Source organism: Vicugna pacos, unplaced genomic scaffold (assembly GCF_048564905.1).
Source record: "Vicugna pacos unplaced genomic scaffold, VicPac4 scaffold_20, whole genome shotgun sequence".
Lineage (NCBI taxonomy): Eukaryota > Metazoa > Chordata > Mammalia > Artiodactyla > Camelidae > Vicugna > Vicugna pacos.
In genome coordinates, this window is record NW_027328741.1 from 26,002,938 (window position 1) to 26,075,026 (window position 72,089).

Genomic DNA, 72,089 nt, shown 5'->3' on the forward strand with positions numbered 1-72,089 from the left:
AGATATCCTTAGTGTGGGGGGGCTCCTCAAAATGGCAGCATCGTCTGGGTTCTAATAGAATCCCTTAGCTTGTAATAAGAGTGTTTCCCTGGTCCGGGATGTGAGGGAAAGCTGGGGGTTGGGCTTGGAGTCCAAGTAGCAGTGAGTGCCCCCTGATCGATTGAGGAAGTACTTAGAGGACTTCTCCCTAAAGGGAACACTTTTGCCCCCATTCATCTGGGTGGAGTGGGGCTGCACAACTACCCCACACACAAGAATGTGTTCCAGAATCCTGAGTGCAGAGAAGTTCCTCCAACTGACAGCATCGCCTGGGTTCTAAATGAATCCCTTTGCTTGTCTTCCCTGATGGTATGCCTAGGCGGGAGTGCGGGGGAATGTGTGGTTTGGGATCCAAACCAAGTATTTGCGAGTACCTCTCTATGGTTAGTGGAGGTTGTTATACTACATCCCTAACCTGGGAACACCTGTGCCCCCATATAGATCCGTGGAGTCTGTTTCCAGACCTCCAGCACACACACGAACACTTGCACAGTTATCCTGAGAGTGGGCAGCCTCCTCCAACTGACAGCAGGGCCTGGGTTCTAATAAAATCGCTTAACTTGTCTTCCCTGTTTGGTTGCCTGATACGGAATGCGGGGGAAAGTGGGGGTTGGGCTTTAAATCCAAGTATTAGCGAGTGCTTCTTCATGGGAAGTGGAGGTTATTAACCAAAAACCCACAACCTGGGAACACCTGTGCTCCTTGAAAAATGCGTGGACTCTCTTTCCCCACCTCCAGCACACACATGAAGAAGTGTTCTGGTATCCTGAGTGTTGGGAGGCACCTCCAACTGACAGCAGCATCTGGGATCTAATAGGATCCCTTAGGTTGACTTCCCTGTGTGTTTTCCAAGGACCGGCTGGGAGCGAAGGTGGGGGTTGGGCTCTAAAGCCAAGTAATAGCGAGTGCCTCTCTAAGGGTGGTGAAGGTGTTTAAACTACTTCATCTACCTAGGAATAACTGTGTCCCCATAAAGATGAGTGGACTCTGTTTCCCCCCTGCAGCACACACACGGAGACGTGGTCAGGTATCCTGATAGTGGGGAGGCTCCTCCAAATGACAGCAGCGTCTTGGTTCTAATAGAATCCCTTAGCTTGTAATAGGATTGTTTCCCTGGTCTGGGATGTGAGGGAAACCTGGGGGTTGGGCTTGGAATCCAAGTAGCAGTGAGTGCCCCCTGATCGATTGAGGAAGTACTTAGAGGACTTCTCCCTAAAGGGAACACTTTTGCCCCCATTCATCTGGGTGGAGTGGGGCTGCACAACTACCCCACACACAAGAATGTGTTCCAGAATCCTGAGTGCAGAGAAGTTCCTCCAACTGACAGCATCACCTGCGTTCTAAATGAATCCCTTTGCTTGTCTTCCCTGATGGTATGCCTAGGCGGGAGTGCGGGGGAAAGTGTGGTTTGGGATCCAAACCAAGTATTTGCGAGTACCTCTCTATGGTTAGTGGAGGTTTTTAAACTACATCCCTAACCTGGGGACACCTGTGCCCCCATATAGATCCGTGGAGTCTGTTTCCAGACCTCCAGCACACACACGAACACTTGCACAGTTATCCTGATAGTGGGCAGCCTCCTCCAACTGACAGCAGGTCCTGGGTTCTAATAAAATCGCTTAACTTGTCTTCCCTGTTTGGTTGCCTGATACGGAGTGCGGGGGAAAGTGGGGGTTGGGCTTTAAATCCAAGTATTAGCGAGTGCTTCTTCATGGGAAGTGGAGGTTATTAACCAAAAACCCACAACCTGGGAACACCTGTGCTCCTTGAAAAATGCGTGGACTCTCTTTCCCCACCTCCAGCACACACATGAAGAAGTGTTCTGGTATCCTGAGTGTGGGGAGGCACCTCCAACTGACAGCAGCATCTGGGATCTAATAGGATCCCTTAGGTTGACTTCCCTGTGTGTTTTCCAAGGACCGGCTGGGAGCGAAGGTGGGGGTTGGGCTCTAAAGCCAAGTAATAGCCTGTGCCTCTCTAAGGGCAGTGAAGGTGTTTAAACTACTTCATCTACCTAGGAATAACTGTGTCCCCATAAAGATGAGTGGACTCTGTTTCCCCCCTGCAGCACACACACGGGGACGTGGTCAGGTATCCTGATAGTTGGGAGGCTCCTCCAAATGACAGCAGCGTCTGGGTTCTAATAGAATCCCTTAGCTTGTAATAGGAGTGTTTCCCTGGTCCGGGATGTGAGGGAAAGCTGGGGGTTGGGCTTGAAGTCCAAGTAGCAGTGAGTGCCCCCTGATCGATTAAGGAAGTACTTAGAGGACTTCTCCCTAAAGGGAACACTTTTGCCCCCATTCATCTGGGTGGAGTGGGGCTGCACAACTCCCCCCCACACAAGAATGTGTTCCGGAATCCTGAGTGCAGAGAAGTTCCTCCAACTGACAGCAGCGCCTGGGTTCTAACTGAATCCCTTTGCTTGTCTTCCCTGATGGTATGCCTAGGCGGGAGTGCGGGGGAAAGGGTGGTTTGGGATCCAAACCAAGTATTTGCGAGTACCTCTCTATGGTTAGTGGAGGTTTTTAAACTACATCCCTAACCTGGGGACACCTGTGCCCCCATATAGATCCGTGGAGTCTGTTTCCAGACCTCCAGCACACACGCGAACACTTGCACAGTTATCCTGATAGTGGGCAGCCTCCTCCAACTGACAGCAGTGCCTGGGTTCTAATAAAATCGCTTAACTTGTCTTCCCTGTTCGGTTGCCTGATACGGAGTGCGGGGGAAAGTGGGGGTTGGGCTCAAAATCCAAGTAATAGCGAGTGCTTCTTCATGGGAAGTGGAGGTTATTAACCAAAAACCCACAACCTGGGAACACCTGTGCTCGTTGAAAAATGCGTGGACTCTGTTTCCCCACCTCCAGCACACACATGAAGAAGTGTTCTGGTATCCTGAGTGTAGGGAGGCACCTCCAACTGACAGCAGCATCTGGGATCTAATAGGATCCCTTAGGTTGACTTCCCTGTGTGTTTTCCAAGGACGGGCTGCTAGGGAAGGTGGGGTTGGGCTCTAAAGCCAAGTAATAACGAGTGCCCCTGTATGGGCAGTGGAGGTGTTTAAAGTACATACCCTCCCTGGGAACACCTGTGCCCCCATAAAGTTGCGTGGACTATGTATCCCCAAAACCATCATACACATAAAGACTTGTTCAGGTATCCTGAGTATGGGGAGACTCCTCCAACTGACAGCAGCGCCTGGGTTCTAATAGAATCCCACAGCTTGTCTTCCCTGATGGCATGCCTAGGATGGAGTGTGGGGGAAAGTGGGGTTTGGGCTTGAAGTCCAAGTAGCAACGAGTGCCCCCTGATTTACTGGGGAAGTACTTAGAGGATTTCACCCTAAAATGGAACACCTGTGCCCCCATTCATCTGCGTGGACTGGGTCTCCACAACTCCCCCCCACACAAGGCTGGGATCCGGAATCCTGAGTGTGTGGAAGTTCCTCCAACTGACAGCAGCACCTGCGTTCGAATAGAAAAACTCAGCTTGTATTCCCTGAGTGTTTCCCTAGGCCGGGCTGCGAGCGAAAGCTGGTTGTTGTGCTTGGAAGCCAATTAGCAACTTGTGCCATCCGACTGACTGAGGAATTACTTAGGGAACTCCCCTACCGGGGAACACCTGTGTCACCATTCATCTGCGTGGATTGGGGCTGCACACCTCCCCCACACACAAGAGTGTCTCCGGAGTCCTGAGTGTTGGGAAGATCCTCCATGTGACAGCAGCATCTAGGTTCAATACAATCCCTTAGCTTGTCTTCCGTGATGGCTTGCCCTGCCAGATGTGCGGGGGAATTTGGAGGTTGGTCTCTACAACGAAGTATTAGCGAGTGCCTATACATGGGATATGGAGGTGTTTAACGTACATCCTCCAACCTAGGAATACCTGTGCCCCAGGAAAAATGCGTGGACTCTGTTTCCAGACCACCAGCACACGTGCGAAGAATTGTTCTCGTTTCCTGAATGTGGGGAGGCTCCTCCAACTGACAGCAACACCTGGGATCTAATAGTATCCCTTAGGTTGACTTGCAAGAGTGTTTTCCTTCACCGGGCTGTGAGCGAAAGTGGGGGTTGGGCTCTAAAACCTAGTATTAGCGTGTGCCCCTCCATGGGATGTGGAGGTGTTTAACTTACATCCCCCAACCTGGGAATAACTGTGCCCCCAGAAATATGCGTGTACTCTCTTTTCTCACCTCCAGCACACACACGAAGTCGTGCTCTGTTATCCTGAGGGTTGACAGGCTCCTCCATCTGACAACTGCCCCTGGGTTCAAATAGAATCCATTAGCGTGTCTTCCCTTTGTATTTTCCTACGCCGGGCTGCAAGGGAAAGCTTTTGGCTGGGCTTGGAATTCAAGTAGCTGCGAGTGCCCCCTGATTGACTCTGGAGGTAATTAGCGGACATCTACATAACTGGAAACAAGTGTGCCCCCAGCCTTCTGCCTGCTGTTGGTCTCCCCAGCTTCCCCCCACACAAGGCTTTTTTCCGGAATACTGAGTGTGGGGAAGTTCCTCCAACTGATAGCAGTGTCTGGGTTCTAATAGAATCCCTTAGCTTGTCTTCCCTGAGTGTTTTCCTAGGCTGGTCTTACAGGGAATGTGGGGGTTGGGCTCTAAGCCAAGTATTGGCGTGTGCCTCTCTATGGGCAGCGGAGGTTTTTAGCCGATATCCCCCAGCCTGGGAACACATGTGCCCTCAGAAAATGTGTGGACTCTGTTTCCCCACCTCCAACACACACACGAAGTCAAATATGGTGGAATGACTGCTGTTATTTTAGGTTCTACAAACTCTTAAATGGATTGATTTCTATCTCCATTATACAAGCACTCCTGGGTAACCTTTATATTCATGTGAGGATCAAAAGAGTACTCATTAATAGTATTACCATACTTGTACTGAATTAACTCTTCTGTAACAGTATAGTTGCCACACTTCTTAACAACTGCCTCTGTAAGTGTCTTGTAAGTCACAAATATTTATTATAAATAAATTATATAAAAAATAATAACAATTACAACAACTATGTTGCTTATAACGATGATAGTGTTAGCATCTCCCTCTCATATTAAACAATACCCATCACTGGATTCCTTAGGAAGCAACGCCAATGCATTTTTGGACTCTTCTAAGTCTTCACCCAATGAAGCCTTTTTACTCACTCTGGTCCACCACAGCCAGAATTGCTGTTACTTTCATGGTTGACTGCCACGCTGTGATGTTCTGGGCTTTTTCTGGCACCATGCGTCTATACTTTGTAGTCAAGTTTCCACGTACCGAGTCTGATTTCCAATATATTGTTCTCCAGAGCCAACAGAGGGGCCACTGGAAAGAGGCAACAGATAATGTGGTGAACCCAAACTGAATACCTGTTTAAGGGATGGACACATAACATGCAGTGGTGGACGGATGGAAAGACAACATCAATTCCTTTACTCCTGTAAAGAGAGGGGGGCAAATGTTGAACTAAATCCCAAAGAGAAAACACATTCATGGTAATAATAATGTTTAACAGTGAAAGAATCCAAACAAAAGGCAAATATAATATCTCTGGGAAGAAGACTTATTACAAACTGTTTCTTTCACGTATATACCCTTAGTAGGAATAACATACTTAAAAATCTTCAACCAACCATAGTTATTTGCTCGTAATAAACTTGGGAATCTTGAAGCATATTATTCACTATCAGTGTTGAAATAATGCAATCTTGGAAGATAATTTGTAATTGAGGATTAAAAAAAGAATATTGTGGATTTATCTAACAATTTAAATAGGAATAAGGAATGTACTTTTGGGAAAGCTCTGCATAGAGAATGTTGGAGGAAATGCACTGAAAATAGGCAAGTGAGCAAGCTCCCTTGAGTCTGGGAAGGTGAGTGCAGCACATTCAGAGAGTCTATGAAGTTATTACAAGTCACAGAAAGGTATGCAATTAAAGTGTCTTCCTAAGCAAAATATCCTTCTTCAGGAATTTTTATCTTGATATTTCTATGATCTGTGTGGTCACAGGAAGTCAAAGTTATGGTGGTGGCTTAGAAGTTCTTTTCTCTCTGTCTGTAGTTTACAGGGCATTGCTACAGATGGGGCAGCAGAGATCTGCGGTAAGCTGTTCCATGGGGTGGGGGAGCAGTTAGAAATGATAAGGCCAGAAATCTAAAAGACTTTTAGACCCTCCCCTCCTAACTGGCAGACCTTTAAAGTAAACTAGCACAGGTATGTAACTAAGCCAGAGGATGAGAGGCAAATTTAAAGTCCCTTTAGTGTTACTGATCATTCAAGGGGTAGGGACCACTCTGGCCAGGAACGGCAAGACCGTGGATGGGGTGGATGGGTAGGAGGAGCTGACATTTGCTTCTGATCTGAGAGGCAGGGATGTGTTGCATAAAAGCCGACAGTGCTGGAAAGATGCAGTAGGTCCACAGCCCAAAAGGAGCTGTCATATTCAGGGAGGTCAGAGAGCAAGAACCAGAGTTAGTGATGCCAGAGTGTCAGCAGCGTGGCAGCAGTGATGTCAGTATCTGTGTCCAAAACCCACCTAACCCTACATGAACTCATCTGCCTACAGGGGGCAGGTAAGTAGCAGAAATGTGTGGAGTGGGTGCAGCCACTGGCAAATTGGCAAGTGGACATCCTAAGGAAACACACTGCTCACAGTCACCATATTGGAAAGAGTGCCCCACACTGTCAGATCTCCTTCTCATTGCCAGAAATTAGGAGTTTATTAGCAATCAACCCAGTTAAAAACCCAGAAAAGATATCATTTATAATGACAACAAAGGCACAGACTATTCAGAAATAAATTAATTAAAAATGTTAAGATGATTCTGATAAATGACTTAAAAAAAAGAAAAAAAATATGATGATTGAATGAGCAGTAGAATGCACCATACTCTTCATTGGGCAGACTCAAGCTTGGGGGACATAGAACATTATTTCTCCAAAGTAAATTTAGAATCTGAATGCAAATTTAGTTAATAATCCAAAATGGATTTAAGAAAAACATCTGAAAGGTGATCGTATTGTTCTTCCAGAAATATACACAAATATACAAATAAAATAATGAGGAGGGAAGTTTGAATTTGCAGTATTAGGGATATTCTGGAAAAAGATTAAATAGGACCAACTCTAGGAGGCATTAATCTATGGTCGTGGAAAAAGTATAGAAATAGTGCACTGAGAGTATGAATGTAATACAATGCATTTCAAGAATAGACGTGGATATATTTGAGATTTTAGTAATATTATAAAACTGACACTTCAAATCAGTGGATTCAAGTACTGGAGTAATTAGCTAAATCATTGGAAGACCTGGCACAGTGTCCCCACTTTTGATATTAAAATAAATTCCAGATAATTTATTAATTAAAAAATAAAATACCAGAAATAACCCAACATGATTTAATCTGTTCAGATATTCAAATGAGAAGAACTTTCTAAAAAGCTTTTGGAACAAAGACCAATAACAGCAAAGGCCTAGGAACTCATCAAGGCCAGAAACGCCCACTGTAAAACAAAACTAACCCTCTCCCAACCCTCTCACGGCCCTGTGTTGCTCTCTGATACTTTCTACTCTCTCTTCTTCCCTTTAAAGTCCAGTTTCTTGGAGAAGTGCCAGCGCTGATGACTCCTCCAGGGCTCGGAGCCCTGCATCCCCCACGGCCCTCACCGCGGCACTGAGACAGGAGTTGCACTGCCGGCGGCTGTGTGTTTCAAACCAGTGGGCATTTTCAGCTCCTGTTTATTTGATTACCAGGTAGCTTTTGCCGTGGACAAATATTTTCCTCTCAGTGGAATGTTTTCCCCCCTTAATTTTTGTTTTACTTAAATAAATTTTAAAAGCCCAGGCAGAAAAGTGTGTGTGCACATATGCACACACACAGATACACACAGATCTGTTTTTTAAAGGCTACCTTAGTCCTCCTCCTCCCTTTCCCCAGTCTCGGCAATTAAAGGTGGGATTTAGCCCTTGCTTTTTTGCCCCACACACCCCCAGTTTCTCACTATGCTCCCTTTAGTCAGTGTTCAAATCCCTCTTAAGCCAGGTTACAGCCTTCTCTGTGTTGCCTCAACTAGCTTTCTCCCAACTGCTCTACTGTTATTTCTCCTGGTGGATTTCTCGTCTCCCATTTGCCATGTTCATGGCCCTTTTCCAAAGGGCCTCTTCTTCAGTCCTCCACCTGGCAGGACTGAATCGCCCCCACGGCCTCACCCACAGCTCCTCTGAGCTCCTGACTGGTGAATCCAGCTTAACAACAGACATCACCCCTCAGATGTCCCATAGACACTTTGCACTCAAACTGCCACACACAGAACCATCTCAAAATCAGCTCTTCCCCTTACACTGCCCCTGCAGATCCTCTTTCAAGATGGGTCACTGGAAAGTCACCTCAGCAGCTCTGTGGCCCACCGCCCCAGCCCTGCAGTCCTACTGCAGCAGTCATCACTTCTGCCGCCCATGTCCCTCTCCCTCTGCCCAGGGCCTCTCTGCAGGTGTGTGACACTTGTTGTCTGGGTTACCTGGATTGTTCCCAAAACATCCTTTCCCCCCAAAATATGGGCCTCTCCCAAAAATAGTAGCTTCCATTCTGCTGCTAGAATAACCAGATATTCTTCAACATAAACATTATGCAATTCTCTTACTTACAAATATTCCAATATATACCTGTTTCATTAAGGATACATTCAAGTCTAAGCACACAAGGCCCATCGTGACAGACGCCATGTGCACCTGATATTCCCACCTATGGATCCTTTGTTCTAGCCCTACTTGTTGTTCTTCAGTCTAGCCAAGCCAGTTCATGCCGTGTACACTTATGTCTCTACCTCTCTGCATGAAGTGTCCACTCCCTCTACCACACATTAGAGAGCTAACTTCCTTTCACCTTTCAAAATTCAGTTCAAATATTTCTAGCTCTAGGAAGTCCAATTTGTGTTCACCTGGTTAGCAATCCATCAACTACTCGCCAAGTCTCGCCTGGCCTGGGGAGTGCAGACACCAAGTCTTATCTGTCTTGGTCTCCCCAGCAGCTGATACAGTGTTTGGCATAGCAGGTGCTCAGTGTTTTTTGGATAGATAAACGAATGAATCGGTAAAGAGATGAGAGGTCTACAATCCCCCCCAGTTACTCAGCTGCCATTTTGGGAAGTTCATTCTGCAGAGTTAAGGAAATGTCAGTGCAGGTGGTGGGCAGAAAGAACAGAGGTGAGGGCGTGGGGGAGACAGGCCTGGTCCTGGAGACCACAGGAGAGGCGTGGGTGGGATAGCACTGGAGAGAGAGGGAATGGACGGTTCGGGTGCAAGGAGATGTTGAAGAACAACTGATATTAACTGCAATAAATTAAATGGAGAACATAATATATGAAGGGAAGATCAAGTTAACACAGCAAGGGTGGAAAAGGCAGTACCAGAGACAAAGAGCTCTCACTTCATCCCTCACAGCATTTCACTTATGGCGCCCGCCCTCTGGGAAGGCAGCGTCAAATTTTTGAGAGACTGGTGTTTGTGCTGTGGGTGCTCTAAGTACAAAATGGTATCTTATGGCTTCCAGATTTTAAGACTGATAGATTATTTCTCTTATGTCCCATGTCTGAGTTCTCAGACAGCAGGATCTTTCGCTGGTGTGGGGAGAGCTATTGTGGTTAACAACTCAGGGTTACTCTAATAATCTCAAAGGACAGTGGGGAATTCACTAAAACAAATAAAAGAGAAATTTCACTCAGAAAAAGCCATATGCCATATAGAACCTTGTGGGGCCCTTGGGGGCAATATTACCGCCAACTCATCTAATAGTTTTATGTGAGTGTGCTGAAACTCCAAGCTCAAGTCACTTAAACACGTATGAGGCCCAGGGTCCAGGCTGTGGTGCTCCAGACAATGATGGGAGGATGAAAAGCCTGACTACAGCCTCCGACAGGATCAGTCCAGCCACGGAGCACAATGGACACGGACAAGATCATGCACCATCAAGACAAGAATCAAGTGCAATTCATGCCTAGACAGGAGAGCAGATAATCTCTAAAAAGTGGAGGGGTCCCTGCCAAGGCTTGGCAAGGGTCCTTCCAGGCAGAAAAGCAGAGAAAGATACTTCAGGCGAAGGAGACTAGGGTTGGTGGCTGGGTGCGAGGCCTAACGAAGCTCAGGTGGAGGGCTCCAGGGTCATCTGTCAGTAGCTGTTCCCCTTCAGCAGCTAAGAGGCATAACTAAAAAGGCAGGTGGGGTGACATTAATGATCATGGGAAAAACTGGGAGGAGGAAACTGAGGTCAGGAGATCACCACCTAAGGCAATTTATTTTAGAGGAACAAAAATAATTCAAAAAGCACTTGGAAATTCTACCTCCCATGAATGAAAAGAACACAATATAAGTTTCACTCCAGCGTTGAATACAGAAAAACAGACTGCCTACTCTCAGAAATGGATTGAATTTTCTAATTCATCAGGGATTATTTAGATAATAGGAAAACAAATAAATCTGAACAATCTCTCTAGAATAGCTGTTACTCCATCCTGTTATGTAGGGAGAATGTAATTTAGGAAAAAGTAAACTCCCTCTATCTGTAGACTTATAAACAGGAAGCACAAAGAGGTGCCTTTGCAGACATGAACCCGCATGCATAAATGCAAAGCCTATTGACCCAAATCCTTTCTTGTCTCCTAAGCTTAAAAAAAAAAAAAAAACTACTTCAAGGCAGTGGTGAGCTGAAAGGGCTCAGATACAAAACGTGCACTTCATCAGCCTTCTAGTAGATAAAAGTGCGCCATGCATAATAGAAAAGATAACGTTTCCTATGGAAATCTATTTTGAGATGCAACAATTTAAAGGCAACTGAGAGCTCAAAACCAAGTTCAACCAAAGAGAAACCGAGCCCAAGCAAATGTACAGAAATGGACAAAGACATTGGAGAAGGAGGAGATGTGTGCTCTACCGATACTCCAGATCAGCAAATTCATCTTGAATTCAAGCCAGTGATGTGCCATGAGGTCACTCAAGGAATCAGGCAGAAACCATATCAAAGGCAGGTGTGAGATGTGGAAGGGGTGACCCTGTGAACCTTGCTGCAATGAGGCAGGATGCCCTTGCGGGCTTTCTGCACAGGCCGGCTGGCTCACATGACTCTGTTTAGAAGGATATCAGCCAGCAGCTGTGCCACACGGGCTACAGCCCGAGCTGAGTCAAATCTAGTAACGGTTCTGAGTTCATCCTCAGACGACATGACCAGAAGGATCTGAGAATCAATGGTGGAGACGTATCTGAATGAGTATTCCATTTCATTCCTTGGCAGTAAACATTCAGCTTTGTACAACATAAATATTGACAAAGATACACACAGGCACCCTATTTGAAAGCCTGACTGCATAATTGCATCTAATGGAGAAAAGTGGGCTCCTTGTCGATATGCTAGGTCATTGTTTGGCTCAGTAACCGATGCTTCTGAGACCCAAAGCATATTCTAGTATAACCGACAGCACAGAAATCTCCACTGATGACTTACTCATTTCAGGGTATTCATAAAATAACCCCAGTTTGCCCATGGGATACAGACGGTTGTCCCATTCCCATCGTGGGGTGGTCTGTTCTGCTTCTGGAACTGAGGCACCATTAGATTAATGACCCAGCTGTCAAACAGATCAAATTATAAGGCAGGATATTATCAGACCAAGGTCATAAAAGTATTACTGACATTTCAAGCTGAACACATCATCTTCCCAAGAATTTAATTTCTTGTTTTCAGGATAAATTTCTTTTTATTGCTGCCTCACTACCCTCAAAAATTGTGAAAACTAGTCCTGACCACGTACCTTGGGTTTACCAAAATTGTAACGACTACTGCTACTTTATCTCCTACCTCCTTTTCAGGTGGGCATTTTAGGTTTTAGAAGATGCCTTCCCTCATTTGTCTTTTTTACCCCCATTTCTCTGCTATTATCCACCATGGCCTTTCCAGTCTGAAAATCTCACAGAAAATAAGTAAAAGACAGAAATACAGGGTCTGTGAGCCGGTGATAAGTGCTGTGGAGGAAAATAAAGGAGGGTGAGGAATGTGTGCTAGGGAGGAGTGGGGATGGGGCAGTGAACTTTGAATAAGGCAAAGAAGGAAACAAAGGGGTGGGCAGAGGAGGGGCAGAGGGAACAGTGATTACAGGCCTGGAGGTCTCTCACGCTGGAAAGACAGCATGGAGACTGGTGTGGGCCACAGTGAATAGGAAATAAGTGGTGGTTTTGGGGGTGGAGCCTTAGAGGCTGCCATGAGGATGTGGGCATTTTTCCCTCTGAAGGAATTGCGGAGCCATGGAGGGTCACCGAGCAAAAAAGTGATACTCTAACGTTGGATAGAACAGGTCCAAGACCCTAATTTAAGCTGAACAAATCAAGGGCCAGAGAAGTGGCATGCCACCTCAAATTCAGTGCAGAGCTTGAAAGAAACACAGCCTCGACTCGCCCCCTTCTGGATGCTGTCCCACAGAGCTGTCTCTAACGTTATGTTTTTTCCTCACTCAGAGGCTTGTGGGCCAACTGAATGCTTTCCCCTTTTTCAAATGGCAATTTTTCCTGAAAGGAAATCAGAGTTGGCAGTGAAACAAGGCATGGACCTGTAGCCTACAGAGCTGTTGTTCCTGAAAGCAATAGCTGGCGCGTGGTTTACTCGTGGAGTTCAGCAGAAGAGACAGAGCAACAACAGACAACTTAGCGTCTGGCTGAGCTTCGACTGACTGCACTGCACGTTTGGATGGATTTCAAATTTGGACAGTGAGGCGGCTTCACATGAAAGGCAGGTGTATACATCATACATGCCCACACGTCTGTATGCATACACACGTAGACACACACAGAGCATATGATGTGACTTGTAAAGAGCTGCCTCTTCTTGGTTTCCCACGGCCTCTAATCTCAGCATTAAGCTTTCACTGGCCATGCTCCCAGGTTTGCTACGAGATTTCTTTGCAATGGAACTTGCCCTTCGCTTCACAAACTTTCCCCACTTCTTTCAATGACATTAGGGGAAGAGCAGGGAGCACTGGGAAGTGCTGGGGATATGGACTCGAGATACCCCTGAATCTGAATCCACACTTCATGGCTTATTTTTTATTTAACTTTATTTACATTCAAAATGCAACTGTTGCAGATCTCAGAAGATGACTTACACTCACTGCTATGGCAGAATGTTGCGGTTAGTAGACCCACCACTGGATCCTCTTATTCAACACATTCTTCCAATAATTCAGATATTACTGTATCACAAATGCCCATTTCTATATTTTGATATCTGCTTTCCAGTATAATTATCTTCCTTCTTTATTCTCTAAATCTTATGATTTTAAAACATATTTCTGAGAAGTGTTCCACAGGCACTTTACATATGATAATTTGATAAAGAGATCCTGGAGATCAAAACCACATTTAAATCCTGAGATAAACTCAACTGTGTCATATACATGGCTAGGTTTAGTCTGCTTACTTTGTTACTTTGTTTAGTAATTTTTGTTTCAAACAACAAGATCCTTCTGTATAGCACAGGGAACTACACTCAATAAATTTTAATAGCCTATAGTGGAAAAGTATATGACAAGGAATATATATATATATATATATATATATATATATATATATATATATATATATATATATGAATTACTATGCTGTACAGCAAGAATTAACACAATATTGTAAACCAACTATACTTTCACCAAAAAAGTTGAAATAAAATTGAGAGATGAAACTTCAACTGCCCAGGCTGCTGTCAGGATGAAATGATTCAAAGCAGGCCAGGTATTAGCAACCCCCCTGACACATCAAAACCCCATGGGGGATCTTCCTTTTGAGCAGCACTGGCTAACCGGCTGTGGTCACCTGTAAATAGGGTTGAAATCACTTAGACCCTTGGCTTGGGATCACCGTGGCCACAGGGTTGGGGGTCACTGCAGCACCTACGAGAATGATGGGGCCAGCCTGCTGCTGAAGCCGCTCCCCAGGCCGCAGCCCAGAGCACTGCAGGCAGGTCTGAGGTCCGGCCGGGGGCGCGCAGCTCCACAGCCACTCGGAACCCTGCGGTGCGGGTGGCGCTGGGACCACGCTCGTCCATCACCCTCCCTGGCACCCAGACTCGGGATTCTCCTGGGGAAATTTTTCTCTGCCTCATACTTCCTGTCTCAGCCTCTTGTGGAATGCGGTCCATGCCACAGGGAAGCAGGGCTTTTACCCTCCGGGACCCAAATCTATCACGGTATGGATCCAGGGTGAAACTTCCATGTTAAATCACCTGGCGCTCCCTTCTTGTGCTGAAATGCCCTCCCCTGTCGATGGCATTAGGTCGTATTAGAAGTCCCGACTTGCTTGTCCTTAGCTAAGACTCTGAGCCTCTTGCTAAGTCTTCCTGAGTGGAACCACTCATCTGTGGCAGAAAAGCTTGGGCTCTCGTCTACCTATCATTGTCCACAGTCTTTTGGGTTTTCTGTTGGTTTAAGGTTCTCGTGCAGGGATATCAATTTGCACATGAGAAGCACCTGTAGACATTTAAAAAAATACAGACACTGGATCCTCCCCCTTCTCCAGCCAAGGCTTGAAGCTTTCTTCCTCTAGCAGGGGTTACACAATCATTTGCTTGGGAATTGACCACACATATTGGCATAATCATAGTAAATTGCCCTTTACACTGTGCTTGCCACGTGGCATTTTCTACTTCATGTTGTCTTTTTACCTTCATTATCACATTTAATCCCTGAATTATAGATTATCACCATTTCTGTTGAGGACACTCCTACTTGCTAATCTTGAATACAAGTATCTTTGATTCTCTTAATCTATTTCATTCCTGAGTTTCCTGTTCCTGAATTTAAAGAGTGAATTATGGACACATGTATTTATGATTCTCTTATTATATTTCTCTGACTCATCCTCTAACCAAATCATATCTGGAGAAGAGAGATTTTCTCTTTTAAACATTTGCTTTTTCTTATTATATAGTAGTGCATACACACAGTGGAAAATGTAGAAAACATATAAAGTAAGAAAATTACAGCCATACATTATCTAAACACCAAAGGACAATGCTATGTCATTTTGGGCATTTAACTATTTTTCTAAATATTTTATCATAAAATTTCCCTAGGAAAGTTGCTTAACCCTGGAATTGTACTAGCCTTTTGTCCAGTACAGAATAACATTCCCAGAAATGACCCCAACATCAAAATAGTATGTGAGGCTGGGAAGGCCACAGGGCACTCAGCTTATTCTCTGAGTCCTACAAAGAATGCTGTTAATTCACTGATGTTACGCATTCGATGCCTGTGAGTCACTCACTCACTCAGCTGGCTTGGACTGAGACCTACGTTATACCAGGTGCCGATCCAAGTGCTGGGGAGACCCCAGAGGGAGCCTGGATCACGGCATCACTGTCCTTCTTTATTTGCTCCCAGAATCCTACTCAAGAACCCTACATGGGATTGGGGGGATGGAGGCAGGTGAGATACAGTGAAATTCATTTCATTATGTTCCTTTAGACATATTTGAATAGCATGAAAATAGTCGCTAATTTTGATAAGTTTTCTTTTCCCTTCCTATGTATTTTTGAGGATGGGTATAGCTTTGGTGCAGCAAGAGTAATTGATAGATCTTTGGTATGTTAGGATTTTATATGAAAAATTAAGAATGAAACTGCACTTAAACAAAGAGAAGAGGCAGTGAGGAAAACACAAGCCACCCTCGAACTTGGCTACAATTCAGAATTCCTGGTTTTCAAAAAAGGGAATCATAATTCAAAATAAATTCCCTAAATATTTTAGCCCCTAGTAGAAATACATGGAGGCAAAGTTCAGCTCACTGGAACCTAGAACAGTGTGCTTACTTAAGCGAAGGTATAAATAGACCACAGATACTATAATGCATCCTTACTTTAAACTAGTTCATGTGAGCAAGTTTCATTTCACATGAATTGCTCAGTACCAGTTTAGGAAATATATCCTTCTTGATTGGTAAAAATAGCTCACGGATAACCAGATTCAACAAAATTTAGTGTTAAATAATTTACTTATTTCCTTCAGGAAATGCTTTTGAGTAATCTGAGTTAAGTATTTCCTCTATCTGACCCTATATCTTTTCACAGAGAAAAGTAGTATTATTTGCACATGACCTACTTTTACTCCTCTGGAAATATCTGACTGTGAGCTCAGGGTAAGTGTTGTCTACTGCACAGTAGGGAAAAAGAAGATTCATTTCACAGCGAAGATCAGAATCTTTTTTTTGAGGGGCGTGGTGAGCTGGGGGACAAGGGAAATGCCTTTGTTTCGAGACAGACCCCAGTAATCCATACTGAAGCTGAAAGTTGAAGCCATTATGAAGAAATGTGGGAGGACACACTGACACGCAAAGGTGTTCACTCTGCAAAAACAGAAAGAAAGAAAGAAAGAAAAAATAATTTAACTGCCCTATAAAGAGAATGGACAGAAACTTGGTAATAAGGGTAAGAGAAGGAAGGTTAGGGAAGGGAGGAGAAACAATGAAAGGGAACTTGGATGCGGTGGGCAGAAGAGCAGTTTTCTGGAATCTAAAATGAAGGATGATAAGAAAAAAAGTAAAGTTTAAAAAAAGTTACAAAGTTTAAAATAGTTTAAAAATTAAAAAAAGAAGTTAAAAAAATAAATTTTTTATAGTGGCATGGAAGATTTTAAAATGATGGAGGTTTTTTATTTCAAAATTCAAGTTGTTTGAGTTTCTCCCCCATGCTCCAAACAACAGTAAGATCTGCTTGTGTAAGTGGTTTTGGGGGACACCACAGAGAGGGGCGAGCTCTGCAGTTACGTTGGCCAGGAACAGAATGCTGGTGTGGAAGGCAAGACAGAAGAGAGATCAACAGTTTCATGAGAACAGAAACTCAAAGCCAGAAATTATCTTAAAAAGTTTAGTGTGGTAGGCAGAAAAATGTTCCGCCACAATATGTCTATGTCCTTATCCCCAGAACATAGGAAGAGGTCAGATTCCCTGGCAAAGGGGGCCTATGGTTGCAGATGTGGTTAAGGTTGCTAACCAGTCGACTCTAAGAGAGATCACCTGGATTATAGATGTGGGCCCAGTGTAATCACCAGGGTGGTTAAAGGAGGAAGAAGGAGGCAGAAGAGGGGAGAGGGGAGAGGAGATGTTATCACAGGATCAGTGTCAGAGGCACACAACCATGCTGACCTTGAGATAGAGAAAAGTGGTCACAGGCCAAGAGACGCAGGTGGCCTCTGGAAGCCTCAAAGTCAAAGATACAGGTTCCCCTGAGGCCTTCAGGAACAGCCGTGCCAACACTTTGACTTCAGCAGGCTTCTGCGTTCAAGAAAACTACAAGGTTATATTTGTGTTGTTTAGAGGAGACTTTTTCTTTTTTCTTCCTACTACCATGATATTTGGGGATACTAGTTAAAACAGCAACAGAAAGCGAATACAGTAAGCTCCTTGAAATGTTCAGAAATTGCAGATAACACTGGACTGTCCACTTTGATGTGGGATTGGGCTTATGTGAAAATCAAAAAGACAGTGTGACCTTTGCTAACATCTGCTTTTCTCATTTTTAGGAAGAGAACAGTAAGTCAAAACCTCTGTTGCTATTATTTTAGACAAGTGTCTCTTAAAACATTATGTAACCCTGTGCCTTAGGACCCCAAGGGATTCTCTGTTCTTAGAAGAACATGGATTCAGAGAGACAGGGTCTTACATCTGAGTCCCACAGTGGTCTCTTATTGGCAATGAGAGCTTGAGCAAATCAGTTACCCTCTTTAAGCCACAGGATCTTCATTTGCAAAAGGAAGATAAGAATAAGGATTGTTTGGGTGATTAAATTGTACACACACACACACGCACACATACATATATGTACAACATTTAATACAGTGACTAGCACATACTAGGCACTCAACAAATTCCTGTTATGGATTTTTAAATGCATATATAAAAGGAGGAGAAATTTGCAGGAAGTTGTGGGAAAACTTAGTTCATGGCCCCAGAAAGGGCCATCTCTCAATGGGCTCTGATCAATCAGTCCCCAGTGGTGGGCTAATAAGCAGAGACTATAGCACTTGAGGATTTATGTTAAACATAAAAAGGAAGGTATTTAAATATAATTATTAAACAGCAGGTACGTTTATACTGTTGGCTGGATCTTCTTATCTGGAGAACATTACTAAGCAGAGAGTCTCCCCAGTTTTAGAGATGGGCACGCAGGAAAATGACGTGGGTCGGTGGGCCGTTCTCACCCCAAGATCACATGACTGAGTACTCACGGAAGTAACACCTCTTGTATGTTATTCCAGATGGACTGTCCTCCCATGATTATAGTCAGCTGTGCCATCAGTTCAAGGAGACAGCCACTTGGGTCACACTGGAATATTAGAAAGAAAATCTCATTTAAATTTTAGATAGCTCTAACATGAAATAAAGTCATTATTTTATGCCTAAAAGAATCTAAGGAACAAAGAGTAAAGACACTCTTCATTGGGCAACTAAGAGAAAACCTGAAACAGGTTAGACTGTCAGAACACAAAGCTGTATTCACACCTCTTCATTTCTGTATTTTTACAGGGAATACATCAGATCTCATGGATAAGTCACAAATCTGCCCTTAAAGAATGTGATGTAGAAACACGAGGAGTAGTAGTTGACAAAGTGGAACAAGAACACCTTCATGGCTGGGTTGTTCTCATAGTCAGTCTGGTCCTTGGGAGCTCTGCAGCTAGAATAAAGAAAAGTTAAGTCTGCAAAATTGTGAACGGCTTTGAGACCCTAATCAAAGCCACGGACACATGAGTTAACACGCTAAATATGTATATATATATATATATATATACACAATTCACACTGTTTTCATATCAGCTGTTTTGAATTTCTTAACATATCCACTATGTTAATTCCAACTGTACACACTGTTGTAAGAGTTTCTCCCACTAAGAACGAAATATCCCACAAGGCAAAAAAAAAAAAAAGTCATCCGTTCCTTAAAATTTATAAGCACAACAGTATCCAATGGGCAAGAACTGTCCTCTGTCAGGTGTAATTTGAAAGAAAGCTACTTCTCAACATCCTGCTAAATAATATTCTCTTGTCTCCCTGAACAGCAGTAAGGTAGGACTATTGAAGGAGAAAAACAAAACACGGGGCAACTTGCTAGAAACATTTGGGGAACATAAAACGGTCATCCTCCTAGTTCAGAATTTGAATTGGTCTTAGTATTTTCAGAAGATGACCACTGAGCAGACCACTGGGAGAACCACCCAGCCACATGCAACGTGTGGGTAGCACTTAACTTAGGCCGCTAAGCCGCTGGGTGGGATACAAGCCAGAGAGAAGAAACATTTATTATAGAAGCCGCAGCTGATGAGAATGGAGCTACACTAACAGGAACAGCATGGGGGGAAGACACATAACAGTGTGATTAATTGTCCTCTCTGTAACGCGCAAGCAAATCTGCCTCTGGAACCACAACCCTCTTCCACTTATTTGCAATACAGAGACTATTTACTTTCAACAATAGGGTACATTATCTAATATAATTGAAATTATTATTAAACACTGACATATTTACACAGAGCTTGGACATTCTAAAGGGACCTTTGTCCCTTTTACTAATGCAAAAATGGAGCTAATTCACTTCTCATATAGGCTAGAGAAAATACGTTTACACTTGAAGTTAACTAAAGAGTGTAATGTACTGCAATTGAAGTGCCTAAAAGATAATCTCTGTTTTGACCTGGTTCTAAAACTTGTGTAGAAATTATCTCAGCTGCAGGAGGAGCTTATCAGAGTCAGTCATCATGACTGTCACTTTCTCATATATGGCTTTCAGGGTCATGAAGATGATAAAACTGATGAGGGAACCAGTGATGGGCGTGGCCCACCTGCACAGTCAGGTACTTTTGGATTGGGTCTGTTCCACTCAGGTTCTTGGGAAGTTTTGCAGGAAATACAATGAACACTGAAAGTCCATAGACAATGATCCCAATAACTGAAGCAATGGTCAACAGGACCTGACAACCCAAAAACCCAGCAGCATGAGACTCACTAATGATCGTATTTTTACACAGAAAACTTGCCCCCAACCCAGCTTAAACAGAAAACATGCATGTGTTGTAAACTTCACATAAACGTGAGAAGTGATATAAATAGCACGTAAATGCCATAAGAGACGTGAATATCAGGCATGTTAAATTTTAGTGGAGGACGAATGAAAGATGTCAAAAAGAATGAGTGCATCCACTAATGTAACACGCTGGCAGCAGTAGCAGCTGTGTGTAGGGCATAGGGAATATATGGGAACTCCACTTTCTGTGAATTTTTCTGTAAACCTAAAACTGCACTAAAGAAGAAAGCCTATTAAGTATATTTTAATGGGTGAAAATGGGGCAACTGGTGGCATGTTCTTTTGGAGGGAAGTCTGTGATAGCAGAACAAATGAAAGTATCCCTTCTACATCTGTAGAATTACTTAGGTTATGAACTAGTTGTAACCCATGAAGGGGATATGCTTCCTTTCAAGGGGGAACCTATCACTGATTCAGGGTTCAGCAGGTGCTAGCTGTCGTCTTCATTCTGAATAGAACCAGTGAAGCTGTGGACATGCCCTGAGGGAAACAGTGGAAGTGACAGCAGGTCTCTGCTGATGAAAGCTTCACATGCTTTTCATACTCCTTGAGATCTTAAAATGGCAGGTATTCCTACTCCCTGCATTTGCACAAGATTCATGTCCCTGATCCACTGTAGTTCTGACTGTGTGGACCCAAGGGCAGCGGGGGTGTCTGAAGCATAATTTCACGTGGCTAATAGGGTTTCAGTTCCTCACTAGGCAGGTTTCTTCCTGGCCACTGAAGAATGCGCATTAAAGATCCCATTTTTAAACAGTTTTCCTTCCATGTACCTTCTTGGTCATAGTCCAGAAGCATGTACTCAGTGTCCCTGGCTGCTCCTGATGGCTGCCCCAGAGAGAAAGCTACAAAGAATGTGAATTTCAGGACTAAGTGAACCACATCATGTTATTTACAGCAGCGGGCGGCTGGCTTGCACCTGCAGGGGAGAGCAGAGGGAGTGCTTACAAGTCCCTCCTGGAGCCACAATCCTGCATCTGGATCCCAGCTCCCGATGCTAGCTGTGGGGCCTTGTGCAAATTTCTTAACCTCTTGTGGCTTCAATCTCCTCACCCATATAATGGGGGAATAACAATAGCAATTTATAGGACTATTATGATGAATCAATTATTTACTAATTGTGAATACAATTGGAACATTAACCGCAGGCATGTGAAAAACTCTACCTAAGTATTAGCTACGAATATGGTGACCAAAGTCTTAAAAAGGTGTTTTACTTAGTTTTTAAGCCATCAGATTGTAGAGAAAGCATTTTATTTTCTCCTCTACTCTCTTTCATCATCCTTTTCTTCAGTTAAATCTTCATGCTTGTGAAAGGAATAACTTTTTGGTGTGTGTGTGATTAAATGTGAAAATTAGTTAAGGCTGAGAAAAATGTATTATAGAAGGTATATTAAGCCTTCCTCTCTTGTACAGCACATATAGGCCATTTAAATACTATGCATTTTTAAAAGTCTACATAATAATTTTTTAATTATGTATTAAGTAAACATAATAGTTAAGAATCCTTAAATGCTTACTATTGCTTCAGCACACATCTATTTTTCAAAATCCTCACAATCACCCTGTGGGGAAGGTAATATTATATCTCTTTTACAGATGAGGAAATACAGCCACGTGGAGATGATGCAATTTGCCCCAAATCAAGCAACTATTCAGTGAAAGTACTGAAATACTCAAAGAACCCAAAGACACACTAACTGTATAGCACTGTCTCCTACATGGTCTGTAAAATCAATTCTAATTCATTTCAGAACTTTTACAAACTTGACACATTTCCATTTTTCTTCCAAGCACTTAATGGGTTCAATATTTCTTAAGAAACAGGAAAGCTTTCCATTCTCCTTCCTCAAGTTTCTTCTTATTTATCATCTTTTCTGATCATAAATGTAACATTTGCTCATTAAAGAAAATTTGAAAGTACTCAGTAGTGGACAGAACTGCTGTCCTGGATCTGTCCCCAGTCTTAGAAGAGGACCCAGAACTTGCTTTAGGATAAGTAACCTCTATTTTGTTTATAGTCCTGTGATTTAACCTCGATTGACCCACTCTTTCTGAAGCACCAGAAGTAGATCTCAGTTGGTTTAAGACAAATAATACCCCTCATAGTATTGGCCTCTCACATGATTGGAGAATTGGCAAATAACCCAGGAAGAGCCACTATTATGTGAAGAGATACATACTGGTGCCCATGTGAACCATAAGCTTCCTCCATTAAGAGAGGAAGCTGCCAAAAGAGACCTGTCTTGGTTTGGATGGATGATCTGGGATGCTGCGTGCCTAGAAGCAACATGCTGAGACATCTTTGGACACAGAATGAAGACAGGACAAAAGCAGCCCTTGACATCATCTGGGCTAGAGTATCTCTCCTTGACTGAAGCCAGACCTCAGACCTGAGGTTTTCATTTACAGGAACCAATAAATCCCATGCATCCCCATTTTTTGGTTGTTGTTTAAACACACTGGAGATTGATTTTGTCACCTACAATCAAAAGACTCCAACTCTGAAAATGAATAAAAAATAAAATAAGAATAATGCTTTGACCTATAGACATAATTTCTTCAGAACGGTGCATTGTTTGTATATTACAAATCATTTTATATATTAATTTTATTCTCAAATCTATCATAAGCATAACACTTTGACATGTCATAAAATATTTTCATGGACACACTTTTTCATGGCTGCATACTATTCTACTTTGTGAAGAGTTGGAAGAATATTTTGGCTGAGATTTTATATATATATATATATATATATACATATAAAAGTATGTCTGTGACTTGCATTCATAATGACTTTTCCCTGCCATTTTGAAATAATTCCTGATTAAATTTTTTCAAAGCTGAATTAGTGGATTAAAACATATGAATATTTTTGACTCTTGATATCAACTGCCAGACTGCTTTCTAAGAAGGCTTGAGGAGTACACCAGAAATTAACACAGCATTGTAAATCAAATATACTTCACAAAAATTATCCAGTAACCTAGGCATGGGATTGGTGATCACTGACATTTCATCCTCATAAACAGAGCTGTGTCACTTGAGAGGTGGAAAACTATTTCATTTTGATGTGCACTGAGTGAATTACCATTGAAGTGTGACATCTATTTTTTCCTTTGTGAATGTGTGTTCATCTTCTCTGCCTTCTACGCTCCTGAGATATTTTGATGTTACATTTGAAGTGATCTGAACTCTCTATGTATTGAAGGAATTAGCCCCTTGTCGGATTTGTAAACAAATAACATCCTCTGGTGTTTTGTTTAAAATTAGGATGCTTCTGATGCATGGAAATCTTTGTATAATTTCCTCTGAAACTTACTGTTCATCTAGAGGTTGTATACTCATCCATATTTATTTCTAGTTCTTTTTCTATTTGTGTTACTTTTTAAATGTTTCTGGAATTTATCATAATATATGGTTCACTGTATGATTTCAATCTTTTCTTTTCCCCCCAAGTAGCTAACAAGTGTTCCATTCACTGAATAACCTTTATTTATCTCCCTGATTTGTAATGCCTTCCATCTCTTATAGTAAATTATTATTGATATCAGAGCCCATATCTGGACTTCCTGCCCTATTTTCTAATCTGGCTATTCTTGAACTAGTAAAACTCTCATTATCTTATTAATTATTATATTGCTAATATGATTTTATTCACAATAAACCCAAATGAATTTTATAACTTCTGATATTTTGGAGATATGAACTTTTAATCTAGAATCATGTGATTAAAGCATCTTTTATATCTTTCAGTAGTTTACTTTTATTTTTTGATAGTTCCTACTATCCTTTAGTTAGGCTATTCTTGGACATTTTACCTAGGTTGTTACACTTGGAAAATTTTAGAAATCTTAATGCCTCCATCTGGTCTCTTAATCAGACCCTGGAGAATCCTAAACCACTGATCTGATTTGAACAAATGAGGTGAAAAGAATTGGGGGAAGCACTGTGTGCAGAAGAGACTGTGGAACCTCCAGAGTGGCGCCCTGCATTGGCTCAGATTTTCTCTGGAAAAAGTTTTCTCTATGAGACTACATAGTTCCCAACTTGACTTTCAGTTTTCTCAGCAATTCACATTAGATTTTAAAAGTCTGTGGCAGGTTCTTACCCAGAAAAAGAGCATTTGCACAAAGGGTTATATGTATACACTTTCCCCAGGTGGTAAATGGAACACGCTCTTCTTCCTTATTAAAAAAACAAGTTTAGTCAATCAAGGGATTACACCAATGAAATGCTATTTCTCCTAACTGGTCACTAAATCCTAAACATAAAAAAAATAATAATTTTCAGACATTGCCTCCTTGTTTGTAAATGCATGGGTTTTTTTTCCTGTTTTTTTTTCTTTTCTTTTCTGTTAACCGATGTCAATCACACAACAAAATATGTACAGTATTCGTTTTAATACTATTTTTTGAAAATGCACATGTGAACAGTAAACTGTTTCCCTGCCATGGTCTGAGCACTTGACAAGGCCAAGATTTAAAGCTCTATTCCTTAGCTTGCCTTTGATTTCAGAAGTGAAGGTAGTGACAGCTTAGAGTCTGTGCAGGACAGAAAGAGTCACAGGTGTCTGCAGCTAACTGGTCTCCATTGTGTGTTTCTTGGTTGAGCTTTATGTGTTAATTAGCTACAACTATGAAGTTTAAGAGTTTCCATTTTAGAGTTTATATTTAGAATTTTTTAAGAGATGAAATCAGTTAGACTCAAGATTTAACTGGATTATAAAACCAGATATAGTATAATAATAGCTGTAACTAAGTACATGGCCCTTCCTCTGTGCCAGGAAGCCTTCCAAGTAGATTCTGTACATTACTTCGACCCGTCCTTACCACTGTCATGGAGAAGCAACTCTCTTATTCTTATTTTATAGGAAACTATGGCACAGAGAATTTAAGTTGTCCAAGATCACTCAGGAAGCAAGCTGCTGTGTTCAAATATGAATTTAGGCAAATTCATTCCCAAGATCTCACTACCACAACGCTGGCCTCTCTAAACAATGGAGCATGCTTTCGCAAGTAAAGTAAAATACTTCAAAAAAAAAAACTAAAAAAAAAGGCAATTTTTTAAATAAGGAAGAATGATAAAGTTAAATGAGTCTTCATCTTCAATTTTTCAACAAGCATGTTCCAATGAAAATTTAAACTAATTAGCTGGCAATTTTAAATTTAAACTTGGCAGTTTAAATGACCAAAAACTTTTCTTCAGTATTTTTTGTATGCTGCCAATATGATAAGTTTTTGTTTTTCAGGACTCAAAAGCATTATGAACATCTAATTTTGTCTAAGATTCAGCTTTCATCTCTGAATGTACAGTCTTTCACCAACATATGCTTTTACCCCCATCTTCAGTTGTAAACAATGGGAGCTATTCATAATGGGGATTATTAGAAGCTTATTACATTGTAAAAGATAAATGTCACTTTCTATTGGTAGCTGAATCTCATTTTTTTCCATTTATAAAAGAGGATTTTGACCTGCTCTCTCCATATCTTTTCAGTGCCAACATTCTGTAGATCTGTGATTCATTTATTAAATCTATATTTGGAGACATTTTCAGATGCTCCTAATAAAAGCATTTTTTCCAAGTGTTATTCATGCTCATAACCTTCTGTCCTGCTCCTGCTGACTGCAAGAACAAACAGCTCTAAATTATCTCAGCTGATGGAAAGAAGCAATAATACAAATGACTCAAAAATCATCTTTTCATAGCTCTAGAATGTTGATACAAAGATATACAGTTTTATTTTTTTAATTTTGCAGCAGGAGTGGCAGCAATAAATTTACATTTCCAATTATGTAAAATGACTAGCTCAAACACTGCTCAAACACTGATGGCACCTCAACAAATGTTTCCCTGCTTCTTCTACCCTTTCTCTGACTTTAGGATGAGAGTCATGCTTCTTTGTGCACATCCCAATAGGAAGGGGGAGCAGTGACCGGGACTTAGTTCAAGACAAAGGGGCACCTAGTCTACGATGAAAAGGAGGCCGCAATAATGAAGGTGCATGTGAAAAAATGGGAGTCAACTATAAAAACCAATTTGTCTTTCCTTCTACATCTGTGTCATTGCAGCTAATTTATATTTTGCATTTTTTTATTGGTGTTATGAAAGGATACAAATCAATGCCTCTTATACACTTATACCAGTCTTTTTCTTTTCCCCCTTTTTACTGTTATTATGAAGGAAGGGCCTCACTTCTCCTCTGTGTCCACCATTCCAGGCAGTGCTCCTTCACCTTGGCTGCACATTAGAATAACCAGAGGAACTTTAAAAACTTCCCTATGCCAGAATGCACCCCAGGCCACTAAGTACCATCAGAGTTTGCAGTGGTGGAATCCAGGCACCAACATTTTTTAAGGTCCCCTGGTGATTCCAACATGCAGCCAAGGCTGACAAGTCCAGAAGTAAACAGACTAAAGTGCATCTAAACATCACCGCTTTTCCTGGGTAATCTCATCTATCTCCAAGTGGGGACACCGCGCCTCCTATTCTAGTCGGACTTGTTCTTCCTGCTCAACCGTGTCCCATTTGTACTCAAGTTCTGCCTGGCGCTGCTTTCAGAACTCCAAAAGTAAGGTGACTAACAGAGAGAGAGAACAGCAGAATGTGGATCTTCAGTGATGACTGATGCTTCAGAAATCTGTACTTAATATTTATTACACTTAACACTTTGGTAAATGGTTAATAAAATCACATTATATTTATAGGCGATACTAAAAAAAATGAGTTAATACATTTTGTTTAAGAAAAAAGAAAATGTAGATAATTTATTGAACTTTTGGGAACAGACTAGCTCTCTAGCTCAGGGGAAAGGTATTAACGTGATGGTCAGAGGCAGGTGACTGTGTCTGATGCTAAAGTACCTGCTACCAGCACATTATGCCCACTAAAAACACAAATATCGGGGGGAAGGGTGGGTATAGCTCAGTGGTAGAGCACGTGCTAAGCATGTACAAGGTCCTGGGTTCAAGCCCCATTACCTCCATTAAAAAAAAGTTAAAAAAAGCACAAGTAACTGTCACAATTTTAAAGCACTGCACTGTCCACCCTCCAAGCCTTCTCCTCACATTCCTCTGTCTCTTCTGTCCAAAGGACCTGAGGGTGGGGAAGGGGATGAGAATGCTTTAGTAGCCCCTGCATTTCTATTTTCCACCACCACAGTCACACAAACTTAAAATAATATTCTTAAATATGGAAAACTGCCATTTTCCTCAATCATCGGTAAAGTAATTTTTAGAAATCGTCATTCTGTTTTAAGACTCATAACTTTAAATAGCAGACAAAAACAACATGAAATGTTAATTGAAAATGTGGCTTCAGGGTAAATTCCCTAAGCCCTTCTTCCCACCAGACTGTTACCACTAGGCCCCAACTCTAGAGAAATTGCAGAATAACCACTGTTCCCTCCACCATTGTATCTGAGTCTCTACAATGCTCTGAGAATAAAGAGGAAAAAGACACAGTCCCTGCTTCCGGGAGCTCCTAGGTGTACAGGACTCATAGTGAAGTGATGGCTGAGGAGGCGTGTTAAGAGGGCTTGGTTAACAGTCAGCAGAGGGTGCTCAGGGCAGAGAGCCGGAACTGTAGCCAAGGCTCTCCCACAGAAGGGAACCACTGTGCTGAGTTCTGAGATGCCCTAGAAGTGATCAGGTGAAGGTATAATGTTAAGGCCATTTCTCCCTGGGGAGCTGCGCATGCAAAGGAGGGAGACCAAACAGAGCCAGGTCCCTTCCAGGAACTGTAAATAGTCTAGAAGCGAGCACAGGGTGTGGGAGGCAGATGAGGCAACCAGGTGGAGAGATCACAGGTGTACATCACAAAGGACTCTGTGTGCCTCCAAGGTAGAGGAGACATGCAAAGTGATCTAGAAAGAGACAAGATAGAGGCAGGGAGGACTATTGGCAGGTTCATGTGAAGGCCTGCTGAGGCCCTGCCAGGAGGAGAGAGAAGAAAACATTTCAGCAGGTGGACGGATTGGCCACAGGTGTGATGGAAGGGCAGGAAGAGGTCAAAGATGCCGGCCAGCTTTCTGGGTTTGGCAGTGTCTAAATTATAGTGCCATTCCCTGAAATAAGAAGGGCAAGAACCTCCTAGAGGAAAACATAGGCAAAACATTATCTGACATACATTTCAAAAATTTTCTCCTAGAAAAAATAAAAGCAAGAATAAACAAATGGGACCTAATGAAACTTACAAGCTTCTTCAGAGCAAAGGAAACCAGAAATAAAACAAGAAGAAAACCTACGGAATGGGAGAAAGTTTTTGCAAGTGAAACCGACAAAGGCTTGATCTCCAAAATATATAAGCAGCTCATACAACTCAAAAAGAGAAAAATAAACAACCCAATCCAAAAATGAGCAGAAGACCTAAACAAGCAATTCTCCAAGGAAGACATTCAAATGATCAAAAAGCACATGAAAAAATGTTCAATATCACTAATCATCAGAGAAATGCAAATCAAAACTACAATGAGGTATCACCTCACACCAGTCAGAATGGCCGTCATTCAAAAATCCACAAATGACAAATGCTGGAGAGGCTGTGGAGAAAGGGGAACCCTCCTACACTGCTGGTGAGAATGCAGTTTGGTGCAGCCACTATGGAAAACAGTGTGGAGATTCCTCAAAAGACTAGGAATAGACTTACCATATGACCCAGGAATTCCACTCCTGGGCTTGAATCCAGAAGGAAATCTACTTCAGGATGACACCTGCACTCCAATGTTCATAGCAGCACTATTTACAATAGCCAAAACATGGAAACAGCCTAAATGTCCATCAACAGGTGACTGGATAAAGAAGATGTGGTATATTTATACAATGGAATACTACTCAGCCATAAAAACCGACAACATAATGTCATTTGCAGCAACATGGATGCTCCTGGAGAATGTCATTCTAAGTGAAGTAAGCCAGAAAGAGAAAGAAAAATACCATATGAGATCGCTATTATGTGGAATCTAAAAAACAAAAACAAACAAACAAACAAAAACAAAGCATAAATACAGGACAGAAATAGACTCATGGACAGAGAATACAGACTTGTGTTTACCAGGGGGGTAGACGGTGGAAAGGGATAGACTGGGATTTCAAAATTGTAGACTAGATAAACGACATTACACTGTATAGCACAGGGAAATATACACAAAATGTTATGATAAATCACAGAGAAAAATTGTGCCAATGAGTGTGTATATGTCCATGAATGACTGAAAAATTGTGCTGAACACTGGAATTTGACACAACATTGTAAAATGATTATAAATGAATAAAAAATGTTAAAAAAAAAAGAAGGGCAGGAAGAGGGGCAAGTCATGAGAGGAGACAACTGATTCAGTTCTGGCTGAGTGCCTGTGGGCTCCAGGAGAGATGTGCAGTAGGAAAATAAAACTCTAGAAATCAGGAGAAAGTTCTAGGCTGAGCCAAGTAGTTTTACTGTTTCAAGAGGCTAATGGGTGTGAGTGGACAAGCTCACAAGAAGTGTATAGGGATAGCTCTCACCCTCCTGCATATGGGATGCATTTGGGAGCCTTTAAAAAATAGTGCACCACAGCCTGGAGTGGGGCCTTTGTACTGTTTATTATTTTTTAAATACTTCTTTTCTTTTTGTGGGGAGTATTGAGCATTATTTATTTTAATGGAGGTACTGGGAATTGAACCCAGGACCTCTTTCATGCTAAGCACATGCTGTAACACTGAGCCGTACTCTCCCCACCTTTTTTTGTTTTTAGACATTAGCTCTACCGAGCAGTCAGGGTTGAGAATCATCCTGCAGAGAGCAGAGAGTCTTGGGGGTAGAGAACAAGGAGAAGCTGCCTAGAGCCCTGCAGACCCCACCAGGGGCAAGCGGAGACGCAGAGGGCCTCGGACGGGCAGTGAGGAATGTGAACTCAACACTCCCCAATGGTGAAGACGACAAACATGTTTCAAGCACCCACTTCCCAGCAGTGTTTGTTCTGACGTTACTAGTTTTCCAGTAATACTGAGTGAGAATAGAAATAATCTGGACACAGGGATCAAATTCAAATGCTGATTATGACCATTATTAGCTGCGTGATTACTGATTAAAAGTTATTCATCTGCCACGTGTAAAACGGGGGACCTAGCACCGTGCTCGTGGGCTGCTGTGAGCGTAATGAAATGACATCTATAAAGGCGCTCCTGACTCTCAGAGGTAATTGCTACTTTTGTCCCCAATTGGGACACCAAGAAACAGAGGCACAGAAAGCTTCAAACATTTGCCCAAGATGAGGGTTGGGATCAGGAATCAAGCCAATGACTTCTTGGATCCAGAGCCCAGGATCTTCTTATGAACAACACGGCACTGCCCAGGCTTCCTGCTCCAAAACTCGTCTCCCTTTGGCTCAGTTCCATGGTGCCTGCGCTGCACAGATGTCCTCACTGCCTGCCTGCCCTCCCGGTGTCTGACCCCGGCACTCCTCCCTCTGTCCCACACAGCGCTTCCTTGGGCACACCATCGCTCATGAGGTCATTGCTGTGGCTACTCGGATGTTTACAAGGAAACGCAGGTGGCAGCCCAGCTTTTTGCTATAGATGCTGCTGTCAGTGGAGGCAAAGAGCTCACAGTTGGTGAGAGAGACCTCTTGTGGTCTCCTCCTTGGCTGGAGAGCTGCATGAAATCCAGTTTCCCTTTGCAAATTAGACATCCAGTATGAGAGATATGTAAGGACATCTGGCCTCTCAACATAGAAATTATGCCCCCGCAGTCGTTCTTAACATTGTAATCTCCTGGCTCCACCAGGGAGCAGAGGCCATGGCCTGTTGTCCACCAAATTTTGTTTCCTTGCACAACAGCTACAATGGGGTGAGTTAACACCAGACCAGAAAATCTACAAAGCCCTCGTGTACTATTTCCTGACACTTGCTTGTCACCCAAATACCCCAGATCCTCCAACTAAACAACTAGTAAGAGGAACTGAGCTGGCTCATCTGTCAGACCCCTGATGGCAGGACTGATTTGGCCTCTCCTGCTCTCGGGATGATCCGTTCTCCTTCTGTGTGCCCTTCCCCGAGTAAAAGGGACTGTTCTTTGTTTATGGGCTAGGGAGTATTTGTGGCTGTCTGACCAGAACCTTCAAAAGTAGAGCTCTTGGTGAGAGTGGAAGCATGGCACCCACGTCCCATGAGCTCAGCTACCCAACAGCCTCATCTAGCCAAGACTGTGGCCAACACCAGGGGTCCATGCTGTTGAGTGTTGGGTCTGGAGAGCAATGCCTTCGCCACTGAGAAGCTGCCCCAACACTTTTGACCTTGTCCCCATCGAGGGGGAGGTGACACATCCATGGGATGAAAGCCACGAGGGCACTAGGTGACTGTGGACCAAGCTGTGACTGGCCAGTCCTGCCCCCCCATGTGACCCATGTTATCCTCAAGTGCAGAAAATCCCCAAAGAGACCCCTGCTTGAATGAATGGGTCACCTATAAGCCAACTGTCCTCGGGCCGCCTAAGAAGCAACACAGTATACACAGTGAGCCACCCACTCACTGAAGTCCCCAAGGCTCACAGCTCACTAATGTGACACCTGGTACCCCCAGCAAACAGAAGACCCTTACTTTATAATTGACTTGAGAATTCTACTACCAACACTGCCTTCCACCTTCCACTTATGAAGTTCTTTCCACTCTGTCCCCTGCTCTGCAATTGTGAAATCAGTCCTGAGCTCCTCCATGAGACAGGAGGGAAGGGGGCCAGGCACAGCCATTAAAAGGATGGCACAGCCATTAGCACCGAGACGGTGGAAAAGTCAACTCCCAGTAGATCTTGAGCTTCAATACACACTCACTGAAATACAGTAGGATGCTAAATGGCACTCCCACAGGTGCCAGGACAGGTTCAAGGCTGACCATGAAAGGTCAAAGGGTGAGTGGTGGCCCAATTCCTGGGAATCCCAACACCTTCCCCAAAGCTGTTGGAATAATCCTCACACTTATTAGCATATGAAAATCCTGAGTGCCTAAAAACTAACAACCACACCTCGTGGCTGCTCTCTCTGCTGAGGGAGACATCCCACACTATGTCAGAGGAGTGTGTATCTATTTTTACTTTAAACTGGAGCACACAACCCCCACGCCTCATGGCCTTTCTCTTGCCTTCTGAAACAGCCCACTCTGTCTGTGGAGTATATATCTATCTGAATAAATCTACATTTACTGAACTGTGGCTCTCTCTTGGATTCATTCCTGTGCAAACCAAGGACCCACATTTCACGAGGTGCATCTCAGGGACCCAAATAAGACCTGGGATTCGGCCATCCTCTCCCCCAAATTTTCCTGTATCATACATTCCTTCCCAAAGGATCTCACCTTGTGCACTCTAAAGTCAACAACACTCATGTGTCCTGACCTGGATCTGCTTCTGCGTTTATCATTTCTTATGTCCACTAGAACATCACATTCATGAGGACAGGGATTTTGTTCTGTTCACAAAGGAAACACCAGCACATCACAGGTGCTTGAGAAGTATTAGCTGAATGAATGAACTGTAGGAAGTCCTGGGAATTCAACTTGGAACTCCTAGCCACTTGGCTCCAAGCTGACTCCAGTTGCTCCCTCCTACTCATGGCTGACCTCTTGCCACCATTCTCTGCTCTGCCATCACCTGAGCCGGGATGAGCTGAGATGAGCACAGACCCCGGAGAGCACGGTGAATGGTTCATGTCGTTGCAACACACTCGCCCTCTGACTGCCAGGGGTTACTTTCGATGGACAAACTGAAGGCAGCACCATGTGCACCGCCCTAAACTACAACTCACTTGAAGCACCAGGACTGCACACAGGGGAAATGCTGGCCCTTTCCAACCTAAGGAGAGGGACTATGGATGAGAAGAGGGTCTCTGTCAACTAACAGTCTCTTTACAAGCCCAGTCTTAGAAAAGCTCTTTAAAGACACTTTTGGTATCTTCCTTGTATTTCTGTAATCCCTCTAGATTTTGTCATTTTAATCTATGCATCAGAAATACAGATGCTCTTGAAATCTCTATTGATTTTCAATGAAGAATATCCTCAATTTCCTTCTCTGCTAAGAAAATTACTGCACTTTATATTAAAAAATCAGCTTCCTTTCATGAGTTTCTATCTTCAAACACCTAATTTCACAAGAATCAGTGAAGCAGGACATGAAAATCACGCTGTGCTTTATCACCTACAGGTGGGCAAGAATGAAATGAATGAGTACTGATCTCATGAGACGGAAAGGCTGGGGCTGTCTTATTCCTGCTACAGATTGAAGGGTCCATATCTGTGAGGGAGAGGAAGGACCAAGGATGAGAAACCAACATTTTCTAACCCATTTCTCTTTTTCAGAGTCCCAGACAAAACAGTGTGATTGCATCAACAAAACAAGAACATCTGCACCCTTTTAAATGCACGCTACAAGTTTACTACTACACACGGCACTCTGTCATTGACCTAAAGGCTGATGACAGCCAAGAAATTTGCAGGGATCTTATTTTGTGCTCATCCCTTTTTGTCTTTGGAACCTCAGGAATTTTGCCTCCTCTCCCTGAGTGTCATTTTCCTCATCCTTCAAATGGAAGTGTAACAGTCATTCATTTACTCAGTGTCTATGCGACAACAGGAGACGGCTTATGAAAACAATAATTAAAAAAAAGCAAGACAGCAATTCTAATCTGTGCTGTCTTCCTCCTCCTCCATGAACATGAACTTACAGGCTAAAATGGCATCTTTCACTAAATCCCGAACGTAAGGAGCAGTTCTGATAAGGAAGTCACAGGACTGCAGTTTAACCGAGAAATGACCCTGTGAAAAAGAATGAGTTGCCAGCAAATCCTCAAAACCCGTAAGGGTGCAAACCCTGGGAGCTACAGCCATGGGTGGGAGTTCCTTAGTTCCCCATTTCACAAAGCCGAGAACTTTGCATGGCCCATGAAAGACACAGATAGCCCAGTACAACTACACCATGTTTTGGAGTACACCGGGGCCACATCACTGCTGACCTGCACTGCTGTGTGGCTCAGAGCAAGAGTCCTGGGCGGGGGTGACTGTGTTTGAGGCTGGACAAGAACTTCCTGTTCTGTCTCTTTTACTCTCTCTCTTCGTGCAATAAAACAACCGGCAGCACTCTGTTGGGGAGCACTGTACCCACATTCTCTGGCAAACCACACACCAGACAGCTCTAGCTGATCTGAGAGAGGACTCTTCAATGAACATATATACACCAAAGTCAGGCAGAAGGCTGCCTGTGACCTTGGGAATCCAAACCAGCTTGTCCTGTTAATCAGGATATTACACATCTAAAGAAAGTGTGCACCAGATGAAGACGATGCTTTAGACAGCGTCAGTGGTTATGTCCAGCAGTGTCTAAGGACAAGTCCTGCTCTGGTAGATGGGAGCATTTTGGTTGCTTTAAGAGTTTGCTACTGAAGGGCTGGGACATTTCATTGGGCCTTGAAACTCCAGACCCCTTTACTCACAAAGGCAGACAAGGAAGGCGAGCCAGCTCAGCCTTTATTCCAACTTCCTAACCAAAAGGCTATGAGGTTGAAAATATATTTCTCAGACTCTTCTGCAACAAGGGTTCCAAATGTGGCTTTAAAAATGCCCATTAGAGATTGAGATTTGCAAATATTAACTACTATATATAAAAATAATTTAAAAAATAATTTTCTTCTGTATAGTACAGGGAACAATATTTAATGTCTTGTAATAAACTTTAGTAAAAAAATATGAAAAGGAATTCATACATATATATGTGAATATGAAGGACTGGAACATTGTGCTCTACATCAGAAATTGACACATTGTAACTGACTATACTTCAATTAATATATATATATGTATATATATATATAATGCCCATCAGCAGCATGTGTCACTTAAAGCAGAAACCCAGATGAATGGAGGCAGAGGTGGTTGGAGGAGCTACGTTATTTTGCTGGGGTGGATGCAGCCGGCATGACAGATATCTAGAAGAATGCTCACAATAGCCACTCACTTATCTGCAAGTGAGTTAGGTTAACAGCTTCCTGAAATCCTCCCCACCTCTCCTGATGAGTGATTTTTCTGGAAATCACTAGGCGCAGCCTGGAACTCAAAGGTAAAAATTAAAAACTGCAGTCAGGCAGCGAAGAGACTGGCAGGACGCATTGGACAAAAGTAGGTCAGAATCAACAAGGAATGGGGAGGGGATAAAACGTGTGCTGAGGACCCTGACTTCAGGGGTGGATTGTCTATGTTGAGGACTCTGAGTCAGTATGAGTAGATGGATTGGTGTGGACTAAAATTGTGGCCATTGTTCAGATAAGTGTGTGATTTGGAGTATATTTATTTGAAGAGGGTTTTTTTTCCCCGTTCAACATTGATCATTTCTAGGGAGAAGAAAAATACTCTGTCACACAACATCTAAGTGCAAAAGAGATGCTACGGGATGATGGTGGTATGAGAAATTTCAGTACTGCAGTTTCAAGCTTTCCTTAATGTGGTTAACAGTAGTAGGTACTTAAAATAAGGTACTTATTATAAAGACATCATCATATGTACATATCCTTAAAGATACACATATGGTGCTATAAGTGGGCCTGAAATGTGCTCTGCATTCTAAAATCTGATGAAATAAAATCAGTAGCTCAATATGCCTGCCGGCTCTAAAATCATGATGTAGCTCATGATCACAGAAAGCAAGATCAGCAAGGAAATTTGAGATTTGTCTTTTCCAGTGTCAAAGTTAATATTTTTTGCTTTACTTAAAAAGCATACTTTTAATTAGGGGTGTTAGCATCCATTGGTATACGGGGAACAGTAGATGTGTTCAGATGTTCTAGACAGTGAATCAGAGCAAAGACTGAGGATTAGACAGTAGTTAAATGCCTCACCCGTGTGATCAGCATCCACAAACTGGTATACTGAAAATCCTTAAAAGTGAGAACTTCATTAAAGCAACGAAAAGTGAGGGGAAAAAATAGCTACAGACTAGTGGAAGTTTCATAACTTGTAAAAATGACAGAAGGCTACTCATGAGGATATTTTTAAAAAACCCTTCACTTTAATAAAAACAAACAATCTGACAACAGGTTGCGCACTGCTCCCTGTAGGAGAAGCCATGCAGGTGGACTCTTATGTGAATGGGGCTGGAGCTGTAGAATTAGTTAGTCTTGCAAGTAACTCAGTTAAAAACAAATGCAAATGCGATACACTTCTAGAATATCTGAGTAAACATCTTGGAAAACTTACTTCTCTATGAAGCAATGACAATGGCAAAATTTGTCAAAATTAACCTCTGTAGAACTCTGGAAATTAAACCAAGACTTCCAGCAATCTGGGGACTGTTTATTTGAGAAAAAAAAAACAGCTAAATCTCCATAAAGATAGTGAGTTTTGTGGCATTGTAACTTGATGTACCCCATCCCTGTATCCTAACCTAAATGGTGGCCTTTAAAAGCAATAGTCTCACAGTCAAGGTAGGGGCAGTAGTGATTTAAAGTTACCCAAGAAATCCGCCCCCAGAAAGCTGTCACTATTTGACCTATCACAAACTCATGCTGTGCAAACAGCCTGTCCCCAGAGTGTGTGGGGGAAACAATCAGCAGTGAGTATTTAACATTACAACCACCTGAGACAGCGGGACCAGTAGAGGCTAACTAGATGCTGACTAGGAAACTTAGAAGGCAAAATTGAGTAATGAGACTTTCTGGGGGTGAAGGTAGGGTTAAAAAGCTCCAAAAAATTTTGAGAATTGTAGAAGGCCGTACACATGTATGGCACAGGGCAAGGAAAGATCTGAGACAACCTTAAGCCTTCAACTCTGGCTGAACTTTAGGTTCTGCATAAGCAAGAACTAAAGGCTATGGAAGAGCTACAGACTGCCTGCCGGTGCTGAGAGCATACCACAGCATGCAGACACACAGCCACCTGGCATCAGCTCAAACGATTGGCTCCAGGCATTGAAAGAAATCACTGTCAAATCATTATTACAGTGATGACAACTAGGCTTTCTTCACACACACTATCTCATGGCCATGCATGATAAAGAATACAGACTTTACAGAATTTGTTCAGGAATATAACTAAATAAATAGCTGCAGCAGCAATGACAATGGAAGCAGCAATAAACCCTTGAGATGAGGAAAATGTGGCTTTCAGAACTGCCACATTGTAATATTTTAAATGTCCAGTTTTCAACAGAAAATTACATGATGTACAAAGAAACAGAAAAGTTTGGCCATAACAGAGGGGAAAAAGTAGTCAATAAAAACTCCCTGAGGAAGCCCAGACACTGGACTTACTAGACAAAGACATAAATAAGCAATTACACATATGTTCAAAAAACTAACAGAAACCATGCCTAAAGAATTAAATTATGTGAACATCTCATTTTACAGAGAATATCAATAAAAAATTTATATTAAAAACCAACTAGAAATTCTAGAAATACAAACATAATGACTAAAATGAAAACTTCAATGAGTGGTTTCTCTGTAGATATGAACTTGTTGAAGAAAATATCAGTTAACTTAAAATTACTGAGATTATCCAGTCTGTGGAACAGAAAGAAAAATGAATGAAAAAAATGAACACTGTGTCAGAGATAGGTGGGACACCATCAACAATACCAATACACACATAATGGGAGCGCAAGAAGGAAGGAGAGAAAAAAAGGGGCAGAAAGAATATATAAAGAAATAATGGCTGAAAACTTCCCAAATTTGATGAAAACTTTAATTTGTACATCCCCGCAGCTCAACAAACTCCACGTGGTATAAACGTAGAGACATCTAAAATAGGCATATCAGACTCAGTGTGTCAAAACACAAGAACAAAGGATCTTGACAGCAGAAAGACAAAAGTGGCTCAACATATACAAAGGCTCCTCAGTAAGACAGTTGATTTCTCATCAAAAACCATGGAGACTAGAAGGCAGTGGGATGGTATCGTCAAAGTAATAAAAGGAAAAGACTGTCACCAAGTATTTTATAGCCAGCAAAATGATTCTTTAAAAAAATTAAAGGAGAAATTAAGACACTCCTACAAAAACAAAATCTGAAACAATCCATTGCTAGCAGGCCTACCCGACAAGAAATACTAAGGATAGTCCAGCAGGTGTAAATGAAAGGACACTCACCTGAAAAATAAAGAGCACTACTACATGAGTAAAAAAATAAAACATTATTAATTGAGTATTACATGTAAATGTTTTGTTCTATTTGATGTAAAGGACAACTGCATAAAACAATACTTATGAAACTGTGTAGATGCACTTATAAATGCATAAAGGTCTAATTTGTAAGACAGTGACAGCATGAGGGGGGGAGGGAAAAGATTGATACCAAAGCAAAGTTTTGGTGTACTATTGAAATTAAGTTGGCATTCATGTGAACTAGATTGCTTTAAAACAAGATGTTAATTATAATCTCCAGGGCAATGGAGGAGAAGTAAGGAGGAGGAAGAGGAGGAGGAGGAGGAGGAAGAGGAGGAGGAGGAAAAATATAAAATAAACAACAAATTAAAATGGCACACTTGAAAATGCTTACTTTGTACAAAAAAGTGTAGTAATAGAGGAATGGGGAAAAAAGACATATAGAAAGTAGACAGCAGATGTAACTTCAACCTGATAAGAAATTACATTAATGTAAATGAATTAAACATTCTAATCAAAATACTAAAGGCAGAAATAAATGGAATAGAGAATAGATGAACAACAGAGAATAATCAACAAAAAGAAAAGTTGGTTCTTTGAAAAGATCAACAAAATTGACAAATTTTTAGCTAATATTAAAAAAAAGAGAGAAGATTCAAATTACTAAAATGAGAAATGAAAGGAAGGATGTCATTACTGCCCTTACAAAGATAACAAGGAATATAAGGGAATATTATGGATAATTATATAGCCAATGGATAAGATAATCTAGATGAAATGGATAAATTCCTAGAAGGACATAAATGGCTGAAGCTAATTCAAGGAGAAATAGAAAACTCAAATAATCCTACAGTAAGTAGTGACTGAAATAGCAATCCAAAACATTCACACAAAGAAATGCTAGGCCTGTATGGCTTTGCTGGTGAATTCCATCAACTACTTAAAGAAAAAACAAAAATAAAAACAAACAAAAAAAGAAAACAATGCTTCACAAACTCGTCTAAAAATAAAGAGGAGGGAACACTTCCCAATTCATTCAATGAGACTAGTATCACACTGATACCAAAACCAGACAAAAGCATCACAAGAAATTTAAAGACTATCTCTTATGAATATAAATGCAAAAATCCTCAACAGAATACAAGCAAATCCAATCCAGTAACATATAAAATAGAACACAATTATGTGGGATGCATCCAGGTATGCAAAGGCAGTTCAACAAACAATAGTCAATTCATGTAATATGCCATATTAATAGAAAAATGGATAAAAACTAGAAATAGAAGAGAACTTCCTCAATTTGACAGAGAACATCTATGAAAAACCTGGAGTAAAGATGATACATAATGTTGAAAGACTGAATTATTTCCTCCCACAATCAACATTGTACTAGAGGTTCTAGTCAAAGCAAACAGACAAAGAAAATAAAGCCTCTAGATTAGAAAGAAACAAACAAAAGTGTTTCGATACCAGATGACATGATATTATATATTGAAATCACAAGGAATCCAAAAAGGAAAAAAAAGAGAGAAAAGAAAAAAATCCTATTAAAATTAATAACCCAGTCTGACCAAAATTGTAAGACACAAATCAATATATAAAAAAGTAATTATATTTCTATACAACAGCAGTGAATAACCTAAAAATAAAATGGAGGGAACATTTTCATTTACAATAGCATCAAAAAGAATAAAATACTTAGGAATATTAAGAAAAACATGTGGAATACTGAAACTTGTATATAGAAAAATAAAATACTAGTGATAGAAGTTAAAAATGACCTTAAATAAATGGAAAGCTCTTCTGTGTTCATGGATCAGAAGCCTTATTAATGTTAGAATGGCCATTGTCCTCAAAATGAACTATAGATGCAATGCAACTCTGGCTTTTTGGCAGAAATGAACAAGCTGATCCTAAAACTCATATGGAAATGCAAGATACCCAGAATAGTCAAAACAATCTTGAAAAAGAACAAAGTTTTGAAGTTTCCAAATTCAAAACTCACTAACAAAACTCATCCACACAGTGTGGTACTTGCATAAAGGACAGAAAAATAGATTGAGAGAAAAGAACTGAGAGTCCATAAACAATCTCTTACACGTAACCATTTAATTTTTGACAAAGGTGCCATGACAATCCAATGGGGAAAAAATAATCTTTACAAAAATGATGCTGGGACTCCTGCACATACACCTGGAAAGAAAGAAAACTGACCTTTTATCTTAACACCATTTAAGAAAGTTAACTGAAAATAAATCACAGACCTGAAACTATAAAACTTTTAGAAAATGAACAATGAGAAAATCTTCAGGACTTTGGATTACAAATACTTGTAATATATGACACCAAAAGCACAAACAACAAAAGAAAAATAATCAAGTAAACTGGACTTCAATAAAATTAAAATCTTCTGTGCTTCAAAGGACTTCATCAAGAAAGTAAGAAGACAATCCACAGGATGGATGAAATTATTTTCAATATTTTCCCTGATAAGGGACTTTTATCCAGAATAGACAAAGAAGACTTAAAATGTGACAATGCAAAGACAAATACAATAAAATTGGGCAAAGAATTTGAATACATGTTTCTCCAAAAAAACATACGAATGGGAAATAAGCACATAAAAAGATGTTCAACATCAGTAGTCATCAGGGAAACAGAAATCAAAAGTACAATGACATGCCACTTCATACCAAATAGGATGACAAATATATATGATATAGGATATATAAATATGTATCTATAAACCCGGTAATAAATAGTGTTGATGAGGATGTGGAGAAACTGGACTCCTCATACATTACTACTGGAAATATAAAATGATGCAGTCACTTTAAAAACTACTTTAGCAATTCCTCAAAATGTTAAAAGTAGAATAAATCCCAGCAATTCCATTTTCTGATATATCCTCAAGAGAACTGAAAATATGTGTTCACACAAAAACTTGTCCATGAGCATTTACAGCAGAATTATTCATCATCAACTGATGGATGGACAAGCAATGTGGAGTATTTATAACAATGGCATATTATTTGAACACAAAAAGGAATTTGGGTACTGATATATGCTATACCATGGATGAGCCTAGACAACGTCACACTAAATGAAAGACAACAAACAAATAAGGCGGCATACTGTATGGTTCTACTTATATGAAATGCCCAGAACAGGCAAATCCATAGAGGCAGAAAGTAGAGTGGTGGCTGCTGGGGGCTAAGGGAAAGGAAGGTTAGGGACTGACTTACTAAAGGTTACCCGTTCCTTTTGGGGGTGATGGCTACAAAGCCCTGAAATGTACTTAAAACCCTAATGCACACTTTCAAATGCTGTATTTTATGGTATGTGAATTATATCTCCATAAAGCTGTTATTCTTGAAGCTGAGCCCACATATGGAGCAAATGGCATATCACTGACTGAGACATCTGGAGGGGGAGTGACCCACCTGCCCACCTCGAAGGAGAGCAGCACCTGACCCAGTGTTGGAGGGGCACGATATTCTTGCTGACGGACACTGTGAGTAGCACAGATGAAGGGGCCAACAGAGCAAGCTGAGTTTGTGAAACAGGGTGAAGACACAAACACCTCTCAATAAAACCATTAAGAGTGCACAGTCTCTAGGAGAATGCATCTTTGTTTTTTAAATCTTTTTATATCTGTTTTATTTTCTATTACCTTATTAATCCTTAGTTTTTAAACAGTTCTCTATGTTTACACTTCTCATTTCACTTTTAATTCTCTTGGTTTTGATCTGTTATTGATTATTCACAGGTTTTAAATATTGTGTTTTGATATTTTTCTTCATTTTATTAAGGCTTTTAAAAGACATCTCAACTCGACTGCTATTCTGCTTCAACTTGCTCTTCTATTACTGATTATACACTGTTTTCAAACCTTCTTTTCCTCAATTCTTTTAAAATTCTCTCTCTCTCTCGTTTTTAAGTTTTATTTCCACATAGGCTTTAGATAGATAAATGAATAAACTCCTTTAAGGACCACAATAGATAACTGATATACCTTAAGCCACAGTGCCAGAGAGATATGAGCAGTATGAAAAAGCAGAGGAAGTATTCCCAATTAAAAGAGCAAGAGAAATCCCCTGAAAGAACGATCAATGAAATAGACATTGATGGCCTACTAGATCAAGATTTCAAAAAAGAAGTGATCAAATTACTGAAGGAACTAAAAGAGATAGTGTTTAGAGACATAAAATATGTCAAAAACAAAATATGTAGCTATAAAGAAGAGCCAATTAGAATTGTTAAATTCATTGGCTGAAATGAGATCTGACCTAAAGGCTGTAAAAATCAGGCTAGATAATGCAGAGGAACGAATAAGTGACCTAGAAGAGAGGACAACAGAAAGTACCCAATCAGAACAGCTGAGAGAAAAACAAATATAAAACAATGAAAGCAATGTAAGGAACCTATGGGATAATATAAAGCATGCCAATCTATGCATAATAGGGGCTCCAGAAGGGGAAGAAAGAACAAAGGGGATGGAAAAGGTATTTAAAGAAATCATGACTGAAAACTTCCCAAACCTAAAGAAGGATTCAGACACCCAAGCACAGGAGGCTCAGAGGTTCCCAAACAGGAAGAGCCTAAAGAGACCCACACAAAGACATATCATAATCAAGATGGCCAGACTGAAGGATAAAGAAATGATTCTAAAGGCAGCAAGAGAAAAACAAAGAGTGAGTTAGAAGAGAAGGCTTTCAGCTGATTTCTCTACAGAAGCACTACAGGCCAGAAGGAAGTGGCAAGATATATTCAAAGTTCTTAATGAAAAAAAGGGTGCAGCCTAGGATACTTTCTCCAGCAAGGCTATCCTTTAGAATAGAAGGAGAGATAAAGAATTTCACAGAGAAGCAAAAACTAAAAGACTTTAGCAACACTAAACCCATGCAAAAAAAATATTGAAAGGTCTACTCTAAATAGAAAAGAAGCAGGATTCTACAGAAATGAGAACTCATAAATGGAAAGGTGATAACTACCATGAATTACAAATAGAATAAACATGAAATTGTAAAAGAAGATATCTAAATTATTGAGTGGGAGAGGGAAGCAAGAAAATATAGAGTATTTTTTCTTTCTTCTTTTTTTTTTTTTAATATTTTATTCTTGGTAGAATGGGTTTGAGATTACATTTCTATCTGTTTAGTACACACAGTTAGAGTAATTGGTTAACAAACTTACAAAAAATTGTAACCACAAGCCAAAAACTTACAAGTGAGTCACAAAAACTAAATACAATCCAAGATGATACAAAACAAAGTTACCATACCACAAAAGGAAGAAGAAAGGAACAAAAAAGAAATACCAAATCAACTGCAAAAATAAGTTCAAAATAGCAATAAACACTCATCTATCATTAATTATTGTAAATGTTAATGGACTAAATCCTCCAGTCAAAAGACAGAGTGGCAGACTGGATAATAAAACAAGAACCTTCAATATTCTGCATACAAGAGACACACTTTAGGGAGAAGGACACATATAGATTGAGAGTGAATGGATGGAAAAGGATATTCCATGCAACTGGAAATGCCAAAAAAGCAGATGTAACAGTACTGATTTGAGACAAAATAGACTTTAAAACAAGGGTCATAAAGAAAGATAAACAAAGACATTTTATAATGATTAAGGGAACAATACAAGATGAGGATATGACAATCATTAGTATATATGCATCCAACATGAGCAACTAAATACATAAAACAACTACTAACAGAGATAAAGGGGGAAACTAATGGGAATACAATCATTGTCAGAAATTTTAACACCACATTAACATCACTAGACAGATCTTCCAGAAAGAAAATAAAGAAGACAACAGAGAAATTAAATGATACAATAGAAAAATTAGATTTAGTGGATATTTTCAGAGCATTACAACCCCCTAGAATAGGATATATATTCTTTTTAAGTGCACGTGGAACATTTTCTAGGATTGATCATGTACTTGTTCACAAAAGAAGCCTCAACAATTTTAAGAACATAGAAATTTTCTCAAGCAACTTTACTGACAACAATGCTGTTGAAACTAGAAAACAACTAAGGAGAAACAAAGGAGAAAAAAGGGAAAGCATAGAGATTAAACAACATGCTATTAAAAAACCAATGGGTCAATGATGAAATCAAAGTTGAAATTAAAGAATACCTTGAGACAAATGAAAATGAAAACACAACCACAGAAAACTTTTGGGACGCAGCAAAAGCAGTGCTAAGAGGAAAGTTTAGGGCGATACAGGCCTTCCTCAAATAAGAACAATACCAAATAAACAATCTAACCCACCAGTTAAAAGAACTAGAAACAGAAGAGCAAAAACACCCAAAAGTCAGCAGAAGGAAGGAAACAATAAAGATCAGGGAGGGAATAAATAAAATAGAGATTAAATAAAATAAAGAAAATAATCAAACCAAAAGCTAGTTTATTGAAAGAGTAAATTAAATCGACAAACCTCTGGCCAAACTCACAAAGAAGAAAAAAGAGAGAACACAAAATTGTAAAATAAGAAAGGAAAATGGAGAAATTACATCAAATTACATAGAAATACTGAATATCATATGAGAATATCATGAAAAACTACATGGAAAAAATGGATAACCTAGAGGAGATGGACAAGTTTCTGGAAACATACATACCACCAAGTCTGAATCAAGAAGAAACTGACCACTTGAACAAACTGATCACTAGGAATGAAATCGAATAAACAATAAAAAAAAATCCTTACAAATAAAAGTCCAGTACTGGACAGCTTCACCGGGTAATTCTAACACACACACAAAAAAGAACTCATACCAGTCCTTCTCAGACTCTTCCAGAAGATTGAAAAGAAGGAATATTCCCAGACACTTTCTATGAAGCCACCATCACCCTGATACAAAAACCAGGCAAAGACACCACCAAAAAAGAGAATTACAGACCAGTATCACTGATGAACACAGATGCAAATGGTCCTTACCAAAATACTAGCAAATAGAATCCAACAGAACATAAAAAAGATTATACATCATGCTCAAATGGGGTTCATCTCAGGGACACAAGGGTGGTTCAACATATGCAAATCAATCAACGTAATACTTCACATCAACAAGAGAAAGGACAAAAACCACATGATCATCTCAATAGATGCAGAAAAGTTTTTGATAAAATTCAACACCCATTTATGATAAAAATTCTCACAAAAGTGGGTATTGAGGGAGCATATCTCAACATCATAAAAGCTATATATGACAAACCTATAGCCAGCATAGATCTCAACGGTCAAAAACTCAAAAGCTACCCACTAAAATCTGGGACAAGACAAGGATGCCCACTATCACCACTCCTATTCAATATAGTCCTGGAAGTCCTAGCCACAGCAATCAGGCAAGAGAAAGAAATAAAAGGGATCCAGATTGGAAAAGAAGAGGTAAAAGTGTCATTATATGCTGATGACATGTTACTATATAGAGAAAACCCTAAAAGGTCCACAAAAAAGCTACTAGAGCTGATTGAAGAATTCAGCAAGGTAGCAGGTTACAAAATTAATGTTCAAAAATCAGTTGCCTTTCTTTACACTAACGATAAATCAACAGAAAAAGAAAGTAAAGAAACAATCCCCTTTAAAATAGCACAAAAAGTAATAAAATATCTGGGAATAAATCTAACCAAGGAGGTGAAAGAATTTTACACAGAAAACTATAAACCATTGATGAAGGAAATTAAAGAAGACTTTAAAAAATGGAAAGATATTCCATGCTCTTGGATTGGAAGAATCAATATTGTTAAAATGTTCACACTGCCCAAGGCAATCTACAGATTTAATGCAATCCCTATACAATTACCCAGGACATATTTCACAGAACTAGAACAAATCATAATAAAAATTTATATGGAACCATCAAAGACCTAGAATTGCTAAAGCATTACTGAAGAGAAAGAAAGAGGCTGGAGGAATAACTCTCCCAGAAGTCAGACAGTACTATAGAGCTACAGTCATCAAGACAGCATGGTATTGGTACCAAAACAGACCTATAGACCAATGGAAAAGAATAGAGAGCCCAGAAATGAACCCACAAACTTTTGGTCAACTCATCTTCAACAAAGGAGGCAAGAATATACAATGGAATAAAGACAGTCTCTTCAGCAAATGGTGTTGGGAAAACTGGACAGCAGCATGTAAAACAATGAAGCTAGAACACACCCTTACACCATATACAAAAATCAACTCAAAATGGATTAAAGACTTAAACATAAGACAAGATACAATAAACCTCCTAGAGGAAAACATAGGCAAAACATTATCTGACATACATTTCAAAAATTTTCTCCTAGAAAAAATAAAAGCAAGAATAAACAAATGGGACCTAATGAAACTTACAAGCTTCTGCAGAGCAAAGGAAACCAGAAATAAAACAAGAAGAAAACCTACGGAATGGGAGAAAATTTTTGCAAGTGAAACCAACAAAGGCTTGATCTCTAGAATATATAAGCAGCTCATACGACTGAATAAGAAAAAAATAAACAACCCAATCCAAAAATGGGCAGAAGACCTAAACAAGCAACTCTCCAAGGAAGACATACAAATGATCAAAAAGCACATGAAAAAATGTTCAATATCACTAATTATGAGAGAAATGCAAATCAAAACTACAATGAGGTATCACCTCACACCAGTCAGAATGGCCGTCATTCAAAAATCCACAAATGACAAATGCTGGAGAGGCTGTGGAGAAAGGGGAACCCTCCTACACTGCTGGTGGGAATGCAGTTTGGTGCAGCCACTATGGAAAACAGTGTGGAGATTCCTCAAAAGACTAGGAATAGACTTACCATATGACCCAGGAATCCCACTCCTGGGCTTGTACCCAGAAGGAAATCTACTTCAGGATGACACTTGCACCCCAATGTTCATAGCAGCACTATTTACAATAGCCACAACATGGAAACAACCTAAATGTCCATCAACAGGTGACTGGATAAAGAAGATGTGGTATATTTATACAATGGAATACTACTCAGCCATAAAAACCGACAACATAACGCCATTTGCAGCAACATGGATGATCCTAGAGAATGTCATTCTAAGTGAAGTAAGCCAGAAAGAGAAAGAAAAATACCATATGAGATCGCTCATATGTGGAATCTAAAAAACAAAAACAAACAAAAACAAAGCATAAATACAGGACAGAAATAGACTCATGGACAGAGAATACAGACTTGTGGTTACCGGGGGGGGGGTAGAGGGTGGGAAGGGATAAACTGGGATTTCAAAATTGTAGAATAGATAAACAAGATTACACTGTATAGCACAGGGAAATATACACAAAATGTTATGATAAATCACAGAGAAAAAAATGTGACAATGAGTGTGTATATGTCCATGAATGACTGAAAAATTGTACTGAACACTGGAATTTGACACAACACTGTAAAATGAGTATGAATCAATAAAAACTGTAAAAAAAAAAACCAATTTGAACCTGTTGAAAAGACATTTGCTCAAAACAGCACAGTAGCAATGAAATTGCTCTGGCTGGCAAGGACTTATTGGATTCCTGTGAGTGCTGGACTCCTCACATGGAATTCCCTTGGCACTCCAGGAAGCCTGTGGTTGTCCCCATGGGTTTGTGGCCATATGTGGCACACACAAGTCTCTGGCTTTGCCACAATTTCAATGCCTTTTTTGGCTTATGAAAGGTTTTGCACTCAAATGGAGTTTTCTTGAGTCCACTCACTGATGTCATTTACCAGATTTATAGTCCAGATCTGACATTCTGGACTCTTAAAATCTTGTAGACATTCAAATGTTTCAGTTTGGATGTGTATTCACCTCTGGAGGCCTGGACCATATTCGATAAAGCCACCCGGACAAGTTCAGCAAAATGCAAAGAAATTTTTCTCTCTGCTAGACTGAAATGTCTATGAAGGTATAAAAACTTCTGCATCTACAAATGTAGGGAACCAACTCATCAATAACATATCTATCCGTAATGCATGGACATTTAAAAAAAATACTGTATTTACTCCTATCAAATTCTATCTGGCTTTTGCCAAACTGTGTCCTAAACTGTAAGGAAAGTATATAAATTTAGAGAATTTTTTACCTTTTAAGAGAGAAAGGAACCCTCCTACTCGGTTGGTGGGAATGTAAATTGTGCAGCCACTTTGGAGGACAGTATAGAGTTTCCATAAAAAACTGAAAATAGACTTCCGTGTGATCCAGCAATCCCATTCATGGGTATATTTCTGGAGAAAAATATAATTCAAAAAGACACATGCACCCCAATGTTCACAGCAGCACTATTTACAATAGCCAAAACACTGAAACAACCCAAGTGTTCACTGACAGATGAATGGATAAAGAAGTTGTGGTATACTATATATATATATATATATATATACATACATATATGCATATATATACACACAGATATACACACATGAACACACACACACACAATGGAATACTGATCAACCATAAAAAATAAAATAATGCCATTTGCAATAACATGGATGGACCTACAGGGTATTATGCATAGTGAAATAAGTCAGAGAAAGAAAAACAAATATTCTATGTATTAACTTATATATATATATATATAAAATAGAACAAATTAATTACTATAATAAAACAGAAATAGACTCACAGGTACATAGAACAAACTGGTGGTTACCAATGGGGAGAAGGAGGAGAGGGGAGGCAGGAAAGTTGTAGGGTATTGAGAGGTAAAAATTACTATGTATAAATTGGATAGCTTACAGGGCTGCATCATACAGCACAGGGAAATATAGCCATTATTTTATGGTGACTTTAAATGGAATATAATCTATAAAAATTTTGAGCCTCTGTGTTGCACACCTGAAAATATTATGATGTAAATCAACTATTCAATTACAAAATTTTTCATCAAAGTTTTCTTTTCATATTATTTGCAATAAGTTAGAAGCCAGAACTGTCAATAGAAACATAGTGTAAGTCACAATTTTCCAGTAATACCATTTAGAAAATAAAAAGGAACAAGTGAAATTAATTCCAGTAATAATTATATTTATCCCAAAATATCCAATATACTATCATTTAAAAAGTGTGATTGACACTTTTAAAACTTATTAATAAATATTTTACATTAGTTTTGTTGTATGAAGTCTTAAAAATCTATTATGTATTTTCCACTTATAGAACACCTCAATTCAAAATAGCCACATGTGGCTAGTGGCTACTATACTAGACAGAGCAGATTACACCATTCACACTTCTGATAAATTACCTTCTGTTACTTATTTTAAAAACTTGCAGAAAAGGCTTTAGATATTCCCTGTATCAAACAAAGCAACCTTGACGGGTGGGGAGTATCTTCATTATAAAGTGAAAAATAAAGGTAAGAGAGCCATGGTTACATGTATGTTAATGTAACAATACCTTCTTAATTCATTCAGGACTTTACAATCTTTCTTCATATGCCAAGGATTCACTGTCACTGTACAATATTTTTCACTGTTATTTTCTTTGGAATTGAGAGGCTTCTGATGAACCTGCTTTGTGCATCTGTACATAAAAGAAAACAATAAAACAGCTACAAGAGCTACAGTGAATGCCCCCCCCATTAATTTAGAAGAAGTCTCACAGTATTTCCCAACATAAATGCTAAAATATAATTCAGAACACTTTGTGATGGTCAGCATGATTTTAACAAAAAAGTAGATAATTACCTCCCTGGTGTCAATGTTCTTTCAGAGATGGGTACCCGAAATTTAGTAAAAATGATTTTGCATATATCTTTGAAAGAAATGCTAAGAAATGACCTTTTCTGTTGGAAATTAGCCTGCTTTTACATTCTGCAGTAGGCATACGTGTTTACAAACCAGGCAGGAACTGGATCATATTTTACACATACTTTAGAAACTGATTTGAATTTTGCTTTCTACCTGCAAGGCTATTTCTTACGTAATTACATAAGCTGGCCACTATACTAAATTTTGTTTCACTGTTTGCTTAATCCTCACAACAACTCTGTAAGCTGCTATTATTACCCCCATATAACAGATAAAGAGCTTGAGGCAGAAAATAATTTGGGTAACTTGGTAACTGGTGGAGCTCGGTAAGATTGCAGCCAGTCTGACACTCAAGTCCATTCTTCTCACCGATGTCTGATACTGCTACCTACATTCAGCAATGACAACTGAATTCATATTTAAGTGTGTCATTTCTAAAAGCGCAAAGCTATAGTAGTACTGTTGTGTAAATTATTCTTTTGAGATGTGATTGCCAAAAAAACAAAAACAAATAAAATCAGGGTGCCACTGAGTGGAGGGCGAACTGCATATGGATGGACAAAAGGGGACTTTGTGAGGACACAGTTGCACAACTCTATAAATATCTAAAATGGCTGATTTGTACAATTATAATTTGTGAATTTTATGGCCTGTAAATTACACCTTAATACAGCTATTAAATTAAGAAACTGGATATCAAATTAAGACTAAAACACATATATATATATATCACACAAAGAACAACAGGCAAATATCATTATTTACTGTACCATTGTTTCATGCAGCTTCCTTTCCACACCCGTTCCTGAAAGGATGACTCAGTTTTATAATATTTTAAATTATTTAGCAAATAATTTTTGACAGACTACTATGTACCCAGGACTAATCTAGGCACTTGGAATAGATCAATAAACAAAACAAAATTCCTGTCCTCACGGAGCTTGGTTGGAGTCTAGCTGGGGTGGGGGGTGGAGATGACAATTCACACAACAGAGAGGCAGAGGAAGTGGCATGTTAAGAAAGAGGAACCATGGAAAAAATAAAAAAAGGGCAAGGTAAAGAGAGTTTAGGGCATGGGATGATGGTGATGTTGTATTAAATACCAGAGCAGGCCACACTGAGGGCTGAGGTTAGAAAAAAGACTAGGAGGTGAGAAGTCCCAGGTAGACGGTATAACCATCACCGAGGCCAGCGTGCACCTCTCATGTTCCAGAATGGGGGCACTGCTGGAGCTGCGGAGAAGGGTCAGTGCAGATCCTGTATGGCCTTGGAGGACGTTGCAAGGACTGTGGCTTTTACCCGGATTGAAATTGGGAGGCACTGCAGAATGATGACACAATCTAACTTAGGTTTTCACGGCTCACTTGACTGCCGGGTGAGAATAGTCAAAACGGGTCAGAGATGAAAGGAGGGAAGCCTCTGAGAAGAGCTGTGCAGGAGGAGAGGACAGTGGCTCAGGGCAGGGAAGCAGCAGTGGAGGCAGGAGCCATTGTGAGAAGTGGCTGGGTTCTGGATCTGTTTTAAAGGCAGTGTTAAACCAGATCTATTGACAGAATTCATGTGGTATGTCAGTGAAAATCAGAATAACTCCAAGTTTTTTGACCCAAGCAGCTGGAAGGATTAAGTTTCCACTAACTGAATGGGGAATGTTGCAGAAAGGACCAGTTTGGGGGGGTAGGACGACAAAGAGCTCAGTTTTTACACATGTTGATTTTAAGATATCAGAGTTCCAAGTGAAGATGTCAAATCAGCAGAAGATTGTAATAGTTCAGAGTTGGAGAGAAAAAGTCTAGAGGGAGGCAGAAATGTGGGAATCATGGGTCACACAGGTGGTAGAGGAAGACATGAAACCCAGATACTCAAACATTAAGATAACCTGGCATTAACCATAGAAGTTGTCCTTGAGGGCCTGCCTACTAGGTGTGGATATCAGTCCTATTTCCCAACCACTCGAATTTTATAAAGGAACTTACAAATGAATTCGTGCAAGACACTGCCTCCAGTGGGTGGATCCAGAGAAGGAGTGGGAGAATGGGATGCTGCACGCTACTCCCTACGGTAGAATATATGTGTGTGTGTGTGTGTGTGTACACATGTTTGTGTGCACAGGGGGATGAGACATACCTGGCTTAAGAAAAAGAGCAAGTAAGTCTAGAAGCCGAAAGATGAAAGAAAATCCAGATCTGGTAGAGGGAAGAGGGGAAACACTGTGTACTGTAAGACATATCCCCATACTGCCATTTCCCACCATCCTTTCATCAGGAACACAGTTGGAAAGGGGGGAATTATGTAGATACGTGTGATGTACACAAACTTTCTGACTATGTAACACTTAATATCTACATATGTAGCAAGTTAATGATATTTATATCTGCTTCAAGTTTAATAACAAGTTCACAACAGAGGGAAAATAAAATATTGAGGACTGGTAGGAGTATCATAGAAGGCCTTTCAATGTTCACAATGGAAGCAAAAGCAGCTTCACCCCACAAAGAATGTCAATAAGAGTCAAGAATGTTTATATTTGCTTAAGAAATTGAGAGTTACAGCTTCCTGCTTTAAAGAATTAACTTTAAGACAGATACCATACTATAAGCAACGTCTATACTGGAGCTTTCTTAAAGCCATTTTTAGTTTCTGCTTGTTCTGATGTACTCCAGACACTCTGCAAAGAAAACCTTCTTTTCAAAGGCTTAAAGGAATAAAAAAAGAAATAACACTGCATTCTTTTCAGTGTTCTCTGTACTGAAAGTCACTTGCAAATGAAGCACCCAGCCACAGGTCTACATTTTTAACAATAAAGTCGTTTGCGCAATTTTTCAATTGCTATGTGACTTTGTGTCAGTCTCTCACTAAGAAGCAGAATGGAGTACCAGAAAATGACACATCAGGTCTATAACTACAGATGTGGGAGATGAACCTACACCAGGAAACAGCTAAGTGGGAGGGTAAGGTTTACCTTTTAAGTTACCGTAAGTGCAGTTACACCTGCTCCCTGCTTCCCCTGTGAAGTGAAGAACTAGTCTTTTCTAGAAAAGCTCTCATTCTGAGAACTGTCTTCTTTAAAATATTCGAAGATTCTCTTTTAAAGTTCTTTCATTTTTAAGTCTTTCCCCAACTCAACATCCCATAACAAGTGTAAAAATTATCCTATAGCCTATTGTTACAGAACATACTCTACAAAAGCTGAGGTTTCCCAGGGTTTGGATCCCAGAACTCTGCTACCAGATAATCCTAAAGCTTTCCTTCCATAACAGACTTTTCTGCCAATTCCCAGCTGCGGGCAAATTCGGCTTCTTAGACCAGGTAACTTTCTAACTCTGCCTACGAACACTCTGCTGCCAGTAAAGGAACTCTCAGACAGAAAGCACACAATGCCCCTAGTGAGGGTTGCCTCCTTCAATCAATCAAGATGCCATCACCAAGCAAATATTTAAACCAACTGCAAAACCTCTGAAGACAACTTACAAACAATATACTTTCTATGGAGGCATACTATTTGCTCTGGAATAGTGATTTCCAATGGAAGGAACAAAGGACCACATGACCCAAGCAATTTTTAAAACTGCACATAACCATCCCTCTTCATGTGAGGATTCAGGCAAGCCCGTCTTACAGGCCTAGGTGTAACAGAATGAGAGCACCTCTAGGAGTAGGATGAAAAGCAGAGAGGTAGACTTCTAGTGAAAGGGGGTGATGTAATATGCCCCATCGCCCACTTACCTACCAGCACAGGACAGTCATCTCAGATCGAGAACAAACACTTTGGGAAACAGAGTTTGTTTATATTTCTATGGATTTCTGGTGGAAATAATATCCTGAGTCATGTGAAGTTGTGGCTGCCAAATTGAACAGGGGACTGGACATTTTCACATTCAGGACAAAAATAGCCCCCGGATAGCCACCATATCTGCTCTCCCCTTTGCCTGTTAACCCCAAGAGCTGCAGGACTCTCCTGCTTGCAATGACACCCACCAATTCTCACAAATTCTTGCCAAGTTCACGTCATCAGCTGGTGGTGTCAAAGTCACTATTTGTACTGCTATGAAGTCCCTCCATTACTTTATATCCCTTCTATTTTCTCTCTTGTCTTCCTAGCTACACTTGCATACACAAGATGGTTACTGCACTAACATTGCCTCTGTAATCAGTCCAGGATATAGGAAGTAGAGATTCAACTGTAACCAGTCCCAGAATACTTGTCATGCCACTCTAGTGTCCCAAAAAATACTCTGGCATCCCTCATCTCACCCAAACAACCACTGCATTACTTAGAGGTTGTAAAATTAGAGGGCTTTCTCTACTGGGAAACACTGTGGCTTGTGGTAGAGTTGTGATTTCAGTTTTTGCAACTGGTTACAGGCAAAAAGACATGGTCCACAAAATTTCTTCAAGCGTTTGGAATTTAAACTTTCATTAGATACAGAGCCGGAGGACTAACTGTAATCTATGAACATATGGTCATATTATCAAATAATGTTCATGTCTACCTTACAGACATGTAAGAACTTGGATTACACCTGCAGCCTGTAGGCCTTTGGAATTGGATGTGAAGCATCCTGTGAAATAAAAACTTCCTATCCAGTCACAGAACACCTTACAGACAACATCACACTAATGTCACTGAATACATTAGTATAGTCCATGTATGGTTAAGTTACACCTCCAATTTCTCAGAGATGGAAAGGAGATGTCTAGAAAAGATGGAAAACCCAATTACTAAAACAGCTCAAAAGTTAATGCAGACTCCTACACCTCCCAGAGCAGAGGGTGGAGGGGGCATTTCCCAAAACTCTGTCCTTCCCCAGGACGTGGCATGTGGGGAAGCAGGCAGGAATGTGTGGCTGGGACTCGGAGGTGGAGAGGTGATGAAAGCAAGAGTGGAACTGCTCTGGTCCTAGAACAACAGAGCTGTAAAATGCTCGGCTTCAGTACAACCCACTCCCTCTCCCACTTTCCCTCCCACCTATGTGACAAACAGAACATAACCAGGCACTTTCTGCCCATGATGGTGACTACTAGCAGGAAAGGGACCAGGATAAAAGCATGTCTTATAAAAGATGTCTGATTTTAAGGCTATGATATAAACAATGAACAGCACTCTCAGAGTGGGACACTTGTGAGGCGCTCAAGTAGGGAGGAGGAGGTTGAGGATCCATTTCCAGCACTTCCATGTCTTTTATCACTCCTATTTCTGACCTTTCCTTTGCCACTATTTGTAGCACTGCCATCACTGGCAGGTAAAGGGGCAGCAATGTGACTTGGCCGTTTGGCTGATGGGGCTACATTTCCCAGCAGTGGAATGAAAAGGCACTGGAAGACGATCAGCTGGATGATGTGAACTGTGGTCCTGGCCTGTGCCAAACACTAACCAGGCGACCGTGGGTTAGGCTCTTAGTCTCTCTGGGCTTCCGGCTGTTTACTTATAAAAGAAGGTTTTGTCATTGCACAAATATATCCAATATGAAATGTAACGTGAAAGTCTAACATAATGACATCTCACCTGCTTGCCTCAGGGAACTGTACAAGCACTGAACACTATGTGAATGTAAACACAGACTTAAGAAAACTTTTGAGGTAAAGCGCTAAACTGAACATGGAGATAAAGTTTTATGGATTTTCTTGGCTTTTTTTTAAATTGCAACACTGAATTAATAGTTATTAGCTCTAATCCACACCACAACCCCTGCGAATAAATAAAGTAGGTAAACACTGCCTGGATGCATGTTTTGTCCGATGCTAAGCAGGGTGGGGGGTATAAAGGAGGCTGAACAAGTGAGTCTTCTCCAGTTACCAGCTAACTGAGGAAAAACATTGGAAACCACCCAGGGATGGTACCAAGTCAGTACTCAAAGCCAAGATTACAGGCTACTGATCATAAACAGTGCAGGAATACAAAGAGGAGCTAGAAGTATTTGGAGTAAATAGGGAAGACTCTATGAAGGGGATGGGGCTTCAACTAGTTCTCAGGGCAATTGTAATCTGTTTTAACTGAGGACTGGATAGGAAAAGGCTGGTGACTCCTGGTTTTTAATAAGGCACAGGTTACCATAGGAGGCTAATTTACATAATAATTGGAACACATAATGTAAGTACAAAATGATGATTGGTCGAGACTACCTGACTGAGATCTGGTTGTGTTAAGTCTTTGACTTGACTCTAGATGTTGGAGAGCCAAAACTGTAGGTTGACTGAAAGGGGGGGAGAGAATATCCAAGAATTCAGCAGAAGTAAAAAATAACGTATCAGGGATGAAAGCTCTTCATCAGAGTATCAGCAATCAGAATAGACACTTGAAACCAAAAACATACAGTTCAAGAAGCTGACAAAATATGGAGGGTGGTGATAGAAAGATAAATCAAAGACCACTCCAAGCCTTTGGGTATTTAAGACCGGAAGAATGATTATCCCACTGAATAAGTGGAGACGCTGCAAGAAGAAAGATTATGAAATCAGCTTTAGACATGTTGAATCTGACGTATGAGCTAAGAGTAGGTTTTCTCTAAGAAGCTCAAAATTCAAAACTGAAGCACAGATGTTGAGTACAGGCTTAAGATGCAGATGGACAAGACATGATAAATCTCCTAAAAGAAAACATAGGCAAAACATTATCTGACATAAATCTTAGCAACATTCTCCTAGGGTAATCTACCAAGGCAATGGAAATAAGAGAAAAAAATAAACAAAAGGGATGTAATTAAACACATAAATTTCTTCACAACAAAGACAACCATAAGTAAATCAAAAGGAAACAACAACCTACGAATGGGAGAAAATATTTGCAAATGATACGACTAACAAAGGCTTAATATTTAGAATATATAAACAGCTCATACAACTTAATAACAAAAAAACAAACAGCTCAATCCTAAAATAGGCAGAAGACCTAAACAAGCATTTCTCCAATGAAGACACAATTGGCCAATAGGCACAGGAAAAAATGCTCGATATCACTAATAAACCGAGGAATTCAAATCAAAACTACAATGAAGAATCAGCTCACACTAGTCAGAATGGCCATCGCTCAGAAGTTCATGAATGATAAATGCTAGAGAGGCTGTAGAGTGAAGGGTACCCTCTTACACTGCTGGTGGGAATCTAGTTTGGTGTAGTCATTATGGAAAGCATGGAAATCCCTGAAAAAACTAAAAGTAGACTTACCCTATGACCCAGCAATTCCACATCTGTGTACATAACTGGAAATAACTCCAATGTGAAAAAATACCTGCTCAGCAGTATTCACAGCACCACTGTATACAATAGCCGAGACATGGAGGCAAGTTAAATGTAGTAACAGATGACTGGGTAAAGAAGTTGCTGCATATTTATACACTGGAATACTACTCTACCATGAATAGGACAAAATAAAACCATTTGCAGCAACATGGATGGAGCTAGAGATCGTCATTCTAAGTGAAATCAGCCAGAAACAGAAAAATACCAAATGATACCACTCATATGTGCAATCTAAAAAAAGAGAGAAAAAGACAATATGAACTCATCTGCAGAACAGAAACAGACTTGCAGACTTAGTAAACAATCTTAAGGTTACCAGGGAAAGGGGAGTTCGAGATTTACAAATGTTAGCCACTACATATAAAAAGAGATTTTAAATAAAGTTTCTTCTATATAGCACAGAAACCTATGTTCATTATCCAGCAATAACCTATAATGAAAAAGCCGATACAGCCACCAACTGAGGAAGCAAGAGAAGAAAGGAGAGTTAGTTATGCTGGGCTAGAGCCCACTTCTAAAATACTTTTCAGCCACTGATGCTGCCCCAAGTACACTGAGCCTTCCTCCCAGGGACAGGCTGACATGACATGTGTCCTGCAAACCTGGGGCAGCAGAGGCCGTCCCCAGGTCTGGCCCTGGGGGAGATGGGAGCAAGTCCACCTGCTTCCCTTGGGGCAGCACCCCTCCCCGCAGCCCCCGCCACCTGACTGTACCACGCCTGCCTCTCAGGAAACCACTGGCTTGAAAACAAGTGATCCACGAACCTGGGGCAGCGGCAGGGAGATGGGCAGCGACCTGGCAAGCTGGTCGACTTGCCCCCATCTTCCCCACGGCCTGTCAAGGGCTCGGCCTCTGCTCCTCCAGGCACGGTCAGCAGGTCAGCCTGCTCCCGGGAGGAGGGCGCGGTGTGGTCGAAGGCAATGGCTGGTTATGGAGTCTGACCATGGGGGCCCGTGGATTTGCTTCAAACTCCCCAGCGCATGGCCTGAGCTTGGCCTCTGCTGCCTCAGGTTCGTGGAACTCAGGTTACAGGTCAGCCTGCTCCTGGAAGGCGGTGCTGTGCTGTCAGGGAAAGGTGGCGGCTGCGATGGCGGGATTGGGGCTGCCCTGTGAGAGCGCGGGGTTTGCGACCATTCCCGCTGCCGCTGCAGCCATCCCAGCACACTGATCACACCGAGCCCACCTCCCAGGAGTAGACTGACCTGTAACCTGAGTCCCACGAACCTGGGTCTTTAGAGGCCACCCCCAAGGTCAGGCCGCGGGTAAGATGGAAGCAAATCCAGGGGTTCTCATGGGGCAGCCCCCATTCCATCCGAGGCCCCGCGACCGCACCGCACCCGCCTCCCAGAAGCAGGCCATGATCTGAGGGCCAATAGGAGATGCTCCGGAGCCGTCCGGCGACCTCCCACCTCCCGGGGCTGTACCTGCTCTCCTAAACCCGGGTATAACCGGCTGTAAAAATGCGGTGTTCAGGAACTACTAATACCGGGGTTACCACGAACCACAGCAGCGGCTGGGACCCGCCTCAGGGTCCCAACGGGACGCGCAGCCGGGACCTCACCTCCGCACCCCTCCCTGGGCGCATCCTCAGCTGCACAGCCCAGGCGTCACCCGCCGGCTCCCCGAGCAGCGCGCTCCTACCAGCGCCCTCTTAACTGTCCGGCAGCGGCAGCCGAGCCGCGGGCAAGCGGCGGCCCAGGCCCCAGGCCATGTTCCTCTTCCAGGAGCTGGTCCAGGAGCAACCGGCTGCAGCCAGCTTCCACGCGTTCTGGGTGGGTTCCGGCGTCCGCGAGTCTGTCCGTCTGCGCGTGCGCGCCCCTCCTCCTCCCGCCCGCAACGCAAACTGCTCGGGTGGGTCTCCTGCTTTACCGGCCCTGGCCGCTGGGGCCGGGAGGAACCAGGTGGGGCCCCTCCTGCTTGTCCCGCCGGGTCTCCATCCCCAGAGCCTTCACCCAGCCACCGACTGGGTCCTGGCACTGAATTAGAACCACGACTGCCCTGGGCCAGGCCACACCCCGCCAGCCCCAATTCCCCTGCTCACCTTTTCCTCCCTGTTACTACCTTCCCACCCCTGGCCAGGCCCAGTCTCCCACCAGACCTTGAAGACACGGCTCCTTCTCCTCACACCGAGGTCCCTGCCCTGACACTCCATCCTGCTAGGTCCTAACCTATGGCCCCTACACCCACAAGCTTACCCCTCATGTCTCAGCACAGGACACCCAACATCCTGAAATTGTCCCCCTCACCTCTCAACCAGGTCAGTTCCAATCTGATCGGGCCCCACACCTCTCCACCTGTACCCCCTCACCATGGGATCCCCTTCACTCTGAGTGCACCCCTACCCTGAGCTCACTCCCCCACCCCTCACCCTGTGGTTGAGGTGGGGAAATCCGGGCTCCAGTAATGATGACTACTGCCACCAGTGGGGGATCCAGCCTAGTGTGCACATTCATAGTTAGTGTCTGAGGCTACAGGGTGAGGCAGGCTGGGCTGAAGGTGGTTCCAATTCCCGCCTTGGCAGCCTGATTCCCGCAGCTTGTGCCTCAACTGACCCGATGGGTCAGGTTGATCCCAGGCTGCCAGGCACTGGCCTTGGGCTTTGGGTGGTTGATGGTACTGATGGTGATCTGGACCCCTAAGGCGGAGGCATTGGGCACGCGGACGTTTGGGGTGGGGGAGTTCAGAGTTTGCACTTGAGCCCAGGGGTAGACAGCAGATGGTGGGCTGTGTGCATGGGGCTGTGTGCGTGGCCTGGTCTCAGCCCAGGTGGGTGCAGGGAACTTGTTCATTCACACCAGGCCAGAGGGAAGAGGGAAGGGAGCTGTCAAGGCGTCAAAGTGAGGAAGCCAAAGCTTTAGAGCAAAGTAGGAAGGTGCAATGGCCAGGCCACCATGGATCTCGCCGCGACGCTGGTCCCTTGCATCAGGGGAGACTGGCAGTTGACTGGCCAATGAGACATCCCCTGCTGTGTTATAGTTTACAGACATTTGAAGGGATTTTGAGAGGTAATTTTAATCCAATAATTGTCACTTTCTCTGCAGTAGATTAGGTCCAAAGTCATGGTGAATCTGGCAGGGATCCTGCCTGAACTCCAGCCTTGGACAGTGGAGGACCCACCCAGGAATCATCCACTTAGCTCTCACCAAAAGTCACTGTAATAGAGAAGAACAAATCTGACTCCATATTGGATCTGTTCCTTTTCCTTTAACACTCTGCCGTGTTTTCTAGGCTTAGACTTGCTAGTTATGCACCTTTTGTAAAACAATGTTGCCTTTAGCCTGAAATAAACAGGAGAGCCTATTCCCAAAACTCTGAGCTTTAAGGATATTAATACTTTGCACTCCTATAAAGATAACAAGTTGCAGAATAGAAAAAGTTTGTTTTGTTGCAGGTTTTGCAGAAACACCATGATCTGACCCATGTGGACAGCTGCAAAGGATTCCAAGAACAAAGAATTCCTACACCAAGAAGTTTGCAACAACCAACCACAGCCCCTCCCCTTTTTAGTAGAAAAGGAGCCTGAAGTTGACATGGTTCTCCAAGATATTAGTCCGCCATTATCTTGGTTTGCAGCTGTTTACGTAGACCAGGTCATAGTGCCTCTGTAAATCCTCTAACAAAACAAAAGTAGTTTTCTATTCTACAACCTGTTGTCTTTATACAAGTGCAAAAGTGTTAATATCCTTAAAGATCAGAGCCTTGAAAGTAGGCTCTCCTGTATATTTAAGGCTAAAGGCAACATTGTTTTACAAAAGGTGCAGAGCTAGTAAAACTAAGTCTAGAAAAGAGGGCAAAGGGTTAAAGCCAAAAGGACAGATCTTCTATGGAGTCAGATTTTTTTCTTTTCTATTATACTATATTCTATTTTTGTTTTAAGTATATAAGAATAAAGTTTAGCCTTTTCCCATTTTAAACTGTGCAACTTTAAGGAGCATTAATTGCATTCACAGTGCTGTGAGACCAACACCACTGGTTTCAGACTATTTCCTTCGTCAAAGTAAAATCCTGTATACAAAGTGCACCCCACGTCCTACGTCCCCCAGCCCATGACAAGCCCTAATCCCCTTTCTCTCTCTATGTCTTTACCTATCCTGGAGGTTCCCTATCAATGGAATCATATAAAAGTTGGCTTTTTTTTTTGTTTGTCTGCCCACATATCTTAAGTAGGGATGGGTGAAATTTTAGCTTGTTTGTTTTCATGTGAATTAGCATTTTTGTATTTTGAGAGGAAAATCCAGATTGATTAAAGATGAGACATACCAAATGAAGCCCTTTTAGTAACTCTGTGCATAATCTCGGGGTAGGCACTGCTGTTCTAAGTGTGAAACCAGAGCCAGAAGGGAGATGCTTAGCTCTTCTTGTGGCAAAATAAAACCAAACAAAAGCAGAAAACAAAGGAAAAGAAAGACAGGTGTAAAGACAAACCACAGCCTGGAAAAACCTTTCCTCATGACCCAAGGTCGGAGAAAAGCTTCACATCCCTGTGGTCCAAAAAGCTCTTGAAGCCCAGTGTTCTGAAAAGAAACAAAACACACAGAGTCAGTTCCAACGAGAGGCGGTGCATGTGGCCGGTTTGTGCTAGAGATGCTCGAACTCTCAGGTGAGGACACAGGCAGAAAGACAGACTGCAGAGACAGCATTGGCCACCATCACCCTGGCAGGTCTTTAGCCCGGTGACAACCAGCCCTGGTGACAACGTGAGCAGGCAGAGGCCCCAGGAGGTACTCTGGAAGGAAGAGCAAATGGACGCTCCTCTCTGGCAGAACAAGGTGCAGGATACATCAAAATTCCACAGGTGCATTCCTTCCCTAGCAGTGCTGAGCCTTAGAGAAGATCCCACCAAAGTGCTTGCACAATTTTCAAAGATAATGTTTCTTCAGTAACATGAATTCAAAATAATCAATATGTCATCAAGGGATTTTCAGAAGTGACCTGCCCTGGACCCGTACAATACACACACATAAATACACACATATACACATAAATATATACACACATACATACAGGAAAAGAGACAGACAGACTGAAACACAGAGAAGCAGGGGGAGACAGAGAAACAGAGAGAGAGACAACTCAGAGAGGCACTGAGAGACAGAGACAGAGAGAAGGAACACTGGAGCTGGTAATGAGTGGAACTCACATACATTTTCACAAGTCAGTCTATGTGTCAGAACCTGGTCCCAAAGTCGATCCACCCTCCAGGGGAGGGTGTGGGGATCCCACAAGGGTGTGGGAACAGAAGGCAAAAAATAGGAAGCCATTGTGGGGCAGCCCACCACAGAGGCCGAGATGGGACACTGGGCCTGTATGTCAACATGACAGAATGACCTAAGAGGTTGTATGCCAGAGCGGAAGATGTCAGAGTTGTATTTAATTTCAGTCTCACGACTGGGAGCGGGGAAGCAAGCAGCAAGGAAAGTGACTTTCTCCAGACCCCAGGGCAGGCCCCGGCCTGTGTGGGGTGTGCTTTGCACTCTGCCAGCCCTCTATGGGGTCCTTCCTTTGCTGAGTCTGTGCACGATCTCCCTGTGATGCCAGCCCGTGGGGGTGACAGATGCAATAGATGTTTCTAGGTCTAGAGACAGGATGGCTTCTCTAGGAAGCAGGGGCCAGAATGATCCCCACTGTGCTGATGGGGGATTGGGGAGACCCTGAGAGGCACATGGCTTGTCCAGGATGATAACACTGCTGAGTAGGGGGAGCCAGGTCTGAACCCAGCTGTGTTTTCAGAGCTGCGGCACTGGTTGCATCCAGGCCTCCCCAGGGCTATGGAGGGGCTGAGTTGGTGTCACTGTGTGTGGACATGGCATGGAGTGAGAAATGAGAGATTGGAAGCCCAGAAAGACCCTTGAGGAGCTTTGTGTCAGGAGGAAGCTTGGAGAAGTGGTCCCCAGGAAGTGACCTCACTTCCCTGGCAATAGAGCCCAACAGAACTTGGAACCGAAGTCACCAGGCACCCACTCTGTAGAGAAGTCCCTACTCAGCTCACCTGGTTGGAGACAGAGGCATGTTCTGCTGCATTCCATTATCTTGAGGCCGCAGGCCCCGGAAAGCCCGCAGCGAGGGTCTCTACCAACGCTGCTGGCACTGGGTCAGGTCTCACCCAAGGCACCTCTGGCCTTTTGGCCAGAGAGACCCAAAGGTAACCCAGGGAGGCCCAGGGCAGGCCCCTCCAGGCTGGGCCACCACTCAGATCCCATCCAGGTAGCCACACGGCCCCATCCTGCCTGGTGGAGGTGGAGCAGTCATGTTGGGGATGGGTATCTGCCTCAAGAAAGAGCAGGACAGAGGCCTGGGGGCCCGGTCACGTAGACAGCCCAGGACAAAGCTGGCTGGCTGGGATGTGGAGAGCCGGGGAAGGGTCCTGCCGCCCGAGGTGGAGCCCATGCTCTCTGGGTATGTATTTTCCCTCCCGGATGTCTGAGCTGAACAAGGTTCTGGTCTGATCTAGCAGCAGAGGGTAGAGTCTACAGAATCAGGAGTGTTCCTGGCCGGGAAGGACTCTGAGACTTCCATGCTGGGTCAGCTGCTGGTCACTATCATTGCAGAGCCAGATACCACATATTGAAAAGAAGCTGATGAATAAGAAAACCAACGCCCCCTCCCCAAGTGAAGGGCTGGTGTGTCACTCTTCTGAGGGCTAGCGCAGACTCCTGGTGGGTCTGGATATGGAGGGGTCCCCACCACCATGGCCCACAAATCAGTGGGGCAGGCCTCTGACCCAGACATCACCCAGGGCTCTCCAATGGACCTACCCGGGGCTGACGGGTAGCTCAGCACACCCTGGTCTGACCTGGAGCACCGTGCCCACCTCGCTGCAAGTCAGGTGGAGGACCAGGAGCCCCCGAAGCAGAGACCAAAGGTCAGAAAGGCAGGGCTGGTGTATGTGTGTAGGTGAGGGTGGGGCAAGGGCTGGGCCACACAGGGAGGTGTCCCTAGAGGCTACTGTTGGGACCAGAAAAAAGAATGGCCTCAGACCACCTGTCTGGAAAAATTCAGTCACAGAACACATCCTGTGGGCACTTTCTGGGTGGGAGCTGTCTGGAAAGCTCTGGGAAGATTTCTGTCCTTGTAGAGGCACATGGAAAGGGAGGCAGGTGTGTAAAATTTTCCTCTCTCACAGCATGAGGTATTCCACAAGAATTAAAACTCTCTCCACTTGCAATAGTTACAGAGGAGGCAGGGGCAGGGGAAGATGTCAGAGGCCAGAAAAAGGATGATCTGGATCCAGCAGGAGACACCGAGCTCCCTCCTGCCTTTCCTGCAGCTACTCCTGAACCTTAATCTGCAGCTGAACTGCTGGGTAACGGAGAACCAGTTCAGGAAACACCACCACCTGGGGCAGAGCCCCTTCTGCACCCACCCACACCTTCTTCTCCAAAATGATCTCCAAAATCCCATCATCAGTCCCTTCCCCCTCTCAAACTTCACGTCACTTCCGCTGGAGATGTTTTTGTTTCATTTTCTTTAGTTTCCTTTGCTTGTTTCACATGATTTATGACATCCTTTATTTTTCTTTTCAGAGTTTCATGTAATAAAATATAGACTTTTCCCCTTTTAAATTGTGCAATTCAGGAGCATTAGGGACATTCACAATGTTGTGCGACCATCACTACCATCTAGTTTCACACTATTTCTTTCCTCAAAGTGAAACCTTAGATCCAGAGCACACACTACCCTTCCTCCTCACCCAGCCCCTGACAAACCCAAGTCCTCTTTCTCTTTGCGTGTCTTTAACTCTACTGGTTGTTCCATGCCAATGAAATTTTAAAAAAGGGTTTTTTCCTCCCTGCCCACATGTTTTAAGCTGGGGCTGAGGACTTCTGTTTGTTTTCACTTGAAACAGCATTTTTATTATTTTCAAGGGTTATCCAGGGGGATTAAAGATGTGATGCACAAAATGAAGCCCTTTTAGTAACTCTGTGCATAATCTCATGGTAGACACTGCTGTTCCCCCTGTGACATCACAGCCAGAAGACACAAGGGAGATGCTTAGCTCTTCCTGTGGCAAAAACAAAACCAAACGAATCAAAAAAATTAGTAAAAACCCAGAAAAATTGCTTGAAAGACAAACACAACCTGGAAAATGCATTCCTCATAACGCAATGTTGGAGAAATTTTTCCCATCCCTGTAGTCCAAAATCCTTTCGAAACCCAGTGTTCTAAACAGTAACAGAACAGGCATGGGCAGTTCCAATGAGAGGCAATACAGGTGGCCAGTGTGTGTTAGAGATGCTTGACCTCTCTGGTGAGAACAGAGGCAGACGGAAACACTGCAGAGACAGCACCGGTCACCATCACACTGGCGGTTTTTAGTCAGGTGACAACCAGCCCTGATGACAATGTAAGCAGGCAGAGGCTCCAGCAGATCCCCTGGAGGGAAGAATGAAGGGACGCTCCTCTTCAGGAGAACAGGGTGCAGGACGCATCAAAGGGCCACAGATGCATCTTTTCCCCAGAAGTTCTGATCCGTACAGTTCACCCCACTAAAGCCCTTACACACCTATTCAAAGATGCCTTTTCAAGGCTGTTCATCACAGCACTGGTTGAAACAGTCGGAATTAAAGCAACACTAATGTTGATGGAGAGGGGATGGGGTCCATTCGTTCTGGTTCATGTGGATGAAAGAATGCTGTGCAGTTGGAAAAATGGGTGCTTGGTCTCAACACAATATCAAGGGAGGCCTCAGGGTGGAAGTATGCAGACCCACTCTCTGCATCCAGGGTCCCATCTGAACCACCACATATGTGTGAAATCAATATAGATGGAAATTGATCTGATTGTGAGTGTGTGAGAGACAGAGATGGAGAGAGACATACTGAGAGACACAGAGACTGAGACATAAGCACCAAATCATTCATGACAGTCACCGCTGTCGGTGGGAATTACAAATCTCTCCTCTTTTAGGCAATATTTCAATTTTTTGTACTGTGTCTGTATTACTCTACTAATTCTAAAAGGATTAAAATCCTATGCTAATGTGACCCATTCATTACTCATCTATGGAGTAATTAAAGTACATTAATCCTATTTTTAAAAGAATTTAAAGCCTTCTCAGGACTCAGTTCCTTGTCAGCTCCGTGGCAGCAGAGGTTCTCCAGGAGGTCGTGTCTCTTCTGAATCAGCATCCAATAGAGGTGAGGAAGAAGTACCCGACTTGGACACTGAAGACTACAATAGATGAGAGTCTGTTGAGAGAAATTAAGACCTACATTCACAGAGAATAATCCCATATTCATGGGGCAGAAGGCTTCATTCTACTAAGATGACAATAGTCCACGAATAGATCTAAGGCTTCAAAGAATGCCTACCCAAATCCCAGGTCGTGTTTTGCAGGAATTGACAATCAATCTAAAATTCACGTGGAAAATCCAGGGGGTCAGAATACATGAGTGAATCTTGAAAAAGAAGAACAAAGTTCGAGGAATGGAAAGTCAGATGGAACCCACGGCTAATACAAATCCTCTTTAAGCTGAAGATAACTGAGATTCAAAAGATGTAGAAGAAAACCTGTCATGGAAGACAATTCTCTCCTCTCCCTTTGCCCTAATAAGTTAGTTTGATAACAAAGCCTTTAACTTTCACCATTTAACATGGTAGGAAATTTTCTGGTTGACTCCTGCGTGTGTATAAATAAACCGTTTCTCTCCTTCATCTCCTCCAGAAGTGGGCTCTTTGGGAGGGACTCTGGATGATGGGGACTTGCTCTTTTCTCACCTTCTTTAGTGACATCTTTTGTCCATGGTGAAGTTCTTAAAAAAAAGAAAAGTCTCATTAATTTTGGGTCAGATTTGGAACATATATACCTTTGGAGACCCCCTGGAGGAACAAGGGGGTTCAATACTGCTGGGAGAATTCACTTGTCAAAATGCCTAACAAGACGCTATTTGCAAGGTTTTTTTTTTAAAGATTCTTACCCTAAAACAAATCCCCTATCTAAACCTTTTGGATGATCAAATAGAAAGAAAAAAGGAGAATCATGTCTGGCCTAAGAACACTTGCTTAACAAAACGGAAGGACAGAGTCAGTTTCAGAGCAAAAATTAAAATGCATTTATACTATCAACCCTCTCACCCTTTTGTACACTGTCCTCATGTAATCTGCCAGAAGGCCCTTTGCACGGAACTCGTGCTCATTTTCAGAGCTCGGCCAAGAGAGTGGTTGGTCCCCAGGGCCTGAGAGGGGCTATTTGTGAAATCTTCTCTGCTGAGACCCAGCGGACTGAAGGTAACTGTCTTCTCTGAGGGAGAGATAGCACACCGAGCCTCTGTGGAGGCATCTCTGAGGTCATCCCAAAGGCACACAGCTCTAAATCTGGACACGGGAATTTTTGATTGGCATCTTAGTTGGAAATCTCCTCCTGGATAGAAAGAAGCATTCAAGACGTTGCAATTGGATGGGCAGGTCGACCTCTCCAATTAGTCGATGAGGAGGACACGCAATTCTCTGCAGAAGTAGGAACACCCATCCCTGCTCGGCTGACGTCATGTACAGAGAAACAGACGCGACTCTAGGGGGAATTCAAAACCCACCAACCCTTCTTACCGACGTCAACGTCCCCACTTTATTCTCCTGTCAGGTCTCTGCACAAAAACTGTGGCTCATCCCCAAATATCACATACCCATCACCCTGTACCACTCTGTGTCTGTGTCCAACTCGAGCACTAAGGCCTGTGACCGTTACTGTCAAATCGTGTCCCCATTTCAGCCCGTCTCCCGCCATCATCCCAGCCCAACCTCGGTGTCTCTCTCCAGGTCAGCAGCACTCTTCCCACTGGCTTCCCATCAGCTTACCCTTCCTTGCATCCATTGCTTATTCCCCATACGTTACCCACAACGGTCTTATTAAAGTATGAGTCAGATCAAGTTTTTCCACTTTGCAAAATACTTTCGTGATTTTCCATTATATTCAGAAGGATATCCAGATTCCCTATCAAGGCCCTATGTGATCTGGGCCCTCACCCATCTCTGCAGCCTCAGCTCTCACCGTTCTGCTCCAGCCCATCTTCACCGCCCCGATGGTCCCCACCAGGACAGCTGTGTTTGTAACTCCAAGTCTCGTACTTAAACTTCTTCCAGCCTGGGAGGCTTTTCTTGTCTGTTACCTACGTGGCTTATTCTTTTGCTTTATTCAAGATTTTGTTCAAATTATTTACCCTCAGAGAGGACTTATCTGACCAGGTTATTTAAAATAGCACGCACATATTTCCTATTCAAACATTTTCTCTCCTAATATGCTTTATGTTTCTTTGTGGCAATTATTAGTACCTGGCAGTACATCATATATTTATTTGCTTACTGGTTTACTGTCTGTCTTTCTTACTAGACCTATATTCATGGAACCACAAATAATTGTTTTAACCAGTAACTTTGAAACCACCTTTAAATGAATTCTTTTATAAGATGAGAATTTCAGAGGCTTCCACTGGTTGCTTAGGGGAAAAAAGAAAAAGGATTCAGGTTGAACTAATTTATTAAGGACCTGGGAGTTGGTTATTTATTTTATACATAGTAGTGTGTACCTGTTAATCCCAAACTCCTAATCTAGCAAAAGACCTAGCTGACTACTATTTTTAAAAGACTTTTTTTCTTTTTAAACTGGGGTTGTTTGAGATCTCTTTTCTTCTTTGTTATTTTTCTTTTTTTTAAAGACTTTTTCTTATTTTTTTTAACATTGAGGTACCGCAAATTGAATCCAGCACGTACTCTACCCCTTGAAATATACCATTCCCTCCAAAGACAATTATTTTTATACTTTGGCAATACCATATTGAATTAAGACTTTTGTTCCATTTTCCCTTCATAGAGTTTATAACTGAGGGAGAGAGTCAGAGGAAATCCTGGGCCATCCCTTCCTTCTCAGCAGGGTACTACACAGCAGAGAAGCGTGGCTGTCTCCAGGCCCAGCTCACCTTTCTGCTCTGAGGGCCGACTCAGACCACTTCTCTTAAAAGCAGCGTGTTAGAAGCAGCAGAAAGCCAACTAGCGAGCAACAATAACAAAACTGACCCACCTGCAGTTGGACAATATCTGCCCTGAAACAAAACTCTTAAATCTCTTCTTCCTATTAGTGGATGGTTTTCTAAAATATTCCCAAGGAGATGAATCTCACTGCATTTTTCTGGATTTCTTAGGCCTTCTATGACTTTAACTGCAGGCTTGATTTTCTGCACAACATCTGCAGGGAAGCCAGGCAGAAAACGTGAACAGACCCTGCAGGCCACGGCTGAGGCCTCCGTTCAAAGCATCCTTGTTGTGCAGAGCCTACGTTCATGGGACCAGTTTCATAACTGCTGTAATTAGTTCTTATCCAAGTGTCCCACCGGAAATGTTTCTAGATAGAAGGTGGCCTGACACAGATGAGCAGTGAGGATGTGGGATGTAGATGGCAGACAGACTGGAAGGAGAAAAGGGAAATGTTTCTTCAGGCTTCAGTTTGGAAGATTTCTGATTTTTATATGGACATTAAACTTGGTCAGGCTGAAGCACCGTTTGCTCTAAGACGGGGTGATGTACAGGTATCCCTACAACTTCTAAATAATATGTTGAAGCTGGGCGTGACAGCCTAGGGGACAGACAGCTTTGAGTGACACATCCGTTCCAGGATGCCTATGATCTCGGGCTCACAAAGAGGAAAAGAATGCACATATTTTGCCTCTGTAGTTCTATGTGAAATTATTTTGACCCTTGCCGGATGGTGTAAGATCAGAGAGCATGTAGTCTTTCTTACGTCGCAAAGACAATTCTTCTTGATGAGTCAGCAGACTGTTTCCGATGGCCCGGGGTCTGTGCCAGACATTAGCTGTCTAGACAAATACCACACAGCCCCCCATCCCTCAAGGAGATCACAGTGTGTTGTGGAAGATACAAATTTAAATAGATTTTCAAAACAATGAGGTAAGAGTCACTTTGCATCATATATACTATATGTTCAGAGGGGCTCTTGCACTGCCTGGGGCTGTGTTCTAGAAGGTAGGGAAGGTGTCAGAGAGGAAATGCTTTCTGCACTGACATCTGACGGATTCCAGCAAATCTCTAGACCAGGAGAGTGCGTGGTGGGGACGGGATTCTCAGCAGCTTGCGTGTCTTGTGCAGACCCCTGGTCATGTCTAAGAGCACTTTGCACTTAGGGAAGGAAGGTCAGTGAGGCTAGAGGCTGTGGGGAACTAGCGGAAGCTGAGGCTGAAAAAAAGCAGCAACTAGGTGATGAGAAGGTGTGACGTTAAATCAAGGAGCATGGACATCCTCACACACGCAGCGTGGAATTCCTTGCGGTTTTAAGGAGGAGAGTGACACAGATTAGTCATTAAAAGTGAGCAAAGTGGATTGTTAACTCTAAAGTACTGCACTGGGGAGACTAGAAAGGGGTGGGAATTAATGCAGTGGGGAGCAAGGAGCAGGGACTTAGTTGGGGGACATTAAGGAATAGAATTGTAGTACTGATGGGGTGAGGGAGTGGAAAAGTAAAGGAAAACTCCCAGATGTTTGGCACAGAAAAGGGATGGGATAGTGATGCCATTGTTTGAAAAAGTAAAACTAGTTCTGAGCGAGTGTAAATCCAGACAAACAGAGCTTGAGATTTTTATGGGCTAATCAAATGGGAATGTCTACTTGTCAATTAGAAGTATATTTCTGGGACTGAACTGAGATGTCCATGCTGGAAAAGATTTGACAGTTAATCAGTGGATAGAGAGCAGTTGAAGCCACGGGAATAAATGCCACCCACTGACAGTTTACCAAAAAAAGGGAAGGAGGGCACTTCTGGTTCAGAAAATATGGCAGACCAGAATCTTGAAGACCCACTCACTTAAGACACATAAAAACGTAGGACAAAATGCCACCGTTTTCCTGTTTTTTTTTAAGGGCACCTTTATTGTGGTATAATTCATGTACAATAAAATACACATATATCACATGTACTATTTGATGAATTTGATAAATATCTACACCCAGAAAACCATCACCATGATCAAGATAGCTAACATTTCCATAACTCCACAAGAGGGGCACTTTTCGAATCCCCATATTTATCCCTTCCCATCCCATTCTATCCCTGTGAACCGTAAGTTTGTTTCTCTATGTCTGTGGGTCTGTTTCTCTTCTGTATTTAAGTTCATTTGTGTCTTTTTTGGATTCCACATGTAAGTGATATCATATGGCATTTTTCTCTTTTTCTGGCTTACTTCACTTAGAATGACTATCTCTACGTCCATCCATGTTGCTGCAAATGACATTATTTGTTTTTTCATGGCTGAGTAGTATTCCATTGTATAAATATACTACTATTTCTTTATCCAGTCACCTGTCGATGGACATTTGGGTTGTTGCCATGTCCTGGCTATTATAAATACTGCTGCTGTGAGCACTGAGGTGCATGTGACTTTTTGAATTAGAGTTTTCTTCTGACATATGCCCAGGAGTGTGAAGGCTGGATCATGAGTTAAGTCCATTTTCAGCTTTTAAAGGAACCTCCACACTGTCTTCTCTAGTGACAATGCAGCCCATCTTGTGAAAGCAGAACCATGCTCAGAAAGTAACGGGTATTTTTAAGGGCCAGACATGAAGTGCAGTGAGTGTGGCCTGTTCAAGAATCAGAGGGCAGTCTGCCAGGGCTGGAGGAGAGTGACAAGGGAAGTGTAGTACAGGTTGGAGTCTGACCACGTGGGGACATGGCAGGCTGGGATAAGGAGCCTGGACTTCCAGTCATCCCTTGGTAACAATGGGGCACTGGTTCCAGGACTCACCCTGAAGTCAACATCCATGGATGCTGACGCCTCTTGTATAAAATGACATAGGACTTGCATGGGACTCATGTACATCCTCCCATCTAC

General features: G+C 42.1%; 1 long non-coding RNA gene across 1 annotated transcript; it reads right to left on the bottom strand.

Moving 5' to 3' along the window:
• Positions 1 to 5,088: 5,088 nt before the first annotated feature.
• Positions 5,089 to 59,050, bottom strand: LOC140694229 (uncharacterized). Its single transcript, XR_012069977.1, has 5 exons — positions 58,820 to 59,050; positions 49,670 to 49,795; positions 48,354 to 48,495; positions 18,292 to 18,389; positions 5,089 to 5,360 (listed from the first exon to the last, which is right to left on the bottom strand). It is a non-coding gene; the product is annotated as an uncharacterized lncRNA (long non-coding RNA).
• Positions 59,051 to 72,089: the final 13,039 nt, after the last annotated feature.